General features: G+C 36.9%; 2 protein-coding genes across 9 annotated transcripts; one reads left to right on the forward strand and one right to left on the reverse strand.

The window, feature by feature from the left end:
- Positions 1 to 37,806: 37,806 nt before the first annotated feature.
- LOC126624988 (uncharacterized) lies at positions 37,807 to 44,823 on the forward strand. Of its 4 annotated transcripts, none has more exons than XR_007624282.1 (3): positions 37,807 to 37,963; positions 38,181 to 38,405; positions 44,409 to 44,823. XR_007624282.1 is itself a non-coding variant. In XM_050294055.1 (3 exons), the coding sequence occupies exons 1-3, from the start codon at positions 37,946 to 37,948 to the stop codon at positions 44,406 to 44,408; spliced, it is 315 nt and encodes a 104-aa protein (XP_050150012.1). In that variant the 5' UTR covers positions 37,807 to 37,945; the 3' UTR covers positions 44,409 to 44,823. The 4 variants fall into 4 exon arrangements, 2 of the variants coding, with proteins under 2 accessions (XP_050150012.1, XP_050150011.1); XR_007624283.1 differs by lacking the exon at positions 44,409 to 44,823 and adding an exon at positions 38,514 to 39,021; XM_050294055.1 differs by having other exon boundaries at positions 44,337 to 44,823.
- A 451-nt stretch (positions 44,824 to 45,274) lies between these two features.
- On the reverse strand, positions 45,275 to 50,157 carry LOC126624987 (NAC domain-containing protein 7-like). 5 transcript variants are annotated; one of them, XM_050294053.1, is made up of 5 exons: positions 49,521 to 50,157; positions 46,998 to 47,163; positions 46,632 to 46,903; positions 45,905 to 46,208; positions 45,275 to 45,805 (listed from the first exon to the last, which is right to left on the reverse strand). In XM_050294053.1, exons 2-5 carry the CDS (start codon positions 47,155 to 47,157, stop codon positions 45,525 to 45,527), a joined length of 1,017 nt encoding a protein of 338 aa, XP_050150010.1. In that variant the 5' UTR covers positions 47,158 to 47,163; positions 49,521 to 50,157; the 3' UTR covers positions 45,275 to 45,524. The 5 variants fall into 5 exon arrangements, with proteins under 5 accessions (XP_050150010.1, XP_050150009.1, XP_050150005.1 ...); XM_050294052.1 differs by having other exon boundaries at positions 45,275 to 46,208; positions 46,998 to 47,160; XM_050294048.1 differs by having other exon boundaries at positions 45,275 to 46,208.
- Between the last annotated feature and the right edge of the window lie 21,932 nt (positions 50,158 to 72,089).

Consider the following 72,089-nt stretch of genomic DNA (forward strand, 5'->3'; position numbering starts at 1 on the left):
CAATTGGAGCCTACCATGGTGGAAGGCCACGACGAAGTGTTCAAAAGCACCTCTCCGCTTTCAACTTAATATTGGATGTTGGTTGAGGGATTTTAAGGTCTCATCATTTTATTTATTTAATCAAATTATAATAAATTGTGTCCTATTACAACTACTAGTCCAAAGTAAATGAAATTAGTAGCATATGATATCTCCACTATTCGTTTTCATAAAACAAATCAATATCAAAACAATTTTTCAAAATATTGGAGATATATATCACTACTAATTGTGTTCATTTTAGTTTAGTAGCGTATGATACTCCCACTATTTGTTTTGAGAAAAACAAATCAATATCAAAAATCAAAATTTTCAAATATTGGAACTACTACTACTAAGGTTTTTGCATTCCTTTAAATTTGGACTTTATAGTTATCTTAGGCTCTTTGGATGACTATGGACTTATTAGGTTGATTCAACAACGAGCCAACATTGTTGAATAAGATCTCGGGAGGAATGTATCGTTTTAATTACGCGCTTTCAATCCAATTAAAACATTTTTCATTGAGCCATTAGAAACGAAAGACAATCATTCATTGCTAATTAGGGCGTTGGACCCAACAAATCTTTAATCTCATGGAAACCCCTTTTAATATGTTTCCTTACTAATAGTTAAAGAAACTCTAGTCTAGTACTAGTGGGAATCAACTAATTGAAAGAGATAAAGAAGTAATAAGAATTACAAACCGATTTGTACAAATTCCTACAAATTACATATACTAAGAGGGAGAGAAAGATTAATGTCTAACATGTTGAGGTCCAATTGAAATAGCAATTAAAACACATTCCCAAGGTTCAAACCATTTGAATTTAGCGGCCTTTCTCATAGCTCAATTATCGTTTAAGGCACACGTCCATAGTCAACCATTTTACTAACTACTTAATCACATTAAATAATTAAATTGGAATGCAACATAATCAATTAGATTTAGTACATATGGGCATAATTATATGATGAGTTTAAGCTACAAATAAAATTAAAATCATAATATTTTAATCTCATAAAGAGGTTGGGTCGAAATGCAATTATGAAAAGTTAGGGGTCAAACCGTAAATACTAGAAAGTATAATCAACTTTTAAAATTGCAAAATAGCCCATAGAGGACCCATCAATAGGGTAGCCGGTTATGTGATGGGGGGAGAGGGAGTGTGTCATACATGTTCCCTAAATTTCAAAATAAAGCTAAAGCCCTAGCTTTCCTTGTCACCACTTGTGCAAGTTGGCTTGAAAGGAATGATGGGTGAAAGGTCTCTTGGTCAAGTCTAGGATGGAGTCAATCAATGGAAGGCTATTGATGGCAAGTTAATCACCCAAAATTAAAAAACAAAGTATGAACACTAAAACAAAACCTTTTACACCAAAATCAAAACCATGAAAACAATTTCAAGATTTGTACTTTCTTGGTGATTTTCAAACCAAAAAACAAAAGTGACAAGGCCTTTACTTTCTTAGCTTCAAAGTGTGTGTGTGTGACTTCAAATAAAACACAAACACAAGCCAAAAAATCCCCCAAAAACCGTGCCCTCCCCTATGGTACATAAGCCCCAAATTTTGTTCAAAAACTCACTCTTCATTCATGCATCCAAAACACTTTTTGCATACATATCTTTTTCAACTCTTGAAACACATTTTTAAACCTTTGAAAAACAAAAGATAAACATATTTTGAATGAAGAAATAATATGTCAAACATAAAATTAAAACCCATATGCATAAAATCGAAAAGGACACATCAAATATAAACCTTTGGCTCTTGATACCACTTGAAGGGAAATAATGAGATTTATGTGGGATTTCTAGTGACTAGTATGCATATACAATTCAAAATTTATATACATTAGCAACGGAAGCATGTTATCACATAATATCAAAGCTACAGTCATGCAAATCCCCTTCAAGAAGCATAAGTTCATATATGATGCATCTAAGAAAATATTGAAGAACAAAGTGAAGGTCTAGTTTTATACCTCTTGATCTAGACTTGAGACCAAGGATGGACCACCTCCAAGTTCTTTGTTCTTGGAACTTCTTGAGTCTAGCCTCCCTCCTAGCTTCCTCCACCTTGAAAGATTTAGAGCTCATTTCTCCTTTAGTCTCCAAAGTAGAAGAACTCTAAAGATCCACACCCACTAGTGTAGTGAGATGGATAATGGAATAACCAGAAGGAGGAGAGATGATTAGCTTTCCCTCCTCTTGGTGGCCGGCTATAAGTGTGTTGAGAGAGAGAGACTTGTTTTTCTCTTTTGTGAAAAAGAACACACAAAACCCTAATGAAACATTTTCATTAAACTTTCTTTATAAATGTCAAAGAAGTGAGTGAACAACTTGACTCTCTCTCTCTCTCTTTGGCCAGCCCCCTTTGTGTTGTTTGGGCTTTGGGCTTTTATCAATTCAAGTCATCACATGCTTAAATAAAAGCCCAATGGGTTTGGGCTTAATGGGCCCATATGAACCGGAACTTTTCTTTAAGTCCAAAACGATCTTTCATCGCTTCTATGATTTCTTTAGACTTTCTAATTAATCATAACACTTAATTAATCCAATTAATTTATTCCATCATCCTTTAGTTGTCACACCACAAGGGTGTTTCGGTGTACAATCATTTTAGGTTCTAATTAGCAAGGCAGTGAGGTGATTGGCACCAATCCAATTGATTTGTATTAATCCAATCACTTAGTGAATTAAAACTTACTTTCAATTCTCCTTCTTCTTTGATGACTACTTATTTAATCATCTATAAGAACTCACAAGCCATGAGTGACATCTAACCATATATCATGGCTACCCAAGCTAATGTAGAATTTGTTCGGATAACCTATTAAGTTGGAATTACAATGTAATTCGATCCTTCTCTAATACAATACTCACAATCACATTACTAGGGTATGGATATTTAATGTCAAACCCCTAATGTGATTATATCAAGTTATATGATTCTATTGAGTTGTATAGGAACGCTTTCCATCATTACGCTCGATACTTCGGCCGAAGATTCCTAAATCATATCTTAGAGTATTCATCCTCTCATAACGAGGATTAGAGATCCCTTGTTGATCATTCACATGCCTCTGAGAATAAATCACTAACCCCAACAATGCATAAAACACATCCAAGATGAGATGTGGTCACGTCTCATTATCAAATGATCAGCAACGTATCCCCAAGACAACTATGATGTCTCAGGTCAAAGGATTACTTATATTATTCCAACCAATAGAGTTACTTGCTTGACATGTGAGTAGACCTCCATGCAAGTACTCTCGTTTAATTGTGTTCAGTGAACTCATTCCCATAATGAGCACCTACATGCTTGTCTTAGTATCACTACACGAATGGCATGAGACTTTCCATCCTTCCCATTGGAATGGGACATAGTATGTACTGGTCTATGTATTGTCAGTTTCCCTCCAACAATCCTATGACCAGGAACCTTTTTGGACATCATGGTTATGTGAAGAAGGTCTCTGCAATCTAACATCATTAGATTACTTCTTCCATCGATCCATTGTCCATGGATTCACCTTTTAGGACGTATATCGTTTATTGAGATAGTCCTAATGAGTGACTTTGCCTTTTGATGTATTAGAGTTTTCCATACATATAGACATTATCCTAAAAGGTTTCTTCCAAAGATTGACTTTCAGGACATATCTCCAACATAATGGTTTCCTCCAGTAGAGTTACTTGTTTGACATGTGAGATAAAAGATCGTTTAGGACTTAAAGAAAAGTTTGGGTTCATTCGGGCCCATTGGGCCCAAACGAATTGGGTCCTTTTATTCAAGCATAGAATGACTTAAGATGATGAAAGCCCAAAGTCCAAACCCACACGAAGGGGCCGGCCAATACAAGTGAAAGGAGAGAGAGGAAGTCAAGTGGTTAACTCACTTCTTTGACATTGATAAAGGAAGTTTAGTGAAAAAGTTTCATTAGGGTTTTTGTGAGTTCTTTTTCACAAAAGAGAAAACAAGTCTCTCTCTCTTTACACACAAATAGCCGTCCACCAAAGGGATTTTTAGCTAATCATCTTCTCTCCTTTCGTTATTCCATTATCCATCTCACTACACTAGTGGGTGTAGATCTTTAGAGGTCTTCTACTTTGGAGACTAAAGGAGAAAGGAGCTCTAAATCTTTCAAGGTGGAGGAAGCTAGGAGGGAGGCTAGACTCAAGGCGTTCCAAGAACAAAGAGCTTGGAGGTGGTCCATCCTTGGTCTGAAGTCTAGATCAAGAGGTATAAAACTATACCTTCACTTTGTTCTTCAATATTTTCTTAGATGCATCATATATGAACTTATGCTTCTTGAAGGGGATTTGCATGACTATAGCTTTGATATTACGTGATAACATGCTTCCGTTGCAAATGTATATAAATTTTGAATTGTATATGCATGCTAGTCACTAGAAATCCCACATAAATCTCATTATTTCCCTTCAAGTGGTATCAAGAGCCAAAGGTTTATATTTGATGTGTCCTTTTGGATTTTATGCATATGGGTTTTAATTTTATGTTTGACATATTATTTCTTCATTCAAAATATGTTTATCTTTTGTTTTTCAAATGTTGAAAAAGATATGTATGCAAAAAGTGTTTTGGATGTATGAATGAAGAGTGAGTTTTTTGAACAAAATTTGGGGCTTATGTACCATAGGGGAGGGCACGGTTTTGGGGGATTTTTTGGCTTGTGTTGTGTTTTATTTTAAGTCACAAACACACACTTTGAAGCTAGAAAGTAGAGGCCTTGTCACTTTTGTTTTTTGGTTTGAAAAATCACCAAGAAAGTACAAATCTTGAAATTGTTTTCATGGTTTTGTTCTTGGTGTTCATGGTTTTGGTTTTGGTGTAAAAGGTTTGGTTTTTGTGTTCATACTTTGTTGTTTGAATTTGGATGGTAAACTTGCCATCAATAGCTTTCCATTGATTGACTCAATCCTAGACTTGACTAGGAGACCTTACACCCATCATACTTTTTAAGCCAACTTGCACAAGTGGTGACAAGGAAAAGCTAGGGCTTTCGCTTTATTTTGAAATTAAGGGAACAGGTATGACACACTCCCTCTCCCCATCACATAACTAGCCACCCTATTTGATGGGTCCTCTATGGGCTATTTTGTAATTTAAAAAGTTGATTATACTTTATAGTATTTACGGTTTGACCCATAACTTTTCATAATTGCATTTCGGCCCCACCTCTTTATGAGATTAAAATATTATGATTTTAATTTTGTTTGTAGCTTAAACTCATCATATAATTATGCCCATATGTACTAAATCTTATTGATTATGTTGCATTCCAATTTAATTATTTAATGTGATTAAGTAGTTAGTAAAATGGTTGACTATGGACTTGTGCCTTAAACGATAATTGAGCTATGAGAAAGGCAGCTAAATTCAAATGGTTTGAACCTTGGGAATGTGTTTTAATTGCTATTTCAATTGGACCTCAACATGTTAGACATTAATCTTTCTCTCCCTCTTAGTACATGTAATTTGTAGGAATTTGTACAAATCGGTTTGTAATTCTTATTACTTCTTTGTCTCTTTCAATTAGTTCATTCCCTCTAGTACTAGACTAGAGTTTCTTAACTATTGGTAAAGAGACATATTAAAAGGGGTTTTTCATGAGATTAAAGATTTGTTGGGTCCAACGCCCTAATTAGCAATGAATGATTGTCTTTTTTTCTAATGGCCCAATGAAAAATGTTTTAATTGGATTGAAAGCGCGTAATTAAAACGAAACATTCTTCCCTATATCTTATTCAACAATGTTGGCTCGTTGTTGAATCAACCTAATAAGTCCATAGTCATCTGAAGAGCCTAAGATAACTATACAGTCCAAATTTAAAGGAATGCAAAAACCTTAGTAGTAGTAGTTACTTCCAATATTTGAAAAATTTGTTTTTTATATTGATTTGCTTTTCTCAAAACAAATAGTGGGAGTATCATACGCTACTAAACTAAAATGAACACAATTAGTAGTGATATATATCTCCAATATTTTGAAAAATTGTTTTGATATTGATTTGTTTTGCGAAAACGAATAATGGAGATATCATATGCTACTAATTTCATTTACTTTGGACTAGTAGTTGTAATAGGACACAATTTATTATAATGTGATTAAATAAATAAAATGATGAGACCTTAAAATCCCTCAACCACCATCCAATATTAAGTTGAAAGCGGAGAGGTGCTTTTGAACACTTCTTCGTGGCCTTCCACCATGGTAGGCTCCAATCGTTTATGACTCATACACCTTCTTCACCCTATCATGGGGGAGTTCAAAGTATGTGCTTATACTCAGGAGGAGTCTATTTCAAACATTTGATGTGGTGAAGGTAGGCAACGAGTATGGCCGACATCGTATCATCGTGAGGTCATACTTGGACCCCTATCCGAACCGGCATGGTGGGTCAAAAATTAACTAAGAGAAATGGTGCCAACATCATATCATTGTGAAGCATTCTTCTCTAGAGGCCAACTAGATGGATAATCACAAGAGGTTGTTGTGAATGGGTAGTTCTACCCTCTCATTATTATTTTTGCTAGCTGACATCGTATCATCATGAGGTGGGCTTGGTAATAGTGAGCCTCCCATAACCCGCTAGGAGCTTTCATTGAAATCTCCTGGATTTCATCTTGAGGGATATCGAATTTGCCAAAAATAGTGGGTGGTGTCATTCGGTTTAAAGACCCAAATCGTTTGACTTAATCAACAATCAAACTAATTTATTTTATTGTTATGCATTTAGATATGGTTGGAAGCACACTTGCAAAGATACTCAACAAGCCTTGCCTTGAAGGGCACAATTTCCCATCTTGGTATCGTAATGTCAAGATTCTCCTAACCTTGGAGAAAATTGTTTACGTACTAGACAAGGCTCCACCTCACATACCTCTTGGCCCTGAGGCCACTGAGGATGAACGTGCTAAGTATGACAAGCACGTTGAGGATGATACACAAGCCAAGTGCTATCTGTTGGCTTCTATGAATGAGGAGTTACAGAGACAGCACGAGGGTATGGACAGTGCATCCTCCATTATACTGTCAGTGAACTTGTGAAGACCAAAATGGTCAAGGGAGCCCTAGTGCATCAACATGTACTGAAGATGATGGACTCATTGAACAATTGGAGAACCTAGGGACTCCACTTGATAGGGAATTGGCCCAGGACTTCATCTTGGCTTCTCTTTCTGATTCATTCTCGCTGTTCGTCATGAACTACAACATGAACAAGATGGATAGCACTCTCTCTGAGTTACTAAACATGTTAGTAACCGCTGAGAAGACTATGAAGAAAGAGAACGTTGTAGGGACTGCTGCAGTAGCCTACAACAAGCCATCCACTTCCAAGGCTAAGCCGAAAGGCAAAGGAAAGGAGAAGAAGTCACCCACTCCAAAGGCATAAGGAGGAGTGAAGAAAAAGAAGTCAAAGGAGCCCAAGGGGACTTGCCACCACTGTGGAAAGGACGGGCATTGGAAGAGGAATTGCAGGTTATACCTTGCATCTCTGAAGGACAAACCACAAGGTATGGTTTTGTTCTTATCTTTATATTTGATATAAAATGCTAATCACTTATGCAATTGTATGTAGGTGATGGAGCCAAGTAGAAGATGGACGAGCAAAGAAAAAGGAATGGAATGAAGGGTTCGGCCATTATTTTTTGCTAACTACTTAGGAAGTTTGTTAGGCACATTAAAGATAGTCTTTAAACTTTCTTATTTTGCTAACAACTTATTATGTGGCTTCATATGATGGAAGACCCACTTTTGGTGCCTATATGAAGGTATATAATTAGTCTCTAATGTAGGAGCTAATTCTTTTGTATTAAAACATTATGAATGTTTAACTTATCATATCAATGTAATATGATGAATGCCTTCTACTAAATTTGTTCCTCAAAGTAGTGTTATGAATTGAAAATTGTCTTGTTGTATTCTAGTTGAGATACAAGAAATGTATCACTTATACAATGCGACATCCAAGCTTTGGATTTATCAATTAAGGATAGAACTTACATGTTGGCCATAGATTGATACAATGAATCTTTAGATTTGGTTACAATTGCCTACATATGAGTTCTATGTGAATTGAGAAAGTCTAGAGATTCCTTTCTTGAAGAAAAGGAAGATCACATTATAATGACATAAGTAATACATAAGAAAAAAGGTTTCTTATATGGTTATCACTTACTTAACAACAATAACCAAGATCACTCTTGGTTCAATTAGTAGTTTCGAACAACTAATTGGACATTCTTAAATTGTTTTAAGAAATGTCGAATATGTTAGTGATCAAACCAATGATGAAGTGTCTAAATCTGTAAAAGGTTTAAAGACTTTAGTCACTTAATAACAAGACATGAACTTAGTGAAGTTGGAACAATAAGCTTAAAAGGTTCTAAGCTACTCCACAATGTCCTCTACCCGTATACTTCATAATTATACACTATGAATGTATAACACGATTTCTCATTAAGGTCATGAGAAACAGTGGGAGGTGAGAAAAGGATATAAACTTGAATATGATTGGTTTATAGTTGTCTAAAATTAATAGTGCATCACTATTATTAATGAGTTTGTAATTTTAATTGTTAAAAGGTCTCAAACTCTTCGAAGCGTTAAAATCGATGTTGTGTAACATTCTAAGAATAATCTATGAATGTTGGTTTCACCAACCTAGCATAAAATGGTTATATGTTGGGAGTTGTCCATCATTCTATTTTACGAGAACGAGCTAAGTACAAAGCAAATGGACAAGTTGATGAAACAAAAGGGAATAGTTTCAAAATGAGTCACAATATAGTTTAACAACAAGACAATCCGATTTCGACACCTCATGTAACTATAATGCTCTATGTAGTTTTAATAAGGAATTAAATCAACCACCTAGAAAGAATGGTTGAACTCCTATATCCTTAGTAGGAGCCATACTTCCACTAATGATTTGGATAATTCTTATAAGACTACTTTTAAAGGTTTTAGTATGAATAAAACTTGAAATATGATGTTTGACACCATATAATTTAAATGAATGGACTTGATAAAACAAGTCATACATTTCAAACGGAATTACTTGAGAAGGAATTCTTTTGTGTATGTTCGTTTAAATAACTTGTGTTAGCTTGAATTGTTGATTGTCCAAAACGGTTGAGACATCATCAATAAGCTAATGGATCTTAAAGATTGTCAATAGATCCAAGACAAGTTAGTGGGAGCTATATGCATTCAAATCAAGAAAATGTAAGTGTTATGTTTTCTTAAGGTTTCAATTGAATGCTTAGTTACAACAAGGTCAGTGGGAGTGATGTTATACTTTTGAGCAACATATTATGAATGAAGTCTATTTGATAGACATAATAAATATTGATGTTACTCAAAATGACAAATTGTGACAAGATCAATTTTGAAGTACAGACTTAAAATGGACTTATTGATACAGCAAGGCTGTCTCAAGAATGTTGTATAAGGAAATTGAATCTCAAACGTTGAAGATTTGAGAAAGTATTTCTACATATTTTAGAAAAATTACTTTCAGGACCCTTATAAAGAATATGTCATAAAATCACAAAAGGGACACATGTATGGACTTGTGAGATGATATCCAAAAGTGAAAAAACATAAGGGTTGCCACTTTAAGATATTACTATAGCCCAGGATCAGAACCATAGCAACTGATAGAATATTATTACCTTTGAGAAAGGAACATCAGAGTGAGACTTTGGAAGCGTACATTCACTTAGGTTATAAACCAAAGTGACAATAACCCATTTTCACAAATGGAACTTCATGGTGGATGAAGTACTAATCATATGAAAGTATTGTTAGTATGGTACTACAATGGTCTCTAGGTTGGAGCAAAGTGTGTATAAAGTATACAAACGAAATATATGTCGATATATATTAAATTTTTTTAAAGTACTTCATAAGGTGTTTCGAATAGACAGGGTTCATTATGAACCAATGATTGAATCCAAACCATAAGGTCGTTAGTAGGATACTACGACGTAATGGGACGATAGCTCAAGCCATGGAATCAAGGTCTCATCAAAGTATTTGAACACAAAGAAGAGAAAACATTAAATGTTTTGGAAACATTTAATAAGTAAATCCTTTTAAGTTAAAAGGATTAATGCATAACCTAGTTAACCTATGAGCTCAAGTTCACTCGACTAGCATCTATAAGATGCAATACTTATTGACTTTAGTGCAAGTGGGAGATTGTTGGAGATATGCCCTGAAAGTCAATCTTTGGAAGAAACCTTCCAGGACAATGTCTATATGTATGGAAAACTCTAATACATCAAAAGGCAAAGTCACTCATTAGGACTATCTCAATAAACGATATATGTCCTAAATGGTGAATCCATGGACAATGGATCGATGGAAGAAGTAATATAATGATTTTAGACTGCAGAGACCTTCTTCACATAACCATGATGTCCAAAAGGTTCGTGGTCATAGGATTGTCAGAGGGACACTGACAATACATAGACCAGTACATACTATGTCCCCTTCCAATGGGAAGGATGGAAAGTTTCATGCCATTCTTGTAGTGACACTAAGATAAGTATGTAGGTGCTCATTATGGGAATGAGTTCACTGAACACAATCAAACGAGAGTACTTGCATGGAGGTCTACTCACATGTCAAGCAAGTAACTCTACTGGTTGGAATAATGTAAGTAATCCTTTGACCTGAGACATCATAGTTGTCTTGGGGATACGTTGCTGATCATTTGATAATGAGACGTGACCACATCTCATCTTGGATATGTTCTATGCATTGTTGGGGTCAGTGATTTATTCTCAGAGGAATGTAAATGATCAACAAGGGATCTCTAATCCTCGTTATGAGAGAATGAATACTCTAAGATATGATTCAGGAATCTTCGGCCGAAGTATCGAGCGTAATGATGGAAAGCGTTCCTATACAACTCAATAGAATCATATAACTTGATATAATCACATTAGGGGTTTGACATTAAATATCCATACCCTAGTAATGTGACTATGAGTATTGTATTAGAGAATGATTGAATTACATTGTAATTCCAACTGAATAGGTTCTCCAAACAAATTCTACATTAGCTTGGGTAGCCATGATATATGATTAGATGTCACTCATGGCTCGTGGGTTCTTCTAGATGATTAAATAAGTAGTCATCAAAGAAGAAGGAGAATTAAAGTAAGTTTTAATTCACTAAGTGATTGGATAAATACTAATCATTTGGATTGGTACCAATCACCTCATTGCTTTGCTAATTCGAACCTAAAACGATTGTACACCGATACACTCTTGTGGTGTGACAACTAATGGATGATTGAATTAATTAATTGGATTAATTAAGTGTTCTGATTAATTAGAAAGTCTAAAGAAATCATATAAGCGATAAAAGATCGTTTAGGACTTTAAGAAAAGTTCGGGTTCATTCAGGCCCATTGGGCCCAAACTAATTGGGTCCTTTTATTCAAGCATAGAATGACTTGAGATGATGAAAGCCCAAAGTCCAAACCCACACTAAGGGGCCAGCCAATACAAGTGAAAGGAGAGAGAGGGAGTCAAGTGGTTGACTCACTTCTTTGACATTTATAAAGGAAGTTTAGTGAAAAAGTTTCATTAGGGTTTTTGGGAGTTCTTTTTCAAAAAAGAGAAAACAAGTCTCTCTCACTTTACACACAAATAGCCGGCCACCAAAGGGATTTTTAGCTAATCATCTTCTCTCCCTTTCGGATCTAACGGAGGACATGACACAAAACCGAGCGCAATGGCCTTCTAGGATTCATATAGCCGACCCCACTTAGTGGGAAAAGGCTTTGTTGTTGTTGTATCTTCTCTCCCTTTCATTATTCCATTATCCATCTCACTACACTAGTGGGTGTGGCTCTTTAGAGGTCTTCTACTTTGGTGACTAAAGGAGAAAGGCGCTCTAAATCTTTCAAGGTGGAGGAAGCTAGGAGGAAGGCTAGACTCAAGGAGTTCCAAGAACAAAGAGCTTGGAGGTGGTCCATCCTTGGTCTCAACTCTAGATCAAGAGGTATAAAACTATACCTTCACTTTATTTTTCAATATTTTCTTAGATGCATCATATATGAACCTATGCTTCTTGAAGGGGATTTGCATGACTATAGCTTTGATATTATGTGATAACATGCTTCCGTTGCAAATTTATATAAATTTTGAATTGTATATGCATGCTAGTCACTAGAAATCCCACATAAATCTCATTATTTCCCTTCAGCCCTCCTCTTCAGAAGCATCCGAATGTTGAGAAGACAAGCATAGAAGTTGATGAGCTAAAGTCACAGGTCTATATTCCAAAGGCGTTGCACTCACATAATCAAGAGGTACCAGTTGCACAGAAACTGTAGAACAACCCTCTCTTGGCGCATCATTGTGTGAATAAGACAAGTCGAAGGAACGAAGGTATGAGTCATCTACAAGACCTCATTGCGCCGAGCCAGCTCTCACTAGGTGATCCATCCTCAAACCATTAAAACTTCTAAACAACGCTTACACTTGCGAATCATCAAAACTCTTCACGGCAAGCACGCCAGAATACCTTGTCATCAAAAGCCCTGGCTTAACTAGAGTTCGTGAAGAAGGCCCTAGCTTGTCTAAAACCAAAGAAGAAAAATGAGTGCCGAAGTACTCACCCAACCAACTGTACACATAGTGATGGGGAAGTACCGCAGCATGATCTTTGGTGTTCGCCGAGTTTAAAACAATGCTCAAGCCGTTGTAAATATTGGCTAAGACTGAAATAGCAAGACTAAAAGATTCACCTGAAACCATCTTGCTAGCAACTTTGAAAACTCTGGGACGAATAAGGTTGACGTCGTCTCTGGGGAAATCAAACTTACAAAGCCAACAAGCTAAGAAAGTGGCTAGGTAAGATTCTTCCAAGTGCTCCAGCGTTATGCCAAGATCCTCAAATTCACTCACCTCAGCAGGAATACGGCGCCCAGCTGGACCAATAACACCTAATGGATCCGAGTTTCCCTTCAGTCTGGTTGTCTTGTTATGGCCATTTTTCATCAAAGGCCTCTCTTGTACTTCATGGCATCCCAGTACCAATATCGGATCCATAAGAAATCTTTAATCTTGACTTACCCTGAGCCTCCTAGGAAAGCTTGTGATACACCTAAAACAAATAGTGGCAACTCGCAGGAAATCCTCGGTTGTTGCAATGAGAAAACTCCTCCACGCTAAGAACAACCTCGTCATAAAATTTCCCTTGGATCGGCAAGCCTCCTATCTTATGGAGGTCCCAAATCGAAATCAACATCTCCCCTTGAGCTGTGTGAAGAGTGTTTGTTGCTGAACACCAATGCTCGAAGAACGCACGAAGGACAGAAGGATGGCGATCGTAGCTATACAAAGATGCATACATAGCGTGATAAAGGCCCACGTTGGTAAGCACATCTTTGGATCAACTCAAGACACCTTCAAGCCATTCCTAGTAAAACTCAACATAAGCAGCTTCCCCAGTAGTCGACAAAGCACTACTCCAAGTCACAGCTCCACTAGCGATGCAATCACTAAAAAGCTCAAACGAAGCCAGCGAATTATCATGAACATGATGCGAAGGTTCAAAACCAGAACCTTTGACATACATGCCTTTTTCTTCATAATTGATTGACCAAAGTCCATCACTTCCCAAGACTCTTCAGAAGACCATGACTTGATGTGCATTGAGTTGTCTTTTATAAGAAGAACAAGTGCCCTAGGTCCAGTCAACGGCACACAAAGCTTTAACATTGTTCCCCTATCTTGCGAATCACCTTCCTTCGCGAGAATGGTGATGGTATTGTTCTTGAAACACTTGAAAAATACCCTAGTTGCAACAAAACAATCAAGGCAACATAAGCAAGAGTACGGCACGGCAAGAAAAGAAAAGAATATATCTTTTTGCTTTGCCAAAACAAAATACATGCAAGAGTAACCTCATGAGCATCAAAGGATGATGTTGATGAAGTTGTAATGATAAAAGAAATCAGCCACAAAGCTTGATCGAGCACAGCAAAGTGAGCAGCCCCAAGGAAAGGCAAGGGGCAGGCCAACGTCACCAACGAGGAAAGTAGTGACCAAAAGGCACTACATAGCATTAAAAATGTTGCAGTCATTTGCATAACCCCACACGGTAAAAGTGACGCACTGCAACAAGCTCCAAGCAACAACTGCAAGGCATGGCAGCGGCAGCAGCGGCAAGAGGCACGACTACGTCACCACTGAGGAAAGTTGTGACCAAAAGGCACTATACAGCGTAAAAACACTGCAGTCTTTTGCACTACCCCACACGGTTAAAGTGAACCACGACAACAAGCTCCAAGCAGCAACAATAGGCACGGCAAGCACAACAGTAAAGAAAACCCACGACTCCAAGCAGCTACAAAATGCACGGTAAAAGGAGTTGTGTTGTGGAAAAAATATACACCCAATTGTCCTATATATAGGGGTCAATTGCTTCCTAATACTATAAGGGAAATACATACCCAAATAGAAAAAGGAAAATCAAAAGAAGAAAGCACATTCGCACCAAAAGAAGGAAGCAAACTCCAAGAAAAAAAATGGCAAGTTTCAGCCAATCTCCGCAGGTAGGACGTTTTTGGTGACAACTTAACTTTCCGGAAGGGTTTTGATGCAAGACCAACTGGAGAAGGGAGCTAAGTGACTAAAGATTATTGTGTCCAAATTTCATAATTTTCCCCTTAAGCCAAACAATCCAGTTCTCAAAGTCATTCCCACAAAAATTGCTTTCCCGTCAGGAATTGCACACCGATAGGAAAATGCAAAGCTGAAGGCTTTCCCGATTTTTCCTAGTTATGTGTGATATATTCCTGAAACAATAAGGGATAAAGCTCTGTTTCCCATATTTTTTCAGAATTTTCCAAGAAAGAAATCGATCTCAAATTGGGCGTGCAAGTCAGAGGACATGTTTCCCAAAACAAAAAAAGGGAAAGTAAAAAAACCTCCTTGCCATGGGAAAATCAAAACGAGGAAGGAAATCTCCTTCATTTCCATGGAATCAAAAGAAGAAAGGGAAAACATCCCTCCTTCATGCCATGGGAAATCAAAACAAGAAACAAAAACAATTTACCCCCTTTGCCATGGGAAGGAAAAAAAAGGGAAAGTAAGAAATGCACATCCTACTCACCCAGGGATAAGCATTACATATTTCCAAAACCTTGAAGGAAATCACAAAAGCTTTCCAACATTTTGAAGGAAATCACAAAAGCTTTCCAACATTTTGAAACAAAAGCTTTCCTACTCACCCAGGGATAAGCATTACATATTTCCAAAACCTTGAAGGAAATCACAAAAACTTTCCAACATTTTGAAGGAAATCACAAAAGCTTTCCAACTTTTTGAAGGAAATCACAAAAGCTTTCCAACTTTTTGAAGGAAATCACAAAAGCTTTCCAACATTTTGAAGGAAGTCACCTTCGTTACCAAAATTGAAGAGGATTCCTATTGAAGGAAGAAAAACATTTTTTTTCCTACAACCACAAGGAAAAATTCAAAATGCGCCAAATGTATTATGGAAAATCAAATATGCACAATAAGTATGTGCCGATTTATCCATTTTCAAAATTTATGTCAAGATCAAGCTTCTACAGCCCCTGAAGAAAAGTTTCATTTCATTCAAAACCAAGCCTTCACGGCCCTTAAAGGAATGTTTTGTTCAACAAATACACCTCAATGGCCCTTGATAAAATTCATCACCTCTATTCAAGACCAAGCCTCAACAACCCTTGAAGAAATGTTTCTTTCAAGAAATACGCCTCTACGGCCCTTGAAGAAGCAAACTAATTCAAGATCAAGTCTCGACGACCCTTAAGTTAGAGCATTCACATTGCAGGACTTTAAAACACGTTTCCTACATGTGATAAGCACATGCTTACAACGCACCTTGAGCTGGACGCATTTGTAGACATGTAAATTTCGTTGCATACAAATGATGCATCGCAAAGCTCCACGTGGCATATGACTCATCACAAATGGACAAGTCATCAATGACATGTGGCACAAGTCAAGTAAAGGAAGTATAAAACTTTCCCAAAATTTGACAATAAGGGAGAATCTGTTGGAAATGTGCCCTAAAGCCAATCATGTGATAATACTTTACGGACATTTCACATGTTAAACTAATCTAGTTTAACATATAAAGGGCATAGATTATTGTTTGAGCCGTCTCATATAAATGTTATATGCTTAAACGATAAAGTCCAAGGAATATGTGATTGGGAGAATGTAATCTAATGAAGTTAGATTCTTGAGACCATTCTTTCGTAGACACATCCTAAACGTTCCTGATCATAGGATTGCCAATTGGGCATTGACAGTCCGTCAAGATCGGTACGTACTATGTCTTCTCTCAGGGAGAGTGATTAGTCTCTAGTCATTGGTGTGTGTGACATCAAGACAAGTACGGTAGGTGCTCAATAGAGAATGAGTTCACTGAACGCGATCAACGAAGAGTTCTCATATTCCATGTCACATAAGAACTCATGGTTGGGATAATGCAAAGTAGTCCTTTGACCTGAGGCATCATAGTTGTCTTGTGGTTAAGACCTTGATCTTTGATTATGTCAAAGTCATCCCACCAGGAGGGTGTCCACGGCATCGTTGGGGTCAAGCCGCTTAGCTATGGAGACAAGTGAATGCGCAACAAGGGATCTCTAACCTTCAAACCGTTTGAAGGAGAATACTCTCTGATATGATTTGAATCTCTGGCCAGAGTATGAATGAGATTTGGGAATGCGTTCCTAATCACATTCAAGGTAATCATATAAGCACAAGACACACATTGGATAGTAGACATGAGAAAATAAACTATCAAACCAAACAATGTGGTCAAGAGTATTAGATTAGAGAAGGACCGTATTGCATTTGTAATCTCGAACTGAATAGGTTCTCTAACCTCTTCTGATTAGCTTGGGTAACCATGATATGCTGCTAGGTGTCACTCATGGTTTGTGGAAGCCCTAAACGTGTATAATCACTAAAGGGAGAATTGAAAATAGTTTCAATTCACAATCGATGTAAAATGGTTTTAATCGCCCACTACCTCGCTAAAAGGAACCTAATGGATCGCACACCGTGAAAGGTGGAGATTGGAGATTAAACGGAAATGAGTAAGAATGATTAAATGGTTTAATCATTTATTTATGGCAAGGATTAATTAATATGTTAATTAATCAAACGAATAAGTTCGTTAAAAACTTCGGGATAGTTTTGGACCTTAAGGCCCAATGGGCTTCGAACGTCAAGCCCATTAACTTAAGTTGTATGACAATTTAATGAATAAAGATTCATTAAAGCCCAAAAGCCCAAAATCCCTTAAATGGATGGCCATGATGAAATGAATTAGGGTTTTGGTTATTTAGGTCACTTAAAGAAGTGACTATATAAATGACTTTATAACTAAATATTCATTAAGTGAAAAAGGGTTTATTTTTGGGGAAAATTGGTGAGAATTGTCTCTCCATTTCTCTCTAAAGAGGCCAACACCTTGGAGGGTACATCTAGCAATCCTACTACTCCAAGGTCACTCATTTCTTCTACAATCTAACCTTGGTGAAGAGACTTAGAGGTTCTCAATTTTTGGAACTTGGAGAACCTATTCTTCCATCCAAATCCATGGATCTAAGAAGCAAGGAATGAAGGCCCTTATCTCTTTGGGTGATTAGCCTTTGCTTATGCAAAGAGGAATCTACAAAGGTATTAATTTCAACTCACTTTGTTTTTGAGTTGATTATTGGTTCACCAATCTACTAGGCTTTGAATTTCATGGTCATGTTTTGTTTTTGAGTACATACAAGCATGATTCCGCCCTTTAATTGTTAATTGCATGCTATATGATGTTGCTCAAATGAACATGTTTTACAAAATAATTCCTTCAAGTGGTATCAGAGCCTAGGTCTAGTAGTTGGTGAATCCTTTTGTGTTTTGTAGTTCATAAGTTTGTGATCTAAAAGTTGTAATTGTTACAAGCTTTATTCTTGCTTCTTTGAAAGTAAATTTTGTTGGAAAATTTGCTATCTCAAATGTTGTAGATGTTGTTCATATGAGCATGAATATTGGAGCTAAAATTTGGTGCCATGCTTTTGGGAAAATTCGGCCAAAATCAAAGGGTGAATTTTTGGGTTCTTGTTTGACTTGTTAAAAGTGTTTTAATGTGTTCTTTGGAACCCCTAAGTACCCTAGTTTGGTTAGATGTTATTTCCCTTAAGTAAGAATGGTTTTGGAATGTTTTTGGGTGGAAAAAGTTCATGGAAAAATTTGGGTTTTTCATGGATGTTCTTCATTGTTCTTGATGTTCTTGCCAAGAACAAAAAGGTTTGGTGATAAGAATTTCTTATCTTACACCACTTGATTAATTTTGACAAAACTCACAAATCAACACACACACCAACCTTATCCCTCCCCAAAACCAGCCACTCCCTCAAAGGGAGTACTTTTGGGGCTTTTATGCAATTACATAAAGTTTTGATACTTTTGTGTATTTGCACTTTGGCCCAAAAGTTTACGTTTTTACGTTTAGGTCCAAAAACGCTAAAGGACAAATTGTTTTGATCCTTTAATGATGTTTTTGCATTATTAAAAGTTTGGGTTCTAGTTGTATTTACATGAAGTTGTGACTTTTGTGTATTATACAAAGTGACCCCAAAAGTTTTTGTTATTGCAATATGGCCCAAAAGTTGAGGTTAATTGCATGATGGCCCAAATAGGATGAGAACAAAATTGTTTTGTCTCTTTAAATGAGAATTGGATTTTCATTTTGTTTAGCTCCATTTAAATCAATTTTATGGATACAAAAACCAAATGAAAATGTTGCATTCATTAATTAGTTAAAGTGTTAATTAATTAAAGGGTGATTATGAACCTAAGCCTAATATAATTGAGCTATGTGAAAGGCGTTTCAAATTTGTTTGAACCATGGGAATGTGTAGATTAAATTTTGGTTGTAATTTGATTTGATCAAATGTTGTAAAAGGGCTTAAGCTCTTCTTTACTTTAAAGTAATTTGTTAAATGCAAATGTTGTAATGAGCATAAGCTCACCTTTACTTTGAAGTACTTCTTTCTTGCTTTATACGATATGCATGAAAATGAAGTAGTTGGGTCCAACGCCCATAAGACAACACGCCTTAATGTGATTAAACGCGTAACTAAAATCAATCTTCATTCCTAGACCGAGATTCAACACAAGGCTCGTGTTGAATCTAAACAAAGGTTCATGATCATCCTTAGGCCCTAAGACAACTATGTAGTCCATCAAATGAATGCAAAGTTTATGTTAGTAGTATCATATACTCTTGCTTTAAAATCGTTTTAAAAGCATAGTGGGAGTATTATGTACAACTAAAACAATGAGATGGACCAATAGTTGTAATAGGACCAAAATAGTTTTAATAGAGATTAAAATGTATGTTTATATGTGATGAGACCTAAAACCCTCAATCAAACCAATATTAAGTTGATAAGCGAGAGATGTTTAGAATATCTCTTCGTGGCCTTCCACCGTGGTGGGATCCAATCGTTTATGACTTGTACACCGGCTTCACCCTATCATGGGGGAGTACACAGTGCATGCTTATACTCAGGAGGAATCCATATACATATGATGAGGTGAGTGTAGGCAACGAGGATAGCTATATATCGTATCATCGTGAGGCTATTCTTGAACCCCTTCACACACTAAGCATGGTGGGAAGAACTTAACTAAGTGCAATGGAACCAATATCATATCATTGTGAGGTTACATTCTCTAGAGGCCAAATAAGATGGGTACTTGCATGAGTTGCAAATGAGTAAGCGTACTCTCTCATTATTATTGTTGCTAGCCATATATCGTATCATCGTGAGGTGGGCTTGGTAATAGTGAGCCTCCCATAACCTACTAGGAGTTTCATCCAAAACTCTCGAATTCCTATGAGGGATATGGAATTTGCCAAAAATAGTGGGTGGTGCTATTTTGATTTAAAGACCCGAATCAAATGGCTTAAAATCAATCAATCTATATTCGTTATGTATTTGTTTACCAATATATTTGCAAACGCTATCCAACACTTGACAAAACCGAACGTTTAGTTTACGGACTTGGTACTACAATCCCATAGAATGTCTTAAATGGATTGTATATGTATCTAAGTAGTCTCTTCCTCACAATCTTACTATTGATAATGTATCATTAGAAGAATATGTTAGAAAAGGTCTATCATAAAGAGGACAACACTTTTAAATGTCATAATTCTTCAATTACAATTTGTTGTATAAAGAAATAGGAGTTGCTTTGAACAACTCTTAGTCAATACAAACACTTAGTGCTTGTTTCTTTGTTACATGAACAAGGAACTTGAGAAGAAAGCACAAAGGCATGAACACTTTATGTGCCATGTTTCTTCACTTACAAATTGTTGTATGAAGAAATGAGAGTTGCCTTGTACAACTCTTGAAGGTTTGTAATTATGTTTAGAACATAATGGTTGGTTGACAAAAATAGTCCATTAACATGGACTTATGATGATTTTGAATCATTGAATGTTGAAGTGATAAACCACTTAACGAGACGGAAACTAGGCAAGGACTTCACCTTTGTGTCCCTATCCTAATCGTTCACTAAGTTTATTGTAAACTATGTAGTGAACAATAAACCACATACTCTCCAAAATTGTTTGATGTGTATAACACAATTGAAAAAGGTTTCAAGAGAGATAGTGGGAGTTTAGGGACCATGACTAATGTAGTCAAAGGTGAAAGTCAAATAAAGAAGATAAATAACTCCAAGGGAACAAACTTTCTTTATGAAAGGATGGATATTGGAAGGGGTATTTGCAAGAAATGTCTTGCAAGTGTCAAGGACACACCTTTCGAAGGTGTTGTAAATTGTTCTTGAATAGTTCAAAACAGTTGGTTCTTCTACTTGAATGCATGATTCCGTATTAGTGACTATGTTTTACAATCGTTGTAAAAGTGTGACTAATAAGAAGTAAAAGATATATGAGAGAAGAGAAGGTGCTTCACATTCGGAAACGTGAATCAAATGTAGATCTCTGCGAAAGCAGATCGTACTTACTTCCTCATATGAACTACCAAAGAAATTGGAAAAACATAGATTGTCTTTATATTCCAATTTTAAGGAACTAAATTCCGTCACTATGTGAAATGGATAAATGTTTTGTTTGACAAAACAATGTTCTTTATTAATCAATGATTGGATTATGGTAATCTAATTAATTATCTCTATAGTAGAGATAATATGGTAGTGTTAACTGTTTAGAAAATAATGATGCTTAAAACCCAAAAGGTTGCAAGGTAGTGACTAATCCCAACAAAAGTTGTGATACCTCTAAAACATAAATTACGAGTTGGTCATAGATGGATGCTTTGGATCGTTAGATCCGGATCCAATACCTTCTTGTTAAAATTGTATGGAGGCGAAATGTTCGAATCTTTATTCTTTTGGAAAGAAGAAAGAATCACAAAGTTGTTGAGGTTAATTCACTTAAATGTTAGTGGCACTTGTCCACAAACATAATATTACTCATGTTGAATAACATTCACCGAAGATCACTCTCGGTTGGACTATAGTTTATTTTGAATAAACACAAGTCCGAATACTTTGCAAAATGTTTCAAAGAATTCAAGTAATGTAAGTTGATGAGTAAGACATCTAAAGTATTTACCTCCTTAGATTTGATCCAAGGAAAGGTAACACTTTAGATGAGTTTCCTTGAAAGATATCAAGGAAATTAGCATCGTAAGATAATATATTTCTCCATTAGGAGAAGAACGAACTTGAATAAGATTTAGTTCGTTAGATGTTATCAATTACCCATATATAGGATATATACTTCTAAAACAATATGATTGTCAATGAGAAGATCTTCCAATATTTTCATGACTCCATAAGATGTAGTTGGAAAGAAAGACAAATCTTAAGCATGTTAAAGATTTGGGGTTGTGTGCTAACAAGCAATATTTGTTTGATAACAATCTTGTAGGATATCCTTAAAATAACTTTTGGATATCGCTTCTATAAACCAACTAACAAATGTTGTTTTGTTGGGAAGTTCATTGTAATTCTACAATGTGATTTGCCTAAAAGCAAATGAACGAGAGATAGAACTCAAAGAATGAGTTCTTTGAGAGACAAGAAAGTAATCAACAAATATAACAATCTAGTTCCTATACCTCAAGCTCCAAGGTAGTCGATAAGAATGAAAATCCTTATGACTACACTGAGTGCATATACGATATATACTCAAGGAAATGGTAAAGTACCATTTGACTCGAAATAATGAAACCTTCATAGCTAATTGGTAGCTTAAGGTGACTACAATCAAAGAGAATGGTTGACTTTAAAGGAACCATTTTTGACGTAGTCTTAGTTTCAATTAATTCGAAGATTGTTAGCTACAACTAAATGGTGATTCAATGTTTGGACATAATATGGGTTTCTGAAACCATTATTAAGATAGTCTTGATAATATATGTCTAAAACTATAAATCACAAGACATGTAAGTTGTAGAGATCCATCCATCATGGATCGTAGCAAGATAGTGGGAGCTATTTGCATTTTATGAGAAAAGGATCAAATCGTTTGATTTCTCATAAAGATGTAAATGAATCTTTTGTTTACTAGTTTTACAAAAGATTAGTGGGAGTTAATCATGTTCCTAAAATTTAAGTATATATGATATATTAATTTTGGAAATGAAAAGAAAGCTTCTTCGTTAAAGTTATGACTTTAAGCATTCTATAAACGATAGAATGTATTTGGGAGATATAGTCTATATACATGGGATGGAAATCTATAATGATATATTTCATGATATAATTGGATTATATCAATCCCTACTAATAGACAATGTATGCTAGGAAGTTTCTCATATGATGATAAACTTCAATAAGAAGGACGATTCTAGTAAGACTAGTAAGTTGCCCTTCTCAAAGGGAACGTGCCCCTTTGACTCCCAAAGAAATAATGCGTAAATAGAATCCTTTATGCATACGCAGAAAGGTGATTTATGTATTTCATATTGTATGAAAAACATTGATATGAGTTGTACCTAGAACGGTACAAGATGATATCAGTGCAAGCCCAGGATCAGAACCATGGCAACTGTCAAGTGAGTCCTTAAGTATTTAAGAAATACTAAAGGATAAATTCCTCAAAGAATGAGGAAGAATCAAAGTAACGTAATGGAAGCGTAAATGTATTAGATTATGAATCTAATCCATCATTGGATGTTTCTTCATTATGAATGAAGAGATAAACGAATATCTCTTTATTATGACTAAAGAGATATTTGGATGGAAACATTAAAGTAATGACTTTAGTGTGTTCCATTATGAATGCAAGATATATTGCCATATAGAAGTTTACAACAATGTTGTTTGGATGGGAAAGTTCATTTATGAACTCTCTATTCGGTTCCAACCAGAAAGTGTATGACACTAATGGGGCGATAGCTCAAGCCTGGGAATCAAGGTCTCATCAAGATCCGAACACAAATGAGAGACTGAACCACATGATTGAGAATCATGTATAATGGTGACGTCGTTATTCTCAAGGTTGCTTCTGTGGATAACACATATAGATATCCACTGCCTAGGCCTACTATTCAGCCATTTATGAAATGACTACAGAAGAGATATCATCATTGATGATCAAGCTGATTGGCTCTAGTGCAAGTGGGAGATTGTTGGAAATGTGCCCTAAAGCCAATCATGTGATGATACTTTACGGACATTTCACATGTTAAACTAATCTAGTTTAACATATAAAGGGCATAGATTATTGTTTGAGCCGTCTCATATAAATGTTATATGCTTAAACGATAAAGTCCAAGGAATATGTGATTGGGAGAATGTAATCTAATGAAGTTAGATTCTTGAGACCATTCTTTCGTAGACACATCCTAAACGTTCCTGATCATAGGATTGCCAATTGGGCATTGACAGTCCGTCAAGATCGGTACGTACTATGTCTTCTCTCAGGGAGAGTGATTAGTCTCTAGTCATTGGTGTGTGTGACATCAAGACAAGTACGGTAGGTGCTCAATAGAGAATGAGTTCACTGAACGCGATCAACGAAGAGTTCTCATATTCCATGTCACATAAGAACTCATGGTTGGGATAATGCAAAGTAGTCCTTTGACCTGAGGCATCATAGTTGTCTTGTGGTTAAAACCTTGATCTTTGATTATGTCAAAGTCATCCCACCAGGAGGGTGTCCACGGCATCGTTGGGGTCAAGCCGCTTAGCTATGGAGACAAGTGAATGCGCAACAAGGGATCTCTAACCTTCAAACCGTTTGAAGGAGAATACTCTCTGATATGATTTGAATCTCTGGCCAGAGTATGAATGAGATTTGGGAATGCGTTCCTAATCACATTCAAGGTAATCATATAAGCACAAGACACACATTGGATAGTAGACATGAGAAAATAAACTATCAAACCAAACAATGTGGTCAAGAGTATTAGATTAGAGAAGGACCGTATTGCATTTGTAATCTCGAACTGAATAGGTTCTCTAACCTCTTCTGATTAGCTTGGGTAACCATGATATGCTGCTAGGTGTCACTCATGGTTTGTGGAAGCCCTAAACGTGTATAATCACTAAAGGGAGAATTGAAAATAGTTTCAATTCACAATCGATGTAAAATGGTTTTAATCGCCCACTACCTCGCTAAAAGGAACCTAATGGATCGCACACCGTGAAAGGTGGAGATTGGAGATTAAACGGAAATGAGTAAGAATGATTAAATGGTTTAATCATTTATTTATGGCAAGGATTAATTAATATGTTAATTAATCAAACGAATAAGTTCGTTAAAAACTTCGGGATAGTTTTGGACCTTAAGGCCCAATGGGCTTCGAACGTCAAGCCCATTAACTTAAGTTGTATGACAATTTAATGAACAAAGATTCATTAAAGCCCAAAAGCCCAAAATCCCTTAAATGGATGGCCATGATGAAATGAATTAGGGTTTTGGTTATTTAGGTCACTTAAAGAAGTGACTATATAAATGACTTTATAACTAAATATTCATTAAGTGAAAAAGGGTTTATTTTTGGGGAAAATTGGTGAGAATTGTCTCTCCATTTCTCTCTAAAGAGGCCAACACCTTGGAGGGTACATCTAGCAATCCTACTACTCCAAGGTCACTCATTTCTTCTACAATCTAACCTTGGTGAAGAGACTTAGAGGTTCTCAATTTTTGGAACTTGGAGAACCTATTCTTCCATCCAAATCCATGGATCTAAGAAGCAAGGAATGAAGGCCCTTATCTCTTTGGGTGATTAGCCTTTGCTTATGCAAAGAGGAATCTACAAAGGTATTAATTTCAACTCACTTTGTTTTTGAGTTGATTATTGGTTCACCAATCTACTAGGCTTTGAATTTCATGGTCATGTTTTGTTTTTGAGTACATACAAGCATGATTCCGCCCTTTAATTGTTAATTGCATGCTATATGATGTTGCTCAAATGAACATGTTTTACAAAATAATTCCTTCAGAATCCCTCTTAAATTCAGCTAGGGAATCCAAATTGATCCTAAAACTGGAAAGAAAGCTAAAGTATCTTCATAAAACAAGTAAGAATTGAAGATTGCTCACAAAATAGGCAACAAGATCCTTAAATTCGGCCAAGGGAGTAAAGTGGCTGAACTTAAGACACAAAACATGCCTAAAATCATCCCAAAGGCATACCTTGAGAAGCCTATAAATACAAGGTCCTCCCACAAGCATAAGGGTCGAAAAAAATCTCTACACTGAAGAACCTCTGGCAAAACCTTTGAAGACTAATACGCTGTCAAAGCTCTCTTCAAAGAACTTTCAACCAAAGCTAAAGCTTTCTCTCAACCAAAGCTGAAGCACTTCTTTGAAGAATCAACAAGTGCTCGTGCTGATTCCTTCATGACTTTGTTGCAAGCTTATAAACTTGTAGCAACGTTCATTTCAAGTTGAAGTCGTCAAGTCCCTTGAAGTAACGAAATTCTGCATCAAACACTACCCTTTGTCGCACCTTTGAGGTGAAGACCATCCATGCGTTGTTTTCAAGCTCAAAACTTGAAGCAATCGTTCAATTGTTCGTCCGAGATCAAGTTATCGCGAACTTTGGATCAACAACCTGCGCATCTGCATCAAATTTGAAGACTAAATTAGAGGAAAATTGTAAACAGAGATTGTAACCTACAAATTCAAATCAATACAAATCTACTTTACAAGTGTTCTTGTTTCATTCGATACAAAATGTGTTGTGTTTACAGTCATCATCATATATTTTTTTTTTCATGCACTTCCAACGCTGCAAATTATGCAGAATTGTAAAGATTGGCCAAGTGCTGTGGTTTTGGTTTAGAACCTTGAACGGATTAAACCCATCTGTCGCAAATCCCAATCTAACGTTTCGGGGCTCATGTGGAAAATCGGGGTACAACTAATCAAACTTTTTCCAGGCCTCTCCATCTGTAGGATGTCTCATAACATCGTTATCCACTCATCTATCCTTATGCCATCTCATGTTGCATGCAGTGTGCGTCAACATATACAATCGCTGTAACCTAGCATTAATGGGAGATAAAGCATAACTTTTTGTGGAATCTTCATTGTTCTATTCTGAGAGGTCATTTTAAAACGCGACTCATTACATACAGGGAATTTATCCAACGCTTTATTCTCTTTGTAGAACAAAATGCAATTATTTTTATGCGCGCATTTTTTCATATCCTAATCAAAGACCACTCAGCACCTTCTTTGCACTTTTATGATCTTTAGGCAAGCAATTGTCATTTGGAAGCATTCTCTTGAAAACCCCCAAAAAGTAATCAAAACACTGGTTCGACATATGAAACTTTATTTTGCCATGCATCAACTCAACAATGGCCATGAGCATCAAAAATCCTTCGTAACCAGGGTATAATTCTTGCTTGGCATTTTTTAATAATTTTTCATATTTTTCAAATGCTTCACTATCCATGGTGGGAGGGACATCATCTTCAACGTCCTCATTCGTATTCAAACTAGGGTTTGGAAAAGTATCATTGATAATGTCCATAATTTGGTCATTTGGGTCCACAACAGATTCAACTGTATCCATTGCTCGGGTAATGTGGGAGGATGAAGCATATTGTATTTGTTCTCCATGATGATTCCACGTAGTATAGGTCTCCATCATCCCATTTCTGACTAAATGGTATCGAACAGTTTCAAAATATTCAATCATTAAGTTGTACACTTTCTACAAGGACACCGAATTTGAGTTGAACCGCGGTTGTTTGCAACTGCAAAATCAATGAACTGATTTATTCCATCCAAATAATCATCAGCACATCTGTTAGGATTATGTATCCGCTGTTTGTCTATTTCACCTGCAAAAAATAAAATAAAAAATTACAAGGGTTACAACAACTTTTATTATGACATGCTACCTTATGCCTCTGGTATGGGTCCTATCTCATTCTAGAATGCACAGTTACGTGTTGTAATTTACGGTTCCAACACATTAGAGTTCGTTCGTGGGAAAATTTCGACAACATCTCCCTATAGTTCTTTAAGTGCACAACATAGACACAAAAAATTACGATGCACCCAAACAATGCAAAGAGTTGCTACCAAATTTCTCACGTTCAAACTCTAATGTCTAAACCGCAAAATACAACATGTAACTGTGCATTCTCAAACTATCCAAAATTTTGGGACAATTCAAGAATTAATTGGACCGCAATCATGCTTTCACAGCCATTCGCAAAATCCAACTAATCTCAAACGAGAAACTAAGCTCATATGAACATTGCAAACCATTTTTTGTACATCTCTACAAAAATATTTACACACAAATACATAAACTCACAACACAATTTAAATGAATGAAAATTCATTAAGTTAGTTAAGAAAAATTATACCTTCGAGAGTAATGACAATCCCAACAGCTAGAAATTCCAACAGGAGAAGGCAGCTGTTGCAATTGTTTTGCAGCTTCTGTCTTCCTACACTCTGGTTAAGTTCAATAAAGTGAAAGATGTTGCGCGACGAAAGCACCGTCACTCAAAACATGTGCTTCAACTTTTTGGTGCCATCCAACTACGCTTTGCTACGTTTTTATAACAAATTGCGCGACGAACTATGGTTCGTTGTGCATTACCTTTATTTTTTTTTTAAAGTTCGTTTTTTGAAAAAAAAAATTTAATTTTTACATTCACTCTTCAAATTTTTTTCAAACCACATATGTAACATCCCACATCGCTCAAGGGAGTGGATCCTCTATGCCTTATATGTATATTCTCATCTCTACCTAGCAAGAGGCCTTTTGAGAGCTCACTAGCATCGGGTTCCATCGAAACTCCAAAGTTAAGCGAGTTCGGGCGAGAGCATTCCCAAGATGGGTGACCCACTGAGATGTTCTCATGTGAGTTCCCAGAAACAAAACCATGAGGGCGTGGTCGGGGCTCAAAGTGGACAATATCATGCTACGGTGGAGTCGAGCTCGAGATGTGGTGGGGGTCAAGGCCGAGATGTGACAATTTAGTATCAGAACCAATCCCTAGCCGGATGTGTTCCAACGAAGACGTCGGGCCCCTAAGGGGGGTGGATTGTAACATCCCCATTGCCCAGGAATGTGGATCCTTTATGCCTTATATGTATATTCCCATCTCTACCTAACACGAGGACTTTTGGGAGCACACTGGCTTTGGATTCTGTCGGAACTCCGAAGTTAAGCGAGTTAGGGCGAGAGAACTTCCCAGTGGGCGACGGAACCCGAAGTCAATGAGTTCCGAAAAGGTCTCGTACTAGGTAGAGATGAGAATATACATATAAGGCATAGAGGATTTACTCCCCTGTGCGATGCAGGATGTTACAATTTGGTATCAAAGCCAATCCCTGGCCGGATGTGTGTCGATTAGGACGTCGGGCCCCTAAGGCCGGTGGATTGTAACATCCCACATCGCCCAGGGGAGTGGATCTTCTTTGCCTTATATGTATATTCCCATCTCTACCTAGCACGAGGCCTTTTGGGAGCTCACTAGTTTCGGGTTCCGTCGGAACTCCGAAGTTAAGCGAGTTCAGGCGAGAGCATTCCCAGGATGGATGACTTACTGGGAAGTTCTTGTGTGAGTTCCCATAAACAAAACCGTGAGGGCATGGTTGGGGCCCAAAGTGGACAATATTGTGCTACAGTGGAGTCGAGCCCGAGATGTGGTAGGGGCCTAGGTTAGGATGTGACACATAAATACTTAATAAATCAAGAACTTATTTCATTATACCATTTGTGTATAATTAATTAATATATAAATTTATTAAAATGCAATAATTTTATTCATAATAAACATTAAATACATATTTAATTAAACCATTCGTACTAAAAAAAACTTAAAATTCAAATCTAATTATTAAATAAGCAATAAAATAAAAATAAAAAACACTATTCTACTCCTCCGCTGGTAATTATAGTTCTTGTTGTAGTTCTGCCGCACGTTGATTATCAAACTTCCACTCCTGGAAATGAGACTTGAACATGTTGTCAATAGCTTTCATCAGATTTGGGCTACTTTTGTCAATGTCCCAATTAGGCTATCATGCAAAAACTATTAAATTAAAATCTCACTATTATATTATATTTAACAAACATTATTATTATTTAACTAATAAAATTAACACATACAGCTAACACATCAATCATGTGCATCTTTAGCTCCTCAAGGGATGGCTCTCCATGACTCCCAATTCGTAGCATATTTCATACGCACCAATGCTCCAACGTCAAACTAAAAGCCGGTGCACTTTTCTAACTTCACAACCCCTATTATTTGGTCAGTAGTGGTTTGGTAACAGCTGCCACCATATGTGTGTCAGACCCATACCGCAACAAGTTTCTTATTGTCTATCAACAAAATATGTTTTCATAATACTGAAGCTAAATAAAAAATTTTATACAAAATGCAAAATTTAGAATGCAAACCTTTTCCAGAACAAATTGTGAATAATAAGGAGAACAGAAGAGCATATTTATAGGAAAGTTAGGGATTTGTGCAACGAACACTTTGTCGCGCAAACATCTGCACTAAATATGGTATTAATTCCTCTGATTTAGATGCATGAAATACTCTGACCTAAAACTAAACGCCTTTTACATGGCGAAGATTTTGTCGCGCAAAGTTTTGCATGGGGACGGAGGCTTTGTTGCACAAACTATAACATCCCACATCGCCTAAAAGAGTGAATCTTATAAGCCTTATATGTATATTCCCATCTCTACCTAGCATAAGGCCTTTTGAGAGCTCATTGGCTTCGGGTTCCATCGGAACTCTGACGTTAAGCCAGTTCACGCGAGAGTAATCCAAGGATGGGTGACCTATTGTGAAGTTCTCATGTGAGTTCCCGGAAACAAAACCGTGAAAACATGGTTGGGGCCCAAAGTGGACAATATTGTGCTACGGCGGAGTTGAGCCCAGGATGTGGTGAGGGCCCGGGCCTGGATGTGACAATTTAGTATCTGAGCCAATTCCTGGCCGGAAGTATGCCGAAGAGGACATCGGGCCCCTAAGGGGGGTGGATTGTAACATCCCACATTGCCCAAGGGAGTGGATCATGTAAGCCTTATATGTATATTCTCATCTTTACCTAGCACGAGGCTTTTTGGGAGCTCATTGACTTCAGGTCTCATTAGAACTTCGAAGTTAAGCGAGTTTGAGCGAAAGCAATCCCAGGATGGGTGACCCACTGGGAAGTTCTCGTGTGAGTTCCTAGAAACAAAACCGTGAGGGCATGGTTGGGGCCCAAAGCAAACAATATCGTACTACGGCAAAGTCGAGCCTGGGATGTAGTGGGGACCCAGGCCAGGATGTGACACAAACTCTCTAGTGACGAAGCCCTTGTTGTGCAAACTCTTTAGCAACGAACGTGAATGATTGTAATTATGAAGTTTACGTAAACATAGATATCTATGTTTACGTAAACTTCATAATTACAAACAAATATTCAGTTATAATATTTATTCTAAAAATAATTAAAACCTTAAATAAATTGAATTAATCCGTTCAATTATTTAAAAAAAAACCAAACAGGAATTAAAGCCTAATTAAGTCTAAATACATAACCTATAAAAAAAACCTTAAATTTAAATATTGTCCTTAAAAACATAAATTTAAAACTACTGTTTCGATAGTCCTTCATTCCACTCCACGTCATAATGCCATCACTTGTAACCTCCCTTGAACGCCTCCTCCATCAACTTCATCAACTCTTCGTTCGTATCATCACCAGATTATACTTACACTGTTACACATATATGCAAATAATTAATTCCAACATATAACAAAAAATTTCACAAAATTAATTATTGATCCATCAACAGTATACTTACTAATAATTGATCCATCACCATGTTGGAAATGTGCCCTAAAACCAATCATATGATGATACTTTACGGACATTTCAAATGTTAAACTAATCTAGTTTAACATATAAAGGGCAAAGATTATTGTTTGAGCCGTCTCATATAAATGTTATATGCTTAAACGATAAAGTCCAAGGAATATGTGATTGGGAGAATGCAATCTAATGAAGTTAGATTAATGAGACCATTCTTTCGTAGACACATCCTAAATGTTCCTGATCATAGGATTACCAATTGGGCATTGACAGTCCGTTAAGATCAGTACGTACTGTGTCTTCTATCAGGGAGAGTGACTAGTCTCGAGTCATTGGTGTGTGTGACATCAAGACAAGTACGTAGGTGCTCAATAAGAGAATGAGTTCACTGAACGTGATCAACGAAGAGTTCTTATATTCCATGTCACATGAGAACTCATGGTTGGGATAATGCAAAGTAGTCCTTTGACCTGAGGCATCACAGTTGTCTTGTGGTTAAGTCCTTAATCTTTGATTATGTCTAATTCACCCCCTAGGGGTGTCACGGCATCGTTGGGGTTAAGCCACTTAGCTATGGAGACAAGTAAATGCGCAACAAGGGATCTCTAACCTTCAAACAGTTGAGGGAGAATACTCTATGATATGATTTGGAATCTCTGGCCAGAGTATGAATGAGATTGGGGAATGCGTTCCAAATCACATTCAAGGAAATCATATAAGCAAACAATTCACATTGGATAGTAGACATGAGTAAATAAACTATCATACCAAACAATGTGGTCAAGAGTATTAGATTAGAGAAGGACCGTATTGCATTTGTAATCCCGAACTGAATAGGTTCTCTAACCTCTTCTGATTAGCTTGGGTAACCATGACATGCTGCTAGGCGTCAACCATGGTTTGTGGAAGCCCTATACGTGTATAACCACTAAAGGGAGAATTGAAAATTGTTTCAATTCACAATCGATGTAAAATTGTTTTAATCGCCCACTGCCTCGCTAAAAGGAACCTAATGGATCGCACACCATAAAAGGTAGAGATTGAAGATTAAACGGAAATGAGTAAGAATGATTAAATGGTTTAATCATTTATTTATGGCAAGGATTAATTAATATGTTAATTAATCAAACGAATAAGTTCGTTAAAGACTTCGGGATAGTTTTGGACCTTAAGGCCCAATGGGCTTCGAACGTCAAGCCCATTAACTTAAGTTGTATGACAATTTAATGAATAAAGATTCATTAAGGCCCAAAAGCCCAAAACTCCCTAAATGGCCGGCCATATGTGTATGAATTAGGGTTTTTGGTTGTTTAGGTCACTTAAAGAAGTGACTATATAAATGACTTTATAGCCAAATATTCATTAATGTGATTAAGGGTTTATTTTGGGGGAAAATTGGTGAGAATTGTCTCTCCATTTTCTCTCTAAAGAGGCCAACACCTTGGAGGGTACATCTAGCAATCCTACTACTCCAAGGTCACTCATTTCTTCTACAATCAAACCTTGGTGAAGAGACTTAGAGGTTCTCAATTTTGGGAACTTGGAGAACCTATTCTTCCATCCAAATCCATGGATCTAAGAAGCAAGGAATGAAGGCCCTATCTCTTTGGGTGATTAGCCTTTGCTTATGCAAAGAGGAATCTACAAAGGTATTAATTTCAACTCACTTTGTTTTGAGTTGATTATTGGTTCACCAATCTACTAGGCTTTGAATTTCATGGGTAATGTTTTGTTTTTGAATGCATACAAGCATGATTCCGCCTTTAATTTGTTAATTGCATGCTATAGATGTTATTCAAATGAACATGTTTTTCAAAATAAATCCTTCACACCACCTTCTTCACATTCTCGGACACATATTTCCAAGAATGCCACTCAGCAGTAGGACAATTATTTCGCATGGCTACACCAATAGCATGTGTGAACTCCACATGTTGCCTCAAATCATACGGGTTGGCGGGCACGCTCTCATCCCGATTTTTATCCTCCATCCCAACACGAACAGAATTGTGAAAAATAAGGAGAGCAGAAGCGCATATTTATAGGAAGGTTAGGGCCTTTGCGTGACGAAAGCTTTGTCGCGCAAACATCTGCACTAAATACAGTATTGATTCATCTAATTCACATGCACTAAATGCTCAGACCCAAAACTAACTGTAACTTGCGCTACAAAGCCCTTGTCATGCAAGTGTTCCTCAGTTTCCCATGCGTTGAATGCTCTGACCCAAAAATTGAACGAACTTTGCGCAACGTAGCCTTTGTCGCGCAAAGGTTTCTCGGGAAAAATTTCGTGTGCATGTTTTTTGCACCAAAAAAAATTACCCTATTTTTTTCTTATTGATTTTGGGCGACGAGTATATTGTTTTTGTCGTGCGAACTTCGTCGCGCAAACTTTGAGAGACGAAGTTCCTGTTTCTTTGCGCAAAACGCTTTTGCGCGACGATTTATGCTTTGTCGCACAAATAGTTTTTCCTACTAGTGTTTTTGATACATTTTGTTCATTGTTTTTATATAAAACACACGTTTATATTAGCTTCTTGAAACATGCCTACGCGTGTGGCAATTGACCTCTCTTTATATTAATTAAAATATAATTTTTTTTTTTTGTTAGATCTATTTTTTTATTAAAATTTTAAAATTATAAAATTAATAAATGCTATGTAACCACCCATTAATTTCATGTACACAAAAGTTAGAGAATATTCTAAAGGGGTTTTTGAACTTTAATCCCTCAAGAAGATTAAAATTTTATAAAAACCTGATGTTAGATTAAATATTAATTTTAGTCCCTAATGTGCCCTTAATTCAAAATAATTAATGTGCATTTTATTTAATGTCTCCCATTAAATATTTAAATTTATTAATACACAAATTTTAATTTATTTTTTGACCAAAAAAGAGTTTTTTAATTTATTAATTTTATTTAACATTCTTCAAACTTGAAAGACTCAATTAATGTACCTAAATGTTAGTATCGAAATATATTATATTGAACTAATATATTTAAATGTTAGTACCGAAATGTATGTACCTAAATATATGCACCGAAATGTAGTAATATTAAATTAATGTACCTAAATGTATGTACCGAAATGTATGCACTGAAATGTTAGTACCGAAAATGTATTATATTGAATTAATGTACCTAAATGTTTGTATCGAAATGTATGTACCGAAATGTGTGTACCTAAATGTATGCACCGAAATGTATTATAATGAATTTAATATACCTAAATGAAGAAGATAAAGTACATCAAAATATATTGTATAACAAAAATTAGTTTATTTAAATGTTCACAACAAAATATATTACGATGAATGAAATGAAAATAAAAATTATAATAAAATAAAATTAATATATTAAAAATTAGAAAGAAAAAGATAAATAATTAAAAAATCAAAATATAATTAATAAATGAGGTTATTAATGTATCAAGGGACTAAAATTAGATTTTGATCTTACTCATGGTTTTAATCAAAAAGTCATCTTTGCCAAGGATTAAAATGAAGTTTTCTATATTCTAAAACTCATCAAATTCCAATTTATGTTCCAAAATTTCTAAGATTACTTTGATTAAAATATGACGGAAGAGTAATGCTAGATAGGGGTGGTTCGGTATGGGATACCGAACCAAAACCTTAGTCCCGATTCCCAAACCGAAATTTTTGGTATTCCCAATTTCAAGACCGATCCCAAACCAAAATTTCAGGAATCCCAATTTTCGGGAATCCCGAAATAGTTTCGGTATTTCGAGACAGTTGAGAATCCCGAAATATTTTTGGGCTTTTGGTGATTCTGTATTTCCAATTCCCATAGCTGTTATATTTTCACTAAAATAATCAGGTACATACTTCAAACATTACTGTGCTTCTTGTTTTCCTTTGTTTCGTGATTGTTCTTCCATTACTAGTTTCAACTTCATACTCCCAATGAGTTACCTGGCATGGAGTTGAAGAGGTAGAAGGAATAACGCATGAATTGATCAAACAATATCGGTAGGCAACATTAAACTCTTAAACAACCACTAGTGCAACCATAGATAAGTTTTATATGATATCTTCTTTTTTAGTACCAAGATGCATTCATAAGTTTATAACCTATAGAACAGAGTTGTTTTACCAATTAAGAATACACTAGAAGACAAACCTATTATAGAAGTTATATACCTTTTTGTGATTTTGTGGAATACTCATTACACTTCCGGTGTTTATGTTCTCTACTTTCTTCAACAACTTTGACACTGGTGTTTGTGTTACTTCCAGCAAAGGTGACTCCTATCAATGAAATAGAATGACACATAACACATATCATAATCCTTCATATCTTTATGTTGCAGGGATGAAAAATAAAGTAACATGATTTTTGCATTATTGTGCCAACATGATTTATTTATATTATTATCTGTGTGTGTGTGTGTGTGTGTGTATATATATAATAATAAAAATTAAAAATATATCTTTCGGTTCAGTATGGGAATACCAAAATATTGGGAAGACAATCTCGATTCCCATACCAAAATTTCGGTATTTTTTCGGGATAGCATACCGAAAGTTTTGGGGAAATCGGTTTGGGACATTTTCAGTTTGGGATCGATATTTTTTCGGTTTGGTTCGGGATTTTTGGGAAGTTTTTCCACCTACTAGATGGATTAAATTTGTAGACTAAATTTGTAGACTAAATTTAAAAACTAAATGATGTGTCACCAATAAGAGAAGTGATAGAGGAGAGCATATATATTTTTATTCCTACACGTCGAGTCTTATTGGTTGAAATATTAGTAAAATAAGCGACCCACAATTAAATCAACAAAAAGTAAATTTGACATTGATGTCAAATTTGACTTCTAAACACAAAGGCTTCAAATCCAATTAGCAAATAACACGTTGATTGGAAGGATTTTTTATGTCAAATATGCACAGTCTTATCTCCACTTAGGATTTAACATCTTCTTTGGGGTTGCTCTAAAGAAACCAATTAATTAGTTGCTTGCCATTAAATATTCATGTCCTCACTTTCTCCAAGTGGACAAACATGCATCAACCAATTGTACAAACATGCATCAACCAATTGTACCATCCAATCAGAAAGCATTGAGTGCTACCCGAACATCCGTCAATTTGCACTCCTTTTTGGTTGGCTCCCAGCCCTAGCGTTACGTAATCCAATCAGCGAATGTGCCCTCATTCCCCATCAGTTCTCATCGTCTTTGCCCATGTGTGTCGCACGGCGCTAAAAACTTAGCCACCATCAAAATATATAATTGGTCTGTATATCTACTATGAATATATGGTAGGGTACATATATATGGATTCGTATGTGTGTAATTTTTATCTAGCAATCTATAGAAAAATAAAATTTATATCTAGGCAAAACGTCATTGATCATGTCATGCACAGGCTGTAGTACGGTAGTCACAGAAAATGGCATCACCAAGCGAAATCAATAATGGATTCGCTAGCTAGCCTAATGTCGCATATTATATATAAGTTGCCCACTACATGCATTTCCTTGTTTCATCCAATGTGGAACAGGTGGCAGATATGTCATCATGGAGTAAGTTGACATGTGCAAGCTCAAGAGTATCTACATTTACGATCCGCTTGTTAATCATTTCGTTTTTAGTTTTGTAATTTTATGTTTGTGTAGAGAAAAAGTGCATGGGGCAGACAGAAAAGAAGGTGAAGTTTTATCATAAAATCAATTGTCAATATAGAGAGTAGTTAAACTCTTCATAAGCTCATGCAATGTCACTTCTTTCCCAGACAAGGAATATGGTGAATAGTATCAGTATAGCTTCAACCCCATGCTCTGAGCTCCACATATGAGATCTTGATTCAGAAATATTGCAAAGGTGGAAGTAGAACGAATAAGTAGTAAAAGGCAGATCCGGACTCCGGGAACTGTGGACCTTAATTTGTGACTTATGAAACGTCTAAGGAAAGCACTTGATTAATGATGCTGCTTCACATGCCGTTGTTTCACACTTGACATTATTTGCAAATAATGTTTTATTTTGTTGGACAAATAAAAAGAGAATGATGTTTAATTTAGTCAACAAACAACATTATTAACAATCCCTAATTATTCAACTATATACACTGCAAGCATAATTGCGCATAGTCTGCTTGTTCTGGAGTTTTCAGAAGCAAGCAGGCCAGGTTGAAACCAAATTTTCTCTCTCTCTCTCTCTCTCTCTCTCTCTCTCTCACGCGCGCGAGCACACACATATATGCAGGCCAGCCGATATAAAATACAATGAACACATGCCTTTTTTATAGTTTGTTCTTTTATCTTAAGTGACGCGACAAAAAAGGTATAAGAACCCAGCACGTCAACCTTGGTCAGAAAACAAGCACTCCCTTCCTGTTTCTCTGGTGAGTCCATATCCCAAGCATTCTCTCTCTCTCTCTCTCTCTCTCTCTCTCTCTCTCTCTCTCTCTCTCTCTCTCTCTCCAACTTTGAGTCCATGAGAGCACGCTCAATGATGTTTTTCTCATTGCTTAAAAGGGAGTTCGATGCATGATGACTTCAACTCAAGTAAGAGTATATGCTCATTTAGTTACCTAGGTCCATGTATTACATATAGTAACCGTCTATCCTTTTATATCTACGTATATTCTTTCTTGTTACTATGTCCATTCTTGTTACTATGTCCCAATATATCACTCCTTATTCCATCCAGTAGTACTACTCTAAAAAAGAAGCTACTTTGTCTTGTTTTATTGCTATTTAAATCCCTCCCGTCCCACACCAGGTAAAATTTAAAGTAAACAGAGCGGGTTCATCAAGTCTAAATCTGCAAGACTTGTTGCTCAACCTGCTGCTGGCTGGCCCGGAAGCTGAGGCGGGAGACAATCAATTCCTAAATTTACACGCACCGCCGTGCTGCATATGCATGTTTGAAAGTTTTCTGTTATTAAGGGAACCACACTTGTTCAAGAATAGCTTCTGCTGCTCGATCGAGTCATCTTTTTGCAAGGTATGCAAAGTAGAAAAATTAGTCTCTTTGTAATGACATGCAAATTCTAATTATAACCTTTATTTTCAACATATTTATATATAGCTTTATTTTTCTTCTATATATCAGTATTTCCATGGAGTTTTGCGGCCAAGATCAATTGACCATTACCTATATATGGTTGCATATATAGCACAAAACCCGCCATATTCTTTTCTGTCTAGTAATTGCAATTCTTCCAAATGTGTGTGCCACAACCAGAAAGGAAACCACAAATTCAGTTTTTATTCCAAAAACTACATATACCGTTGGTAAGAGCCCTTGGGGATTGTAAGAGTATAGTTCACCAGGAAAAGTTAGTTCCTTTGATACAAACGTACCTTTGTTATTCATTCGTGGAAGATCAGAAAAGATTTCTCTTCAAGCCTTTATTCGCCTCACCAAATGGAAGAATGAAACAGCTCACAATAAGGCGTTCAGTACAAAGCCTCCCTTTAAATAAGCGCTAACCAGTTAGTAATATTTTTTGTGCTAAACAATTGCTTGGGACTACTATATATATAAGATATCCTATGATCCAAACCGTTCATAATTCAGGTTCTCATTGAAACATCACCTGCGAAGCGTCACACAAATTGTAAAGTCGTTTGGAGGTTCATAATTCAGGTTCTCAGGATAGTTCTCATTCAACTTTAACTATCCTGATTTAAAAGTGTACTAAATATAGATTCATTTAACAAAGTCTCAATCACGTTTGAAATGGTACCTGGCATATTGTTTTTGGTTGATAAAGATTGAAACTTTGAATAAGGGTTTGAAGAAATTTGTGTTTTTTCAAGAGAGAAAAGGAAGAGCAAGAGTCTGTGTATTTTTCATATATCACAAAAGGCAAACATACAAAGACTATATTTATCACAGCTGGTCTAAAAACTGATCCTACATATAGGGACCTAGAACCCTTTTTCTGGCCATTAATGGTTATCGGAGGATATCATCCATCCACTTGGAAGAAGATGGGAAAGCTCAGTACAATTAAAAAGATAGGAACACCAGCTGTAATCTTTCTAAAACTAGTAAAAGAAACTAGCCGTTGAAATTAATGGCTCCTTCTAATTTTGGTAAAGCCTTCATTTCTTCACACTTCTCAGCTTCCTTTTTTATTTCATCTGCAGGATTATCTTCTGCAGGTTAATTCTAAAGCTAGGATGCAGCTTAATTCTCAACAGCCTCTCCTAAGCTGCTTACTGGCTTTACTCCTAACTTCATCCTCAAGTAATTGAATCGATCTTTAGGCAAAGCTTTTGTAAATATATCTGCCAACTGTTCTTCACTCCTGCAATATTCCACATTAATGGATCCTTGCTGCAATGCTTCTCGAATAAAATGATACTTCCTGTTTATATGTCTGGTTTTCTGATGAAAGACAGGATTTTTGACCATCGATATTGCTGACATGTTGTCACAAAACAATGGTGTTGCTTCAGTTTGCATTTCACCAAAATCATCCAACACAAATCTTAGCCAGATAGCTTGAGCTGTTGCCTCGGCTGCTGAGACATACTCTACTTCTGCAGTTGACAATGCAACTGTGTTTTGCTTGACTGAGGCCCATGAAAATGTACCACTACCAAAACTAAATGCATACCCAGATGTGCTCCTACTGTCATCTTCACTGCCAGCCCAATCTGAGTCACAAAATCCAATCAAAACAGCATCCTTGTTCGTTGTAAATTCAATGCCATAGATGAGAGTACCTTGAATGTATCTAAGAACTCTTTTAGCTATTCCCATGTGCTTCTTCGTGGGACCATGCATGAATCTTGAAAGCAAACTGGCAGCATACATTATATCAGGCCTGGTTGCAGTTAAATATAACAAACTGCCAACAATTTTCCTGAACAAACCTTCATCAGTCAACTCACTTCCATCAACTTTCTTCAGTTTTTCACCAGTGGGTAGAGGAATTGTCACTGACTTACAATCCTCTAGGCCAAACTTTACAAGTAAGGACTTTGCATACTTGCTTTGATGAATGAACACCCCTTTATCAGTTTGTAGAACTCCCATTCCCAAGAAATGATGTAGGAGTCCTAAATCAGTCATCTCATACTTTTGCATCATGTCTCTTTTGAACTCACTGAGTAATGCATTACTGCTTCCAGTATAAACTATATCATCAACATATATAGAGACAATGATCAGCTTTCGTTCTTCATCAGTTCTGGTATATAAAGTGGCCTCACTGGTGCTTCTTTTAAAATTGCAGCTAGTGAGATAAGTGTCAATCTCACTGTACCAGGCTCTAGGAGCCTACTTCAAACCATAGAGAGCATTCTTTAACTTATAGACCTTGTGACTTGCATTCTCAACTTCAAAGCCCTTTGGTTGTTCAGTGTAAACTTCCTCCTCAAGTACTCCATTCAAGAAGGCTGACTTAACATCTAATTGGAACAGCTTCCAACCCTTTTGTGCTGCAAGTGCAATCAGGGTTCTAATTGTATCTAACCTTGCCACTGGAGCAAATGTTTCATTATAATCAATACCAGGTTTCTGGGCATACCCTTTTGCCACAAGCCTAGCCTTGTGCTTTTGAACTGATCCATCCAGATTCAACTTAGTTTTGAACACCCATTTGACTTCTATGACTGGTTTGTCTGCAGGCCTTTCCACCAGCTCCCAAGTTCCATTTTTTTCAATAGTTTCAATCTCAGCTTCCATTGCTTCCTTCCATGCTTTATCTTCAATAGCATCATGATAGGTTTCAGGTTCAATGATGGTCATATGACATCTTGCATAGATGTCTTCCAAGCTTCTCAGTTTTACTGGTGTATTGCTTGGTGTTGAACCTTGACTAGTACTGGCAATGTTGTTTCCAGGGACACATTCATCATCAGAGACTAATTGAGTGAGATTTGGAGAGTCAGTGCTGTGAGTTTTATGAGAGGATTCTTCATTTTCAACTATCTCAGAATTTTCATTTCCAATGTTGAGAGGCATGTAAACAGTTTCATCTTGCTTGATTTCCCAATTCCAGGACTTGTTCTCATCGAATACAACACTTCTTGAGAGTATGATCTTCTTAGTTTAAAGATTATAGATCCTGTAGCCTTTCTCACAGCTGCCATACCCCATAAAAATTCCCTTGCTTGCTTTGTCATCAAATTTCTGTCTGAGATTTGATGGAATGTGACTGTAACATATACTTCCAAACACTCTCAGATGTTTTACACCTGGTTTTCTCCCTGTGAAAGCTTCAAATGGTGTTTTGTCTGAGACTGCAGTGGTATAACACCTATTTTGCAGATACACTGCAGTGCCAACTACTTCAGCCCAAAACTTGATAGGAATTTTCTTCTCAGACATCATTGATCTTGCCATTTCTCTAATGGTTCTATTTCTTCTCTCAGCAACCCCATTTTGCTAAGGTGAGTAGGCAATAGTCAACTGCCTCTCCATGCCAAGATCACTGCAATACTCAAGGAATTCATGTGAGGTGTATTCTCCACCTCTATCACTTCTTAGTTTCTTCAATTTGAATCCACTTTGAAGTTCAACAAATGCTTTGAATTTTTTGAACACATTTATCACATCTGACTTGTTTCTGAGGAAATATACCCAACACATCCTTGAGTAATCATCAATGAATGTGATGAAGTATTTGTTCCCTCCAATGGACTCATTTTGCATTGGACCACATACATCCGTGTGCACCAATTCAAGTGGATTGTTTGCTCTCCAAGGTTTCTCATTCTCAAATGGTTCTCTGTAACTTTTACCATACACACAGCTTTCACATACTCTTTCTTTTTCTGAGAAATCAGATAAACCCAACACCATTTGTGTTTGCTGCATTTTCTTCATGCTAGTAAAATTCAAATGACCCAATCTTCTATGCCAAACCCATGGATCTTCTTGTATTGCTACTTTCCTTGCCACTGAGTTGACAGATTCCATGGACAATGGAAAACATCTATTTCCAGTCATTGCAACTTTAGCAACAACATTATCAAGACTTCTATCATCACATATTAATGCACAATTTCCTCCAAACAGAATGTAGTACCCATGCTCCATCATTTGCCCTATGCTCAGTAAGTTTTCATCTAATCCAGGAACTAGCAGCACTTCATTTATGTATCTTCTCCCTTTTCGTGTCTCAACTACAAGTGTCCCTTTTCCTGTAACTTGAACAAGGTCTCCAGTGCCCATTTTTACTTTACAGGTCACTGACTTATCAAGATTGATCAATAAAGACTCTTGAGAGGTCATGTGATTGCTACATGCGCTGTCCACAAACCACACAGATTTGCTTAATGCAATTGAACTTGGATGACAAGCATAGAACATTGTTCTTGTGACTGCATCTTCTTCCTTTGCACAATTTGCAACCTGTTTACCATTGTCACAGTCCTTAGATAAGTGACCAAATCGATTGCATCTTCCACACTTGGGTTTTCCTTTATATCTGCATATACCAAAATGGTATTTGTCACATACTTGACATAGCGGTTTCACATTTCCTTGGCTGCCACTTGATTGCTTGTTGTGTGCAGTAAATTTGTTGTTCCAGCCACTACCACTGCCATTATTCCAGCTGTTTTGAGACCAATTCTTACCCTTTTTATACTGACCCCATTTTGGGTTTGTCTTATACTGAGACCCTTTGACACTTCCAGTGCCATTTCCATTTCCTCCAACTTTAAGGCTGCTGAAAGCTCTCTCAGTACCTGTATATTTCTCTCTTTCATCATGCAAGTCTTCTCTTTTATCATAGACTTTCACTGAAGCTAAGACTTCCTCAACTCTAATAGTGTCTAGATCTCTGGTTTCTTCAATGATTGACACTATGGACTTATATCTCCTACTTAGACTCATCAATAGCTTTTGAACAATTCTTTTCTCTGTTACATCTTCTCCTAGAGATTTCAAGTTGTTTACTATCTCAAAGAACCGAGCCAAGTAGTCATCCAAAGATTCAACATCATTCATCCTTAGATATTCAAAATCAACTCTAATGGCTTGTAATTTCACAGCTCTTACCTTTTTATCTCCTTTGAACTCTCTTCTCAGGATTTCCCAGACCTTTTGCAGTCTTCTCATTTCGGATTCTAGGAAAAAGTTCATTAGTGATTGCTCCTTGAATGAGGCTTAGAGCCTTGGCATTCTTGATCTTTTCCTCCTTTGAAACAACTGGTCTTTCAACTGGAATGCGCTCTTACTTGCTTTCTTCTTCTTCCTCAGAGGTTTCCTCTCTGGAAGTTTGTTGTCCAGCAAGACCAACTTCAACCACATCCCATAGATCGTAGGCTATGAGAATGGTTTCCATTTTTACGGCCCAAAAATCGTAGTTTGATCCATTAAATTGTGGTGTTCGTAAGTCACCACCGGAGGAGCTTGATCCAGCCATTTTCTCAGACAGCACCACTCAAATGGTTATAAAGGTACCAGCTTTAAGGTTTTTTTTTTCGAGATGAATCTCTCTCACAATATCACGCCCTTTCTTCGGAATCAGACCCGGAGCTCTGATACCATGTTTGAAATGGTACCAGGCATATTGTTTTTGGTTGATAAAGATTGAAACTTTGAATAAGGGTTTGAAGAAATTTGTGTTTTTTCAAGAGAGAAAAGGAAGAGCAAGAGTCTGTGTATTTTTCATATATCACAAAAGGCAAACATACAAAGACTATATTTATCACAGCTGGTCTAAAAACTGATCCTACATATAGGGACCTAGAACCCTTTTTCCGGCCATTAATGGTTATCGGAGGATATCATCCATCCACTTGGAAGAAGATGGGAAAGCTCAGTACAATTAAAAAGATAGGAACACCAGCTGTAATCTTTCTAAAACTAGTAAAAGAAACTAGCCGTTGAAATTAATGGCTCCTTCTAATTTTGGTAAAGCCTTCATTTCTTCACACTTCTCAGCTTCCTTTTTGATTTCATCTGCAGGATTATCTTCTGCAGGTTAATTCTAAAGCTAGGATGCAGCTTAATTCTCAACAAATCATGCATGGTCTATAGCTGCTGACTTGTGCTGCTGAGTGGACCGTGATCTTTCAGCTGCTGTGCATATGATGTCCCAAATTACTTATGCTTTTCCACCACCTCCCTTCCACATGGCGTGCATGATATATAAGTGCTAAGTTAAAACACAAAACTCGCTGGACAGCTACCTTCTGGGTTATGATCCTTTTGTTTTCTCTTTCAGTTGTGCAAACGACGCAACAGCTCCGACCGGCCTTGTTCAAATACAATTAGAAAAGCATTTTCTAATCACTGTATGTCACAAACAATTAAGGCAATCTGTTAACTACGAATTATCCTTTCAATTAATGTCCAATCGTAAGTAATGACTATATGAGCATGATCATGTTCTTTCAACAGAATGAAATTCTCATTTTCAAAAATCTCTCAGGAGATATTAAAAGTGCTAGCTGTTCATCTAGTCTGAAACAGTAAACATTGCGTAGCAACCTCTCTCTCAAAAGGGCAGCTATTGATTAGCTACCAAGTATATCACAACGTGTCAGACACCGTAAATTGTTGTCGTGTACCAAACAATTTATTTTCATGCATTCGTGGTAAAGTGGTACACATTCAACTTCAACATATGTACTCATGCCACTGCCCTATATACATGATCACAATTAATACATGCTGACTTCAAGTACAGTATATCTGATCAAGAAGATTGTAAGGAGTTTTACTTACTAACGTAGAGCATTCCAAACAGAATATTAGCCATGTGAAATAAGGAAAAATACATTCAACAAATATTGCAGTCCACATACTATATATAGGGAGTAGCCTTTTTAGTGCTAGCTGAACTTAAAGAAATGGCTTTTGTGCAACGTGGAAAGGGTCCTGATGTAGTGGGATCGTTCGGATTGTTACAACCTCTAGCAGATGGTTTGAAATTGATTCACTAAGTTATTTTGTAATTAAACATATAACTGGTCACCCTAGTTGCCCTAGTATTCGTCAACACAAAAAGTCACAAATTTAAAGTCGAATAGGTAAAATTAACACCATAATTGTGTTTTCTTATGTACAGCATCGATCCATTTAAAGTGTGCCTCCTACGATTAATTAGTATCATGTAGTGGCTAATAGTTACTGTAATATTCATGTTCTTGATCATTTCCAGAGATCAATTTGGCAACTAGAGGTTGATGTTGAGGCATAGTACTCCTGTCCATTATTATTATAGTCTGGCCTTCTGGAAGCTTCATTCGCAAGCATATTAATGTGTTCAGCCACATGAAATGTTTCTTCTGCATTGGAGTAATTTGTGACTTCCTTGGAAGCATCTTGCTGGTCATGGCTGAGCTGTGATGCAACATACTTGTCAAGGGCTTGCCAATCCTTCACTTGATCAACAGCTTGTAGATAATCAGTGTTGTTGTAATGCGTATGTCCTGATGATGACGCAGATGAGTTGAAAGGATTTTGCTGGCAGAAATAATGCAATTGCTCCTCTTGTGTGAGTACTGTGGAAGACTGAATAACATAATTACCATATGGGATAGCTGGTTGATGAGGAACTTTGGGGCTTTCCAATTGAGGGAGCTGGAGAAAAGAGTCATGATGATGATGTGGCATGTTGTACTGCAAATCAAGCTCTGGCTTGCATTGTGAATAGTGTAGCTGCTGCTGATATTGTGATGATACGTAAGTGTGGGAAATTGATGTTCTTGGAGAGTTATCAAGTTGTTGAATGAATGGGACTTGGTCATAGCAATTTGGTGACTCGTAATCTCCCATTCTCTTCACTGTTGGCAATTTTTTCTTGAATACTCTACACACAACCCATCCTTCTTCCTGCATGGTGCAATCATATAGAATATTTGGTACTTTTATGGCAAAGGAACATATATAATTGTGAAGGCGCATAAATTCATCGATCCTGTTTGATAAAAAAAGTACAGCGCATACATGGTATGAGCAGCAACAAACCAATACTTGATTGTCTTAATTTTTGCTTAAATTTCTAGATATGCATGGAAAGAATAAGTAAAAACTTGAAATATAGTTGTATAAATTGATACGCTTCGCTCAGATACCATATTCTATACCAAATATAAACTGAAGTTATTCGGGGGAGAGGGTCAATAGATATGTAACTATATCTATATGTTCTAAAGTATATTAGGCACAATCGATGTACGTAGGACTAATGCACAACATGTAACATGTAATAAGCTCATAGCTTAAAACAAAAAACAAAACTTAATATGTACTTGCCTGGGGAGTTCCATTTTCACTAGTTTCTAATCGATATTCATGCATGATCCAATCTGACTTCTGTCCATTTGGAGCACGGCCTTTGTAGAACACTAAGGTCTTTCTCATGCCAACGAGGAATTTTCCTCTGTAAATAGCCTTATCTCTTCCTGTAGCTTTCCAAAACCCGGCTTTTGTTGCCCTATTTGATCGATGTCCGGTAGGGTACTTCTTATCTTTATGGCTAAAGAAGTACCATTCATTCTGATCACCACTTCCTATTTTGCACAAATCTGTCCAAATCAATATTATAATGGTGAACATGAACAGCGGATAATAAATCAAGTTCTTCTAGTATAACCAAACCATGAATTAATTAGTTAGTACCTTCAAGATCCCACGGCTCAATCTTATAGAGATCAACATCTCTGACGACATCAAAATCAATTGGTTTCGAAGCAGTCTTCTTTCTAAGATAATAATCAACAAGTTCTTCATCTGTGGGATGGAATCGAAAGCCCGGGGGTACATGTGAAAGCGTATCCATATTCTTCTGATAATGATGAAAACCTGAATTAATTTAAACTTGAACAGTACATTCAAACCAAAATAAAAAACATGAACAAAAAATAAGCAATATGATTAAGGTATATTACAAAAAAATTTCTCAGGTTTGTGAGAGGATTATGTGCGAAAGTGAGAGAAGACTATATCTTTTCCTGACTTCAAAATTAGGTTTGCATATCTAAAGTTCTAATACAAATTTCATATCAATAAAGTATACACACGCATATATAATTAATGTTCTCCTGCTAGACGAATAATTTGGATCGTAGTTTTGGAAAAGAATAATATTACACATACATTAGCACCAAAATAACGTACCAAATTGTTTAGTTATACACCAATATTGTAGTATAACTGTGTAAATACGCGATCACATATATAGCTGCAAAGTTTTTTTTTTTTTTAATGTCATGTTCCTATCTTTCAAATAAAATATGCACCATATGATTCTTGGAAGAAAAAAAATGCATCACTTAGCGGGTAGGAACCTGAGAATCACAACTACTTTCAATCCTGTCGATTCTTACAGTGGAGTACTATTTGAAAGAAGCCTTCTATTTTCTAGTTGGTTCCACAGAAAACATGCCCACGGAGAAAACTCAATGTTAAAATAATTAAGAAATCTTATGTCGAATGGCTAAAATACATAGCATATGTATATAAACCTATAGAATTGATAAAAATAAATAGATATATGTAAAGCTAGAGAAGAACCCTAGGGGCAAATTAATTAAGAATTCTGACAAAAAAGGGGGATATCAAAAGAAAACCTAAAACTTACCAAATTAGAGAAGATATCGTCCTATAAAATCTCCCCTTGTCACCAGATATTGTTAAGAGAGATGATGGGAGATTATGGGAAGGAAATCAGTTGGCGCGTTAATTAATCTATTAATCTGCTATCAATTAATCTACGGTTCTACCCTTTGTTTTACCGATTATAAAACATGGCAATAACATTCAAAATGGGAGACAATTAGCAACAAGAATATTTTCATTAACAACCAATAAATTATTACAAGGCCATGAACTTGGTATTACTAAATAAAAAGCCAGCACCTAGCTAGGAGTACCGGAGAACAAGATCAAAAAAGAAAATTAATATGACTGGCCATCAAAGCATAAGGATACTATTATATATTGTTGGTGATGAAGATGAAGAAAATTAGTGTTGTAATATCTTGATGAACTAATTAACTGGGTTTTTTTTTAAGACATGATGTTCTTACTGTTACATGTAAATCATTTTAACATTGTAAACACTGAGGCATCATCCAGTTTAACAAAAAATATATCTGTTGAACTGAAAAATGTATTCACAAAATTTACCTATAAAAAACATATGTTTAATGAAAAAAAGTTGACCTTAGATTCAACTACATAAAAAAGAAGATGTGAAAGAAAAAGTGTAGTAATTAATTGCATGATAAATTACAGAATACAAGATTGTAGTGATATGGAAGACCCGGGATTGGAGCTATTATTTTCTTTTACTTCATTCGATCCATAGATAATGGATGATCATTAGTAAAATCTTTTTCTTTTTTTTTTCAATCGATCAGCTCATAATAAAAGATCATTTAAGACAAAAAAACTAAACAAAAAAACTTAAAAAAAAACCCAAACACATTTAAATTAGAGATGATCATACGCAAAATGGCTCCTTGTGTGAATTGAAAAAAGATAACACATTCAACTATAATTCATGTAACTATGTGATGATAAAAAAAAATGTTAAAAGAATAGTTACCATATAACCAGAAACAAAATGATTATGCATGTAGGACTCCTTTTAATGATTTTGTTTTTTCTAAAATTCCAATAACAAATTAAAAAAATGAATTTGTTTTTCATGTAACCAATATGGTATGACATGTTCTAGAGAGTATAGATCCATGTTGTATGAGGACATGAAAACTCCATCAAGTTGATCAAAGGAGAGAAGACATTTTGATCACTCGGGTAAACCCAGTATTGAAAGATGTTAAAAAGCTGGATGGAAGATATTACTAATCAATGAAGACTAATGTTTTTCCACATGTTATAATATTTTGCCGAGTGTTAGCTATAAATAAATATATATATAAATGAAGCACACACATCATGAAAATTGAAAACAACCAGATCGATCGATTTATGCCAATCCATAGCAAGAGAAACATGATCACCCTACAAAATGAGCTTTAATACCAAATAATTCATGATCATTCAATGCATTTGCCAGCAGTGATCGCACTGTAGATGGAACCATTAGAACAAAGAAGATAAAGCAAACCCAAAAGAAAAATGAAGAAGAAGAAGAAGATGATGATGGTGAAGGAGGAGAGAGGACGAGGTAAAAACCTTGGTAATCTGGTACACAGTGACCCTATGGAAGTTAGAATTGCTGCACGCAGATCTGGTTGATGAACCATAAACCTCGTATCCAATCACCAATCAGCTTACAGAGAAGGCGACAAGACAAGAAAAAGCAAGGCTTTCTTTCGTCACCCTTTAACTTTTTGTTTGTGAAAAATCCCACTGAAGCAGACAAAAAAGAAGCACAGAAAGAAAGGAACAACAGACAGCAAACAAACAAACAAACAAGAAACAAAGAAAGCAAATCCTTGGGAATAGAACTAATTGATCCCCCCCCCCTCCAAACTGCTGTTGTACTTAGTCCGAGAGAGAGAGAGATCGGATCCCGAGGAAGCGAAAATAGGGAAGGAAAAGGTGGAGTATAGCTAGTAATGGAAAAATAGAGAAGAAAGTAAAGTTAAATAAGAAGGAACCAAAATATATATTAACAAACAAAACACATGCCCTAATAATCTTTTATATCCCTCTCCTCAAATGTACATTTTCTCTCTCCTTATCTTTTCAGAGTCTCTGTGTGGGATGGTGGATGGGCGGCTTGATTGCTGCAAAAGCTTTGCCCGAGAAAAAAGGGAGGCGCTCAAATGGCTCAAGAAAGTGAATGAAATCAATCAATGAATATCGAGAGAGATCGAGAGAGAGAGAGAGAGAGAAGAGATAGAGGGAGGGAGGGGTGGGGGGGGGGGGGGGGTGAGGGGTGGTAACCTCCAGAGAGCTTGCCACCCACCAGTGATGGAGACTAGAAGAGAAATTAAAGTTGAGCTTCTTTGACGCTGTCCATCCTATCAATGTGAGAGCGAAAGGAGGAGATTGGAAGGTGAGGATTGAATGATATTAAATCTTGAAGAACAATGAAGCACAAAATAACAAAGGGTTTAATAAGTAGTGTCTTAAACAAATTAATTGACTATTAGTAATATTGTAGGTTGATGATGACTGATGATATAAATTTATATGTGGAGATATTTGTAATGAATGGAAGGATGTTTTGGTGGTGACCCGTCTAACCCTCTCCATACCTGGGGAGGCTGTGGTGAACATTCTCTCGCCAAAAAGTAACACCTGCCCTAGCTAGTGTACCCATCTCTCTCTCTCTCTCTCTCACATGTATGTAGTACTGTTTCATTGAGTTGAGTCTACACCGCATGATCCGCAAGTCCAGTTTAATCATGATACCAAAGTTACCTTCTAGATTATTACTATGAGACTCCGTACTTAAAATGATAAACTTTTCCTAACTTCTAAGTGAGAAAAACTATACTGTATATACACACATTGAAAACGGACAAATAAAATAAGCATTGAAAATAACACTCACCCCATATGTGATTACATTTTCTCTTATTTTTTAGGACATGCATGTTTGTCAAATGACTTAAAATCGATCTATTTATCATTGTAATTAATGGTTTCTCTTCGTAAAATAACATGTACATAGTCATGATAAATATTTAAATTATAAGAATTACCTCAATATATTAATAACAATATTCAAGTACATGATTTACTTATTACTTGAACGTGATTTTGAAAAAAATTTAACATTTATTAGATGAATTATTCACTTTATCAATAACGACAAACATGTATTAGATAAACAAGCAAAGTTCCAGGCCATCCCGTTACAAAGGAAAAAATAAATAAATTTCACCCAAAAAGTGCGAATAAATTAATGCCACAGCTCGGGAAAGAAAATTTTTTAAGGTTTGGAAAAAGAATTAATACAATAAAATCAAATATTTTAGTATTATCCTCTATTCACCAGCAAGTGCACGCGGACTCTGGTTGGTTGGTACGCAATTGTTTCTACTTTCTACTGTATTTTATTTCTTCATCTGCCCTTATAAACTAGGCCCCACAGACCGACCCTGGAGAATACAATAGTGACACCTCTCCAAATACATAATATTAAAAACAAAACGATTAAAATAATTGGTTCCGATTAGCTCGGCTCCGCCACTGCGCCGGTGAATAACGAGCAAGGTGACAGCGTGACAGTTGAGTCAGCTGGGTTGTGTTTGTGTGTTTCTGTGCCTGTGGTGTTGGAAGGTGGGCCCAACAGACGGAATGATGCCCGGAGTTCAGGGAATTGGATCCTCTCCGAGGCAAAGCCTCGGGATCCTCCTGACCGGACAATACGGGGTGTTGAAGTTTGATCCAACTACTACAATTATTATAACTTTAGAGGGACCCCCTATTTGTACCTATTGGATTAAAATTCAACGGCTCATGTTGTTCGGTCAAGAGGATCCCGAGGCATTGCCTCGGAGAGGATCCAATTCCGGAGTTCAGTACGTGGTGGCTGATGGTCTGGCGTGGGCTTGCCCCACGTTCATTAGGCTTTCGATTTATGCTTCTGGGACCCACTCTCGTTATCCTGTTTTGGGCCTACTGTGAATGGACCCACTGTCTCTCTTTTTTGTAAGAAGAAGCTTACGCGTTGCTTACTGACACATATGCCGCTCCCGCTCAAGAATAAGAATGATTCTACACAAGGATATCTCAAACATTTGTTTGATTCGATTGTAAGTGAAAGGTGTTAAGTTCAATTATTGTTAAGGGAGGATTCGAACAACAATATTAAGGCTCGTTCATTATAAGGTTTAACCAACTCTTACTCCCTTTAATATAAATAATATCATTTATTAAAAAAAATACCCGTAAACACTTGTTTTATTTTTTTTATGGAGCAAACACTTGTTATCATTGACCTTTCTTAGTCCTTTAAATATTTTTTGTTTAAAGTAATCAAAATTACCTTTTTTTATGGTAATGACAATCACAATTACTTTTAGAAGAAGAAGAAGCCTATGAATTTGATCTGAACGAAACGTCCTTTATTTATCGAGGCGAATAAGATGTGGGATAATATGATTTCAATAAAAAAACTACCTAGTATTACGGTTAAGGAATACTTCTTGTCATTTATAGGGAGAAATATTGAGTTCTAATCTCATAAACTGCAAGTTCGATACTAATTTAATTGGGAAGCCCAAATAAGGCATTCTTGAACATCCATGTCAACTCCATAATGGTGCATCTCATCTTGTTATCTGTCAATTGTGCTCCAAACAAGGTCATATTGCTGCCACTTGCATTTATCGAAGTACCGAACCTTGTGAAGCATGCTAGATATGTGATAGAAGTAACCGTTAAGCATACAAGCTAATAATGCAGAACTGTAATGTACATCAAGAATAGAGTTTCAGAGAAAGAAAGACAGAGTGAATCAAGAAAGAGAAAGCTGTATATTTCACTTAATGAAGAAGAAGATACAATTGGTTCACTTTATACAAAGATAGCTCTCAACAGACTTAGCTATTCTAACTACCTTCATAACAACCAATGCTATTTGTTTATACCAGACTAACAGACAATCCCAACATCTAGTGACACTTGTCTCAATCTCATACATCTAACATGCCCCCTCAAGCTCATGTTTGGAGGAACCAAGCATGAGATTGGACCAATGGGTTTGAACCAGTGGTGCACTTAATCCCTTTGCAACGATATCTGTAAATTAGAGCGTGGAGTATCAGGTCACTACTGCATAAAAGACTCTGCAATAAGAAAATCCTCCTAGCATTTATAGCTTGTATTTTACAATGTACAGGTGTTCTTGTTTGAGTTGTCATAGGAATTTGGTGTTTACAATGAGACTGTCATCGACATAGAGTAATAAAATGATAACCATGGAATCTGTGCGCTGAACAAATAGAGAAGAATTTGATTGTGGTTGCTAAATTCCCAAGCCAAAAACATGAGTAGTGAAACATTCAATCTAGGCCAGTGGAGTATGTTTTAAACCATATAAAGAGTTGTGTAATTGGCAAACCAAATGAGGGGAAGTAGATTTGACCATGCCAAGGGGTTGTTGTATGTACACTATTCCTTATAAAGAAAGCCATGAAGGAAGGCATTCTTAACGTCTAACTGTTTAATTGTCCAACCAAAATTAGCAGCAAGGGAAATAACAAGTCGTATAGTAATGTGCTTAACAACCGGATTAAAAGTTTCATCATAATCTACTTCTTGCTCTTGCAAATATCCTTTGGCAACTAATCGGGCATTGTGTCTAGAAATTGAACCATCAACGTTCTTCTTAATTTTAAAAACCCATTTACAACCAACTAAGCTCTTTGAAGAAAATATCCTTTGGTATTCTTCTTGCATTGCTTTATACCATTCATGAACTTTCATGGCATGTTGATATGTCTTGGGTTCAACAAAAGTAGGACCAGGAGAAATTGAGGCATGAAGTACACATTTTGTGGTAACTCCTGACTCTGCTCGAGTGAACATAGGATGATGACTGTGAGGAATTAAAGTAGTGAATGTAGAAGACAAGGAAGCACCAAAATGATTCTCCTTAACAGTATAATTAACTAGAGGCGGTGAATCTAGGTGGACTGTAGAAGGAATACTACAACTAGTATGGATGGAAGAAGCAATTGTATAATGTACCACTCTTGAAGTCTCATGAGACTGCATAGGTATAGAAGGAGTTAAATTTGTAGCCTTGGAGCAATCGACAGTCGGCACTCCACAGTTACGTCGAATCCTTATGAAAATGAATCCAGAACGAAATCGCGCTAAAGCTAGGGCGTCACCCGTAAGTGGCGCGCTGTGTGGCCCGAGCACAGTGATAAGTGAGCAAGGGTCGCTGTATCTCCATCGACACCCGGATGCAATGTTAAATGAGCAAGGGGGCCATAGAAACTTCTTTTCGAACGACTCCACTCAAAGTTGTTTGGGAGCATATGCTCCTATCAACTTTACACAGGACACACAAAAGAAGTACTTTGATCCTATTAGAAGGGGGAGGGTGAAGAAGCTAAGATAGAAGGGTAGAGTTCAAGAGAGTAGACTGCGTTTAGGAACGTGGAATATAGGAACCTTAACGGGAAAATCTATGGAAGTAGTGGAAGTTATGGTGAGGAGAAGGATAAATATTTTGTGCCTACAAGAAACTAAGTGGGTTGGTCTTCAGGCAAAGGATCTAGAAAACTCAAGGCTTAAACTTTGGTATTCAGGCACAAATAGAACGAGAAACGGTGTTGGCATCATCGTGGACAAGACCTTGACACAAGATGTTGTAGATGTCAAGAGGGTAGGAGATAGAATCATGGCAATCAAGATTGTAATAGGACAAGAACTCATCAATGTCATTAGTGCGTACGCACCTCAAGTAGGGTTGAATACGAGTTCGAAGGAGAAATTTTGGGAAGACCTTGGAGACTTGGTGCAAGGAATTGCCCAGACGGAGAAGTTATTTATAGGAGGAGATTTAAATGGACACGTGGGCAGGGAGACAAGCAACTATAGAGGTTTTCATGGTGGCCATGGTTTTGGGGAGAGAAACGAGGATGGGGAAGCTATCTTGGATTTTGCAATGGCATATGATCTCTTCTTAGCCAACACCTTATTTAAGAAGAGAGAAGAACATGTGATCACCTACAAGAGTGGGTCGTAAAAAACACAAATAGATTTTTTTCTAATGAGGAAAGGGGATCGTATAACTTGTAAGGATTGCAAAGTTATACCGGGAGAGAGCTTGGCTAATCAACATCGCTTGTTGGTGATGGATGTACATACCAAAAGAGTGAGAAAAAAGAACAAGACTTGGAAGTGCCCAAGGACTAGATGGTGGAATCTAAAAGGAGAAAAACAAGCCATTTTCAAAGAGAAAGTAATCACCCAGTGTGGGTGGGATAGAGAGGGGGAAGCTAGCCAAAGGTGGGATTCCATGGCTAGTTGTATCCGAAAAGTAGCAAAAGAGGTATTAGGAGAGTTCAAGGGCTTTGCCCCACACCAAAAGGAATCTTGGTGGTGGAATGAGGAGGTACAAACAAAGGTGAAGGCTAAGAAGGAATGTTGTAAAGCCTTATACAAGGACAGAACCGATGGAAATGGTGAAAGGTATAGAAGAGCGAAGCACGAGGCGAAGAAAGCTGTGAGAGAAGCTAAGTTAGTGGCTTATGACGACATGTATAAGCGACTAGATACCAAAGAAGGAGAGTTGGATATTTATAAACTAGCTAGAGCAAGGGAAAAGAAGACAAGGGACCTAAACCAAGTGAGGTGCATCAAAGATGAGGATGGAAAGGTTCTTGCTACAGAGAATGCGGTCAAAGACAGATGAAGAGGTTATTTTCATAATCTTTTCAATGAAGGACATGAAAGGAGTACTTCTTTAGGGGAGTTGAGTAACTTAGAAGAGTGTAGAAACTACTCATTTTATCGTCGAATCAGGAAGGAAGAAGTGGTTGTAGCTTTGAAGAAGATGAAGCATAGAAAAGCAGTGGGCCCAGACGATATACCGATCGAAGTGTGGAAAGTCTTGGGAGAGACAGGTATAGCATGGCTCACTGACCTTTTCAATATGATTTTGAAAACGAAGAAGATGCCAACTGAGTGGCGAAAGAGCACTTTGGTGCCTATCTACAAGAATAAGGGCGACGTACAAAATTGCATGAACTATAGGGGTATTAAGCTAATGAGCCATACAATGAAGCTCTGGGAGAGAGTCATTGAGCATAGATTGAGGTAAGAGACATGGGTTTCGAACAACCAATTCGGGTTCATGCCAGGGTGCTCAACCATGGAGGCAATCTATCTCTTACGAAGATTGATGGAAAGATATAGAGATGGGAAAAAGGATTTACACATTGCCTTTATAGATTTGGAAAAAGCTTATGATAGGGTCCCAAGAGACATTCTTTGGAGGATTTTAGAGAAGAAAGGAGTACGAGTAGTATATATCCAAGCTATAAAGGATATGTATGAAGGAGCAAAGACTGCCGTAAGAACTCATGAAGGACAAACCGAAAGCTTCCCCATAACTGTAGGATTACATCAAGGCTCATCCTTAAGTCCTTACCTTTTTACGTTGGTAATGGATGAGTTAACAGGACATATTCAAGATGATATTCCTTGGTGTATGCTTTTCGCAGACGATATAGTGTTGATAGATGAAACTCAGGAAGGGGTAAATGCGAAGCTTAACCTTTGGGGAGAAGTGTTGGAATCTAAAGGTCTTCGCCTAAGCCGATCAAAGATAGAATATATGGAGTGCAAGTTCAGTGCAAATGGAGGCCAAAATGAGTTGGGGGTGAGGATCGGAGATCAGGAAATACCAAAGAGCGATCGTTTTCGCTACTTAGGATCTATCTTGCAAAAGAACGGAGAATTAGATGGAGATCTCAACCATAGAATACAAGCTGGATGGATGAAGTGGAAGAGTGCATCCGGCGTGTTGTATGACCGCCGTATGCCACTGAAGCTTAAGGGAAAATTTTATAGGACGGCAATAAGGCCGGCGATGCTGTATGGCACAGAATGTTAAGCGGTGAAGCATCAACACGTACACAAAATGGGTGTAGCGGAGATGAGGATGCTTCGTTGGATGTGTGGGCACACAAGAAAGGATAAGATTAGGAATGAGGATATCCGAGGTAAAGTAGGAGTAGCTGAAATTGTAGGAAAATTGAGAGAAAATCGGTTACAGTGGTTTGGACATGTGCAAAGAATGCCTACTGATGCTCCGGTTAGAAGATGCGACTACGGGACAGAGGTTCAGGGCCGGAGGGGTAGAGGAAGACCTAGGAAAACTTTGGAAGAGACTCTAAGAAAAGACTTAGAGTATTTGGATCTAACAGAGGACATGACACAGGACCGAGCACAATGGCGTTCTAAGATTCATATAACCGACCCCACTCAGTGAAGAAGGCTTTGGTGTATTTAACACAATACGTTGAAATGAAGCAAAGCTTATTTATTGATATCTCCGATAAGTTACAAATATGTACATATACATGAGTCAAAATAAACAAACAAGAGGGAGCCTTCATAAAGGTTGCTTAGGAGAAGTCTCAGCAGTCGGTAGAGCCCCAGAAAGAGAAGGCACCGGAGGGGGATCATTTGGAGCCTCAGTACTGGACAGAACCATAGAAGGAGGAGGCATCGAAGGTTGATCATTTGGAGCTTCATTACGCGGTACAGCCCCAGAAGACGAAGGCAATAAATGCCTTTGGAACAAACCCACAAACCGCTGATGATCAAGTAAAACCTGACCATCAGATTCCTTCATCTGGTCAAGCTTCCTCTTCATGTTTGTAGCATAGTCATGTGCGAGCCGGTGCAACTGTTTATTCTCATGCTTGAGCCCTCTAATCTCCTGTTTGAGACTCATCACTTCAGCCGCCAATGATTCAACTTGGCGGGTTCGAGCAAATAGGCGCTGGGCCATATTAGACACAGAACCTGCACACTAAACACTTAGAGCCAGAGAATCCTTAACAGCCAACTCATCAGACCGTTTGGAAAGTAGTCTGTTATGTTTGGGAGTGAGAAAGTTCCTGGCCACTACCGCAGCAGTCATATCATTCTTCATCACGGAATCCCCAACGGTAAGCGGACCAGTAGGGGATAAAAAGAATTGGCGCCATATGTTGTCTGGAGAAGGCGTGGCTGCCTCTTCAACGAGGTTCAAGTCAAAACGACGGTCGGAGGGGCCAGACATTTTCAAAGGTGTTGAAGAGAGAAGAGGTCAGACAAATCAAGATCTTAGAAGTGCAAGAATGGAGCTTCTACTGGTGAAGATTCAAGTGTGCTTTGGAACTTAATGCTAGCCTCTATAAAAATCTGCACTCGACGGAGCTTCAGAAATCGAAGAGGCGCCTGCCCAGAAATCGAAGAGGCGTTTGCTTTCTCAAAAGCTGGGCTGCTCAGAGACTACGAGGGCCGATCTCAGAAATCGAAGAGGCATTTGCTTTCTCAAAAGCTGGGTTGCTCAAAGACCACGAAGGCCGATCTCAGAAATCGGAGAGGCGCTTGCTTTCTCAAAAGCTGGGCTGCTCAGAGACCACGAAGGCCGATCTCAGAAATCGAAGAGGCACCTGCTTTTTTCAGCCTTGTCAGCACCTGTCACATGCACACTCAGCTTTGCTGAAATTACGGGCATTCTGTTGAAGATTTCTGGTGAAGTAGAAAGCACGTGAATCTTACTGTTCAATCATCCACTTTCCACACGCACCATCAACTCATGGGTACCACAGATAACTTTGCCAAAGATCTCTGACAAAGTTTAGACACGTGAAGCTTGCAGCTCCCACTACATCGCTATGACCAAGAAGGGTAAAAGAATAGCAAAGAAACAGCACTAATAAAGTTTTTACACATAAATTTTGAAGGTCTAGCTACCATATTATTACCTACAAGGGTAAAGGAACAACATCACTGCTGGATAATTGGAAAGTCCTTGTGTGTCAACCTCTGTGCTCTGTGGCAAGGTAGACTAGCAAACATGCCCAACCTTTACTTACATTCGAGAAAACACTCCCAACAAGATTGCTTGCTCCAAAATCGAAGAGGCACCGTCCTCCGAATCTCGAGAGCCAGACTCCCAACATGATTACTTTCTCAAAAATCGAAGAGACACTGCTCTCCGAATCTCGAGAGCTAGACTCCCAACAGGATTGCTCTTTCAAAAATTGAAGAGGCACCGTTTTTCGAATCTCGAGAGCCAGATCCCCGACAGGATTGCTTGTACGAAACCGAAGAGGCACCGCTTTCTCAACTTCGAGAGCCAGATCTCCTTAGATAAAGCTTGTCTGTAATCTTCACATGCAACATCAGCTTTCCAGATACCACAGACCATTTTTTCAAAGTGCTCTGACACACATGAAGCTGGCAGCTCCCATTACCGTGCTATGACCAAGCAGGGTAAAGGAATATCATTACTACTTGTTGTTAGGGAAACTCCTATATATGTCGACCTCTATTCTCAACGGACAGGCAGACCTGCAAAAATGCTCAACCCTTCCTCATATCTGAGAGGGCACTCCCAACGAAGCCTTTCGAAATACTCAGCTTTCTTTCCCCCCGATAATACCTCTGCAAACAAGCTACACCAGAGCAAGAATATCTCATATCATCAGGGTTAAAAGCAAGAGTATCCCATATCATGCTTTTTCCCTGTCTTTTCCTTTGGCCTTGTTCTTACTTGCAAGACAAGAAGAAAGAGAGCAATCAGTCAGCACTTGGAATCAAGCTTCCAATCAAGAACTGACTGCCTGGAACCCCTTACCTGATTACTTACCTGGCATTGCTCTCGAGTACCCATCTTCAACATGTTATGCTTCCAAAGAAGATACCACATCAGCCTGAGGAACAGATAGGGAAAGTGAGAAGGATACAAGGAAGCATGTGGAGACAAGCGTAACAGAACACGTGCCGATACATCCATTACTTTGTCAACAACAAAAGTATCCCATATCAGCAGGGTCGAACGTACTCTAGATTTGATGGACGTGTTTTGACCCTCAAATTCTTCAGTCGGCCTTATACTCTGGAGGACACCAGAAAATCCTCCAGCCCAATTCAAGAATAAGCCTGTGGAAAGTTACTTCTTCAAAAGCAAAAGTATCTCATATCATCTATTCTCATTTTCTTCTCTTTATCCTTCATGCTGCCTGCAAGATAGGGAGAATGAGAACAATCAGCCGGAACTCGAAATCAAACTTCTGATCTGGGACTGATTGCTTGGAGCTCTGATTGCTTACCTTGTCCGTCACCTCTTTCAGCAGATCCCCTAGCTCGGCGACTTGGGGGACTCCTACTACATGGTTTGTATCGCGCTTGACCAAGCCTGAAACTACAAGTAAGCTTCAAGTGAAATTGATACATTACCTTGTGCATCTCCACCAGTTAAAGATACCACCCCTGGATGGAGGAAGCGTACTTCCAGAGAAGATGCCACATCTACCTATGAGACAGTTAAGGCAAGTGAAGACGAGAGCTTGCACCTATGTCATTTGTACTAAATCATTCACTTGTACTCACTAAAGGAGAGCTTGAACCTATGTACTTGCGTAAACCCTTCACAATTAATGAGAACTCTTCTACTCCGTGGACGTAGCCAATCTGGGTGAACCACGTACATCTTGTGTTTGCTTTCCTGTCTCTATCCATTTACATACTTATCCATACTAATGACTAGAGCAATCTAGCGAATATCACAAACTTAATACTTTCTGTTGTACCAAAGTTCTCACTGATTTTGTGCATCAACAATCCTTAAGTCCTTACCTTTTTGCGTTGGTAATGGATGAGTTAACAGGACATATTCAAGATGATATTCCTTGGTGTATGCTTTTCGCACACGATATAGTGTTGATAGATGAAACTCAGGAGGGGTAAATGCGAAGCTTAACTTTTGGAGAGAAGTGTTGGAATCTAAAGGTTTTCGCCTAAGCCGATCAAAGATAGAATATATAGAGTGCAAGTTCATTGCAAATGGAGGCCAAAATGAGTTAGGGGTGAGGATCGGAGATCAGGAAATACCAAAGAGCGATCGTTTTCGCTACCTAGGATCTATCTTGCAAAAGAACGGAGAATTAGATGGAGATCTCAACCATAGAATACAAGCTGGATGGATGAAGTGGAAGAGTGCTTCCGGCGTGTTGTGTGACTGTCGTAGGCCACTAAAGCTTAAGGGAAAATTTTATAGGACGGCAATAAGGCTAGCGATGCTGTAAGGCACAGAATGTTGGGCGGTGAAGCATCAACACGTACACAAAATGGGTTTGGACATGTATAAAGAAGGCCTACGGACGCTCCGGTTCGAAGATGTGACTACAGGATAGAGGTTCAGGGCCGAAGGGGTAGAGGTAGACCTAGGAAAACTTTGGAAGAGACCCTAAGAAAATACTTAGAGTACTTGGATCTAACGGAGAATATGACACAAAACCGCGCGCGATGGCGTTCTAGGATTCATATAGCCGACCCCACATAGTGGGAAAAGGCTTTGTTGTTGTTGTTGTTGTTGTTGGAGCAGTAGATAAAAGAGTAATATGAGTGAAAAATGAACTAGGACTGATCCATGATCAATGGTGTTAATCAATGCAAAAGAAAACACCACTTTATAAATAAAAAAATTACATGCCTTGATACATGAGTCAAGGAGATAGAGAGCAAAGAGAGAGAACTTTTTTTCTATTAAGAATGAATTGTTACAGAACTCAGCCTTTTTGGACAGTATTTATAGCTCATTACATAGAAAAAAACTCAACTAACTGATCTCACTAATTAAATTGTACTTAGAGTAATTGATAAACAAAAGAAGACAGCACATCAACTCACTAATGTGGCACTACTGCAATTTATTACACATTACATTATCTGGAGCTGTGTCTTAAATGATGTCAAAATTACTTAGCAAACATGATGTCTCTTGTTATGCCCAATTCAGTGTCAACTGTGATGCCTCTTGCAAGATACTAGCCCAAAATTCACCTCTAGAAAATTAAGAGATTTCGGTCCATTATAGAAAGAATTGGGAAAGACGAAAAGATCATTTGTATCGAGTTATATCATTTCAGTTCATTGACAATTTTTTGTTGGAAATGTGCCCTAAAGCCAATCATGTGATGATACTTTACGGACATTTCACATGTTAAACTAATCTAGTTTAACATATAAAGGGCATAGATTATTGTTTGAGCCGTCTCATATAAATGTTATATGCTTAAACGATAAAGTCCAAGGAATATGTGATTGGGAGAATGTAATCTAATGAAGTTAGATTCTTGAGACCATTCTTTCGTAGACACATCCTAAACGTTCCTGATCATAGGATTGTCAATTGGGCATTGACAGTCCGTCAAGATCGGTACGTACTATGTCTTCTCTCAGGGAGAGTGATTAGTCTCTAGTCATTGGTGTGTGTGACATCAAGACAAGTACGGTAGGTGCTCAATAGAGAATGAGTTCACTGAACGCGATCAACGAAGAGTTCTCATATTCCATGTCACATGAGAACTCATGGTTGGGATAATGCAAAGTAGTCCTTTGACCTGAGGCATCATAGTTGTCTTGTGGTTAAGACCTTGATCTTTGATTATGTCAAAGTCATCCCACCAGGAGGGTGTCCACGGCATCGTTGGGGTCAAGCCGCTTAGCTATGGAGACAAATGAATGCGCAACAAGGGATCTCTAACCTTCAAACCGTTTGAGGGAGAATACTCTCTGATATGATTTGAATCTCTGGCCAGAGTATGAATGAGATTAGGGAATGCGTTCCGAATCACATTCAAGGTAATCATATAAGCACAAGACACACATTGGATAGTAGACATGAGAAAATAAACTATCAAACCAAACAATGTGGTCAAGAGTATTAGATTAGAGAAGGACCGTATTGCATTTGTAATCTCGAACTGAATAGGTTCTCTAACCTCTTCTGATTAGCTTGGGTAACCATGATATGCTGCTAGGTGTCACTCATGGTTTGTGGAAGCCCTAAACGTGTATAATCACTAAAGGGAGAATTGAAAATAGTTTCAATTCACAATCGATGTAAAATGGTTTTAATCGCCCACTACCTCGCTAAAAGGAACCTAATGGATCGCACACCGTGAAAGGTGGAGATTGGAGATTAAACGGAAATGAGTAAGAATGATTAAATGGTTTAATCATTTATTTATGGCAAGGATTAATTAATATGTTAATTAATCAAACGAATAAGTTCGTTAAAGACTTCGGGATAGTTTTGGACCTTAAGGCCCAATGGGCTTCGAACGTCAAGCCCATTAACTTAAGTTGTATGACAATTTAATGAATGAAGATTCATTAAAGCCCAAAAGCCCAAAATCCCCTAAATGGCCAGCCATGATGAAATGAATTAGGGTTTTGGTTGTTTAGGTCACTTAAAGAAGTGACTATATAAATGATTTTATAGCCAAATATTCATTAAGTGATAAATGGGTTTATTTTTGGGGAAAATAGGTGAGAATTGTCTCTCCATTTTCTCTCTAAAGAGGCCAACACCTTGGAGGGTACATCTAGCAATCCTACTACTCCAAGGTCACTCATTTCTTCTACAATCGAACCTTGGTGTCGAGAATTAGAGGTTCTCAATTTTGGGAACTTGGAGAACCTATTCTTCCATCCAAATCCATGGATCTAAGAAGCAAGGAATGAAGGCCCTTATCTCTTTGGGTGATTAGCCTTTGCTTATGCAAAGAGGAATCTACAAAGGTATTAATTTCAACTCACTTATGTTTTGAGTTGATTATTGGTTCACCAATCTACTAGGCTTTGAATTTCATGGGTAAATGTTTTGTTTTTGAGTGCATGTAAGCATGATTCCGCCTTTAATTGTTAATTGCATGCTATATGATGTTGCTCAAATGAACATGTTTTACAAAATAATTCCTTCAAGTGGTATCAGAGCCTAGGTCTAGTAGTTGGTGAATCCTTTTGTGTTTTGTAGTTCATAAGTTTGTGATCTAAAAGTTGTAATTGTTACAAGCTTTATTCTTGCTTCTTTGAAAGTAAATTTTGTTGGAAAATTTGCTATCTCAAATGTTGTAGATGTTGTTCATATGAGCATGAATATTGGAGCTAAAATTTGGTGCCATGCTTTTGGGAAAATTCGGCCAAAATCAAAGGGTGAATTTTTGGGTTCTTGTTTGACTTGTTAAAAGTGTTTTAATGTGTTCTTTGGAACCCCTAAGTACCCTAGTTTGGTTAGATGTTATTTCCCTTAAGTAAGAATGGTTTTGGAATGTTTTTGGGTGGAAAAAGTTCATGGAAAAATTTGGGTTTTTCATGGATGTTCTTCATTGTTCTTGATGTTCTTGCCAAGAACAAAAAGGTTTGGTGTTTTGATTCAAAGTTTTGATTTATTTCATAAAGTATATGTGATATGTTTTTAAATGATTTATTATGTATTTAAAGTGTTAGATATTTGTATAAATGATGATTGAAATAATTGTGATTGAATTATTTCATAAACTTATCTTACATACACTTGCATGTTTTTGACAAAACTCACTAATCAACACACACACCAACCTTATCCCTCCCCAAAACTAGCCACTCCCTCAAAGGGAGTACTTTTGGGGCTTTTATGCAATTACATAAAGTTTTGATACTTTTGTGTATTTGCACTTTGGCCCAAAAGTTTACGTTTTTACGTTTAGGTCCAAAAACGTTAAAGGACAAATTGTTTTGTTCCTTTAATGAAGTTTTTGCATTATTAAAAGTTTGGGTTCTAGTTGTATTTACATGAAGTTGTGACTTTTGTGTATTATACAAAGTGACCCCAAAAGTTTTTGTTATTGCAATATGGCCCAAAAGTTGAGGTTAATTGCATGATGGCCCAAATAGGATGAGAACAAAATTGTTTTGTCTCTTTAAATGAGAATTGGATTTTCATTTTGTTTAGCTCCATTTAAATCAATTTTATGGATACAAAAACCAAATGAAAATGTTGCATTCATTAATTAGTTAAAGTGTTAATTAATTAAAGGGTGATTATGAACCTAAGCCTAATATAATTGAGCTATGTGAAAGGCGTTTCAAATTTGTTTGAACCATGGGAATGTGTAGATTAGATTTTGGTTGTAATTTGATTTGATCAAATGTTGTAAAAGGGCTTAAGCTCTTCTTTACTTTAAAGTAATTTGTTATATGCAAATGTTGTAATGAGCATAAGCTCACCTTTACTTTGAAGTACTTCTTTCTTGCTTTATACGATATGCATGAAAATGAAGTAGTTGGGTCCAACGCCCATAAGACAACACGCCTTAATGTGATTAAACGCGTAACTAAAATCAATCTTCATTCCTAGACCGAGGTTCAACACAAGGCTCGTGTTGAATCTAAACAAAGGTTCATAATCATCCTTAGGCCCTAAGGCAACTATGTAGTCCATCAAATGAATGCAAAGTTTATGTTAGTAGTATCATATACTCTTGCTTTAAAAATCGTTTTAAAAGCATAGTGGGAGTATTATGTACAACTAAAACAAAGGGATGGACCAATAGTTGTAATAGGACCAAAATTGTTTTAATAGAGATTAAAATGTATGTTTATATGTGATGAGACACAAAACCCTCAACCAAACCAATATTAAGTTGATAAGCGAGAGATGTTTAGAATATCTCTTCGTGGCCTTCCACCGTGGTGGGATCCAATCGTTTATGACTTGTACACCGGCTTCACCCTATCATGGGGGAGTACACAGTGCATGCTTATACTCAGGAGGAATCCATATACATATGATGAGGTGAGTGTAGGCAACGAGGATAGCTATATATCGTATCATCGTGAGGCTATTCTTGAACCCCTTCACACACTAAGCATGGTGGGAAGAACTTAACTAAGTGCAATGGAACCAATATCATATCATTGTGAGGTTACATTCTCTAGAGGCCAAATAAGATGGGTACTTGCATGAGTTGCAAATGAGTAAGCGTACTCTCTCATTATTATTGTTGCTAGCCATATATCGTATCATCGTGAGGTGGGCTTGGTAATAGTGAGCCTCCCATAACCTACTAGGAGTTTCATCCAAAACTCTCGAATTCCTATGAGGGATATGGAATTTGCCAAAAATAGTGGGTGGTGCTATTTGATTTAAAGACCCAAATCAAATGGCTTAAAATCAATCAATTTATATTCGTTATGTATTTGATTACCAATATATTTGCAAACGCTATCCAACACTTGACAAAACCGAACGTTTAGTTTACGGACTTGGTACTACAATCCCATAGAATGTCTTAAATGGATTGTATATGTATCTAAGTAGTCTCTTCCTCACAATCTTACTATTGATAATGTATCATTAGAAGAATATGTTAGAAAAGGTCTATCATAAAGAGGACAACACTTTTAAATGTCATAATTCTTCAATTACAAATCGTTGTATGAAGAAATAGGAGTTGCTTTGAACAACTCTTAGTCAATGCAAACACTAGTGCTTATTTCTTTGTTAAATGAACAAAGAACTTGAGAAGAAAGCACAAAGGCATGAACACTTTATGTGCCATGTTTCTTCACTTACAAATTGTTGTATGAAGAAATGAGAGTTGCCTTGTACAACTCTTGAAGGTTTGTAATTATGTTTAGAACATAATGGTTGGTTGACAAAAATAGTCCATTAACATGGACTTATGATGATTTTGAATCATTGAATGTTGAAGTGATAAACCACTTAACGAGACGGAAACTAGGCAAGGACTTCACCTTTGTTTCCCTATCCTAATCGTTCACTAAGTTTATTGTAAACTATGTAGTGAAAAATAACCACATGCTCTCCAAAATGTTTGATGTGTATAACACAATTGAAAAGGTTTCAAGAGAGATAGTGGGAGTTTAGGGACCATGACTAATGTAGTCAAAGGTCAAAGTCAAATAAAGAAGATAAATAACTCCAAGGGAACAAACTTTCTTTATGAAAGGATGGATATTGGAAGGGGTATTTGCAAGAAATGTCTTGCAAGTGTCAAGGACACACATTTCGAAGGTGTTGTAAATTGTTCTTGAATAGTTCAAAACAGTTGGTTCTTCTACTTGAATGCATGATTCCGTATTAGTAACAAAGCTTTACAATCGTTGTAAAAGTGTGACTAATAAGAAGTAGAAGATATATGAGAGAAGAGAAAGTACTTCACATTCGAAGCGTGAATCAAATGTAGATCTCTGCGAAAGCAGATGGTACTTACTTCCTCATATGAACTACCAAAGAAATTGGAAAAACATAGATTGTCTTTGTATTCCAATTTTAAGGAACTAAATTCCGTCACTATGTGAAATGGATAAATGTTTTGTTTGACAAAACAATGTTCTTTATTAATCAATGATTGGATTATGGTAATCTAATTAATTATCTCTATAATAGAGATAATATGGTGGTGTTAACTGTTTAGAAAATAATGATGCTTAAAACCCAAAAGGTTGCAAGGTAGTGACTAATCCCAACTAAAGTTGTGATACCTCTAAAACATAAATTACGAGTTGGTCATAAATGGATGCTTTGGATCGTTAGATCCGGATCCAATACCTTCTTGTTAAAATTGTATGGAGGCGAAATGTTCGAATCTTTATTCTTTTGGAAAGAAGAAAGAATCACAAAGTTGTTGAGGTTAATTCACTTAGATGTTAGTGGCACTTGTCCACAAACATAATACTACTCATGTTGGATAACATTCACCGAAGATCACTCTCGGTTGGACTATAGTTTATTTTGAATAAACACAAGTCCGAATACTTTGCAAAATGTTTCAAAGAATTCAAGTAATGTAAGTTGATGAGTAAGACATCTAAAGTATTTACCTCCTTAGATTTGATCCAAGGAAAGGTAACACTTTAGATGAGTTTCCTTGAAAGATATCAAGGAAAATAGCATCATAAGATAATATATTTCTCCATTAGGAGAAGAACGAACTCGAATAAGATTTAGTTCGTTAGATATTATCTATTACCCATATATAGGATATATACTTCTAAAAACAATATGATTGTCAATGAGAAGATCTTCCAATATTTTTATGACTCCATAAGATGTAGTTGGAAAGAAAGACAAATCTTAAGCATGTTAAAGATTTGGGGTTGTGTGCTAACAAGCAATATTTGTTTGATAATAATCTTGTAGGATATCCTTAAAATAACTTTTGGATATCGCTTCTATAAACCAACTAACAAATGTTGTTTTGTTGGGTAGTTCATTGTAATTCTACAATGTGATTTGCCTAAAAGCAAATGAACGAGAGATAGAACTCAAAGAATGGGTTCTTTGAGAGACAAGAAAGTAATCAACAAATATAACAACCTAGTTCCTATACCACAAGCTCCAAGGTAGTCGATAAGGATTTATAAACCGTCTCAATTGAATGGTTTTGAACTTTATGACTATGTCATAGAGTTCCACCTCTTAATTCGAAAGAAATAAGAATGAAAATCCTTATGACTACATTGAGTGCATATACGATATATACTCAAGGAAATGGTAAAGTACCATTTGACTCGAAATAATGAAACCTTCAAAGCTAATTGGTAGCTTAAGGTGACTACAATCAAAGAGAATGGTTGACTTTAAAGGAATCATTTTTGACGTAGTCTTAGTTTCAATTAATTCGAAGATTGCTAGCTACAACTAAATGGTGATTCAATGTTTTGACATAATATGGGTTTCCGAAACCATTATTAAGATAGTCTTGATAATATATGTGTAAAACTACTAATCACAAGACATGTAAGTTGTAGAGATCCATCCATCATGGATCTTAGCAAGTTAGTGGGAGCTATTTGCATTTTATGAGAAAAAGGATCAAATCGTTTGATTTCTCATAAAGATGTAAATGAATCTTTTGTTTACTAGTTTTACAAAAGATTAGTGGGAGTTAATCATGTTCCTAAAAATATAAATATATATGATATATTAATTTTGGAAATGAAAAGAATACTTCTTTGTTAAAGTTATGACTTTAATACATTATATGAAGATAGAATGTATATGGGAGATATAGTCTATATACATGGGATGAAATCTATAATGATATATTTCATGATATAATTGGATTATATCAATCCCTAATAATAGACAATGGATGCTAGGAAGTTTCTCATATGATGATAAACTTCAATTAGAAGGATGACTCTAGTAAGACTAGCAAGTTGCCCTTCTCAAAGGGAACGTGCCCCTTTGACTCCCAAAGAAATAATGCGTAAATTGAATCCTTTATGCATATGCAGAAAGGTGATTTATGTATTTCATATTGTATGAAAAACATTGATATGAGTTGTACCTAGAACGGTACAAGACGATATCAATGCAAGCCCAGGATCAGAACCATGGCAACTGTCAAGTGAGTCCTTAAGTATTTAAGAAATACTAAAGGATAAATTCCTCAAAGATCGAGGAAGAATTAGAGTAACGTAATGGAAGCGTAAATGTATTAGATTATGAATCTAATCCATCATTGGATGTTTCTTCATTACGAATGAAGAGATAAACGAATATCTCTTTATTATGACTAAAGAGATATTTGGATGGAAACATTAAAGTAATGACTTTAGTGTGTTCCATTATGAATGCAAGATATATTGCCATATAGAAGTTTACAACAATGTTGTTTGGATGGGAAAGTTCATTTATGAACTCTCTATTCGGTTCCAACCAGAAAGTGTTTGACACTAATGGGGCGATAGCTCAAGCCTGGGAATCAAGGTCTCATCAAGATCCGAACACAAATGAGAGACTGAACCACATGATTGAGAATCATGTATAATGGTGACGTCGTTATTCTCAAGGTTGCTTCTGTGGATAACACATATAGATATCCACTGCCTAGGCCTACTATTCAGCCATTTATGAAATGACTACAGAAGAGATATCATCATTGATGATCAAGCTGATTGGCTCTAGTGCAAGTGGGAGATTGTTGGAAATGTGCCCTAAAGCCAATCATGTGATGATACTTTACGGACATTTCACATGTTAAACTAATCTAGTTTAACATATAAAGGGCATAGATTATTGTTTGAGCCGTCTCATATAAATGTTATATGCTTAAACGATAAAGTCCAAGGAATATGTGATTGGGAGAATGTAATCTAATGAAGTTAGATTCTTGAGACCATTCTTTCGTAGACACATCCTAAACGTTCCTGATCATAGGATTGCCAATTGGGCATTGACAGTCCGTCAAGATCGGTACGTACTATGTCTTCTCTCAGGGAGAGTGATTAGTCTCTAGTCATTGGTGTGTGTGACATCAAGACAAGTACGGTAGGTGCTCAATAGAGAATGAGTTCACTGAACGCGATCAACGAAGAGTTCTCATATTCCATGTCACATGAGAACTCATGGTTGGGATAATGCAAAGTAGTCCTTTGACCTGAGGCATCATAGTTGTCTTGTGGTTAAGACCTTGATCTTTGATTATGTCAAAGTCATCCCACCAGGAGGGTGTCCACGGCATCGTTGGGGTCAAGCCGCTTAGCTATGGAGACAAATGAATGCGCAACAAGGGATCTCTAACCTTCAAACCGTTTGAGGGAGAATACTCTCTGATATGATTTGAATCTCTGGCCAGAGTATGAATGAGATTAGGGAATGCGTTCCGAATCACATTCAAGGTAATCATATAAGCACAAGACACACATTGGATAGTAGACATGAGAAAATAAACTATCAAACCAAACAATGTGGTCAAGAGTATTAGATTAGAGAAGGACCGTATTGCATTTGTAATCTCGAACTGAATAGGTTCTCTAACCTCTTCTGATTAGCTTGGGTAACCATGATATGCTGCTAGGTGTCACTCATGGTTTGTGGAAGCCCTAAACGTGTATAATCACTAAAGGGAGAATTGAAAATAGTTTCAATTCACAATCGATGTAAAATGGTTTTAATCGCCCACTACCTCGCTAAAAGGAACCTAATGGATCGCACACCGTGAAAGGTGGAGATTGGAGATTAAACGGAAATGAGTAAGAATGATTAAATGGTTTAATCATTTATTTATGGCAAGGATTAATTAATATGTTAATTAATCAAACGAATAAGTTCGTTAAAGACTTCGGGATAGTTTTGGACCTTAAGGCCCAATGGGCTTCGAACGTCAAGCCCATTAACTTAAGTTGTATGACAATTTAATGAATGAAGATTCATTAAAGCCCAAAAGCCCAAAATCCCCTAAATGGCCAGCCATGATGAAATGAATTAGGGTTTTGGTTGTTTAGGTCACTTAAAGAAGTGACTATATAAATGATTTTATAGCCAAATATTCATTAAGTGATAAATGGGTTTATTTTTGGGGAAAATAGGTGAGAATTGTCTCTCCATTTTCTCTCTAAAGAGGCCAACACCTTGGAGGGTACATCTAGCAATCCTACTACTCCAAGGTCACTCATTTCTTCTACAATCGAACCTTGGTGTCGAGAATTAGAGGTTCTCAATTTTGGGAACTTGGAGAACCTATTCTTCCATCCAAATCCATGGATCTAAGAAGCAAGGAATGAAGGCCCTTATCTCTTTGGGTGATTAGCCTTTGCTTATGCAAAGAGGAATCTACAAAGGTATTAATTTCAACTCACTTATGTTTTGAGTTGATTATTGGTTCACCAATCTACTAGGCTTTGAATTTCATGGGTAAATGTTTTGTTTTTGAGTGCATGTAAGCATGATTCCGCCTTTAATTGTTAATTGCATGCTATATGATGTTGCTCAAATGAACATGTTTTACAAAATAATTCCTTCATTTTTTGCTAGCTTAGATGATATTGGGTAAGGAATGAGATGATAATCGACGATGCATTTGCATGTGTAGTCACTATTGAAATCATGCAGAGTGATGACATTAAACCCATTCCGTTGATAAATATCAACATCAAATAGATTGGCCAAACTGAATACAAGCAATCTAGGTTGAAGTTGATTTGCTTGCGCAAGGTGTTCAGGCTCATAGTTCCTACACCACCACATGTGAAGATCTTTAGCTACATGTGGGTTTTCTTAAGAAAATGTAACAATTGGAACAAAGTGCAATACAAAGAATGCCTTGTTGGTCACGTAATTTTAGCACCCTAGAATTGACAACAAGGAAACGTATTTGCTAGTTACAGTTGTGATAACATTATGTTACCTTATTAGTTTGGTAGTTTCCAAGAAAACTAAACATGCAGCTCATGGACATGGTAACGTATATCTTTATGGGGATCTTGATACAGAAATCTATATGAAAGTTCCAAAAGGACTTCCATTGA

This window comes from Malus sylvestris, chromosome 6 (assembly GCF_916048215.2).
Source record: "Malus sylvestris chromosome 6, drMalSylv7.2, whole genome shotgun sequence".
In the NCBI taxonomy this organism is placed as follows: Eukaryota; Viridiplantae; Streptophyta; class Magnoliopsida; order Rosales; family Rosaceae; genus Malus; species Malus sylvestris.

Bases quoted from the DNA above. Each gene is read 5' to 3' on its own strand.
- LOC126624988 (XM_050294054.1), top strand. The intron at 38,406-44,595 runs GTATGCAAAGTA...TTTCTCTTTCAG, and splicing joins TCGAGTCATCTTTTTGCAAG to TTGTGCAAACGACGCAACAG.
- LOC126624987 (XM_050294052.1), bottom strand. From the start codon at position 47,157: ATGGATACGCTTTCACATGTACCCCCGGGCTTTCGATTCCATCCCACA. The intron at 46,904-46,997 runs GTACTAACTAAT...TGATTTGGACAG, and splicing joins TGAGCCGTGGGATCTTGAAG to ATTTGTGCAAAATAGGAAGT. The intron at 46,209-46,631 runs GCAAGTACATAT...TGCACCATGCAG, and splicing joins GTGAAAATGGAACTCCCCAG to GAAGAAGGATGGGTTGTGTG.